General features: G+C 38.0%; 2 protein-coding genes across 2 annotated transcripts; one reads left to right on the forward strand and one right to left on the reverse strand.

The window, feature by feature from the left end:
- Positions 1 to 19,067: 19,067 nt before the first annotated feature.
- ttc36 (tetratricopeptide repeat domain 36) lies at positions 19,068 to 20,627 on the forward strand. Its single transcript, XM_031751249.2, has 3 exons — positions 19,068 to 19,285; positions 19,479 to 19,667; positions 20,285 to 20,627. The coding sequence occupies exons 1-3, from the start codon at positions 19,180 to 19,182 to the stop codon at positions 20,551 to 20,553; spliced, it is 564 nt and encodes a 187-aa protein (XP_031607109.1). The 5' UTR covers positions 19,068 to 19,179; the 3' UTR covers positions 20,554 to 20,627.
- A 90-nt stretch (positions 20,628 to 20,717) lies between these two features.
- On the reverse strand, positions 20,718 to 25,076 carry LOC116329267 (F-box only protein 40). Its single transcript, XM_031751265.2, has 2 exons — positions 23,220 to 25,076; positions 20,718 to 21,583 (listed from the first exon to the last, which is right to left on the reverse strand). The coding sequence occupies exons 1-2, from the start codon at positions 25,074 to 25,076 to the stop codon at positions 21,401 to 21,403; spliced, it is 2,040 nt and encodes a 679-aa protein (XP_031607125.2). The 3' UTR covers positions 20,718 to 21,400.
- Positions 25,077 to 72,089: the final 47,013 nt, after the last annotated feature.

A 72,089-nucleotide genomic window follows, 5' to 3' on the forward strand; every position in this document is an offset into this window, starting at 1 on the left:
ATAAGTAGAACATGAAATGACTGTACCACACAGGAACTAAAAAAATATATAAATGGTGACTGAAAAACTAAAGCTGAATGAAAAACATTACAAAACCAAAACTTAAAATAATACAAAAATAGTAAAGCTACAACAATCTTCTTGTCCTAAGATGGAAGGCAAACAACAAGAGAGAAATATGACAATCTGCAAAGACACAGAGATACTCATGGCCAACTGATAAGTGTCAGTTTGGCAAACAGTAGCTTCAGGTTCAAACAAAGAGGCATGAGATTGAAATGCAATTCATCCACCGACCACAGGTCTTTCTGCTTGGACAGGATTTCACAAAGATCAACACTCTGAATGCAACTGGAGGGCATAAATCTGGGGGTTAACAAAACCGAGTAAAAAGCTAAATATCCTCATAAACGAGAATTAAAGTAAAATATAACACAAAGAACAATATTTATATATATGTAAAATTCCTGTAAATAATTCAATTACACATATTAGAAACACTATGACTAAACTACCCTAACTTGCCATTTTGGATTGCCCCAGGGGCTCTTAAGCAGCTGACTGAGCTAATTTCACTCCTTTGCTTCATGTCCTGCTGAGAAGAAAGGTGAGAACTGCTAATATCTATATCAACACACACTTTTAGTAAACTACTATATAAAACCTAGTATTACAGCCTACAAGACAAGTAATTGCAAGTTGTGAACAATACTGATTGAGGTTTTCTTTCTGACAGTCGTCCCCTCTGCTATTTTTACCTTCCATAAACTGCCACTTGAATAATACTCTCAAAATAAACAATAAAGAATAGCCATAATAAAATGTTTGGCCTTATACATTTAGCTTTCAGGATACGTCCATCAGTCATCAATGAATGAGTAAAATATAGGTTAAGGTAATGGAACCCTGCGTCTCCATTACAATAAAAGTAAGCAAAAAAACCCTAAAACACACAAGCATGTCACAGTTTTAGAACCCTCGCTGTGAAAACGACGTGTTTTGTGTTGTTTACAATCCTAGCTATTACACATTTTGATGTGAGGCAAAGTTACTGCTTTACACCCTCCATGGAGCCAACACCTGTCCACAAATGACAATATACAACTGGCAAGTAAATGTTATCTGACACACTATTAAAGCACTTTACAACTAAGTGCTGTTTTGACATGAAAACAACCAGACCCAGCCACTCAGCCCATTTAATCAAACCCCAAACCCTCAGAGGTTTAATAAATGTCCCTGCCAAGTTTCATAAATGGGGGATCAATTATAATTGATTCCACAGTCTGATACATTTATTAAAGTGACATACATTTATTCATGTGCTTACCTGTTTTGCCATCAGCCCCTGTTTGCAGGGCATGAGCTGACTACCTCATACTTTATTCAAAGTATCACTTTCAGATTTTTGTTACACTAAAATAATTTCTACAGTGCCAAGGTGGATTCGGCACATGCAGAGGAGCACTTAATTTCTCACACTGGTCAGCCAATGAGACGTCTCTATAATTTGCTAACTACATGATATGTACTGCTGCATGTGTCACCGACAGATGAGAAATGGAATTTCTCTTAAGAGCAGAATAAATTAGTTCCAGGGTGTCACCTCCTGTCACATTAGGTGGCATCCCACGCAGATGAAACCTGCCACTCAGCTGAGAAGGACACAATCAGAGATTATCTCATCTTATCTCACCAAGGATGCCACCAACAAACTGAAATAACGCCTGAGTAAAAAGTCTCTCGGGGGCTGACTAGTAGATGTTTCTTTTCTTAACAACTTCAAAATTCTGCTCATTGCATCATGTCAGAAAATGTTACCATATATGCTTGTTTGTCCTTTTTTATGGTTTTGTGTGTGACAAAGGTCTTGCTACAAGTGAGTCAAGATACTTGCATCTCAAGGACACCCAGTCTAAGGTTTGTTAAAGACGGTTGATTTAGAGTAAGTAAAATCACTCAAAACCACTTTTTGACTAAGTGGATACCTAAATACCTAAAGCGACATGACACAGGCCATTCTCTCCTACAGTACGATGCTCATTTTTATTAATATGTGTGCTAATTCAGTCTCTAATCGACCAGCCAGAAGCTAGTTTTCCACAGCAGTGGAAATGATGAAAAAAACTACTCATTATCATAATTACAAAATAATGTACAGATAAGCTACAGTGATAGAATTCCAAAGTTAATGGAGTCGCAAAGGCCCAAGCCACAATAAATGAAAAACTGCAAGCTGACCTGTTGGTCAGATAAAACCTGGCAATGTAGCATCAGTGGTGGCACAGAGACTGAACTTTCCTCACGCTTCCTGTGAAAGAGAGCTGGCTGCGTTTGACTACAGGGAAATAATTCCAATAGTGCTGTGCAGTCATCACATTTACATTTGTTGTCCTTGATGCCTCAACTTCTCTGATTTATTGTACATCTAACTTTTATGCTGCTTTTTCTGCAACTGTAGTCCTCTGGCCCTTATTGCAGGGTCACTTGCTGCTATGCCCATTAACACTGTTAATTGTTTTTAAATGCGTGTCTGAACATATGTTGCAGAAGTTGTTTCTGCCAAATCCAAGTGGTCCTTCATTAGTGTTTCAACACTATGCCATCATCAGGAGCTTTAAGTTAATTATGCCAATACTAAAATGTAACTTAATGTAACTTAATTATGTACATAAGTCTATTTTTGCAAAAGTACTGTATCCAAAGGTCTCCCAGATAGGCCCACCTAAATTTCCCTTTTACTGATATTTGCAGTCAAGCTCTGAGAACTCTGAAAGAGAATCAGACGATGGATTTCCATTGTTGGAAACCTAATTTGAATCAGGTCTGCTGCATAAGCATTGACTTCCATTACAGATAAAAAGCAAAATGACAAGAATTTAATGAAGAAAAAGTATCAGCTTGAAATTCAGAAATATCAAACTATCCCTTTCTTTATTAAATAACTTCAGAATGTTATGTTTTAGCTTTGCTGTGTGATTCATTTCTGAAAGTATTCAGTAGTAATAATAACTATGTGCTTACACATTCTGTTCCTTAAGGAAACTTTGATGTACAATATATGATTTACTATTAGTAAAGACCATTTAAATAATCAGTTACTACACACTGCCAAATATGGAAAACTGTGAGTAGTTTTTTATTTTAAAAAATGTGAAGTAGAGCACAAGGTGATGCTTGGCTGATTTTCAGTTTCTTTTTTTTTTCTTGCACTTGACAGTGTACCTTTTTTTTTCTTTCTTTCTTTTTTTTTTTTTTTTGCTGTGCACATGGCAAGTTGTATTTTCTCTATTTTCACATCTACAAACAGAGTACACAAGACAACTGTGAAACAGATGGTTATTTCTCCCGGAGATTCTCTGACCTTTGAAAAACAGACTTGTGACTGGAAGGACTACAGTTTGAATTTACAAGAACATTGGAAACTAAATAAGGAAATGTCCTCCTCTCCTGCATAAGTACTGCCTAGGTGCTCATGAGAAAGACAAAAGTATCCAGTGCAACTTCTGGAGCTGCTTGTTGGCAGAGGGTTGAAGATGTGCACCTAATTACATGAAAGTTAAATCATCTTCAGTATTGCCCTCACTCATGCCTAAATGACAAAATAGTTTGTCATTGTGTTTAAAAATGACTTATGCAAGTATTCTGCTAATGTGGCAAGTCACACCAAATGACTTGATAAATGTTGATAAAGGTTTGTGGTTTGGCAACCAAACCTAAATGATTAGGGTTAGAAAAAAATGAAATCACAGTTAAAAGAAATCAACAGTGTAAAGCCCACTGTTCTGTTCTGTCCCTTAAAGCTTGCATCATGCTTTAAGGGAACATGCTGGAGCATTTTATACACTGATCATGAATTATTTCTCAGACTACCTTGTGACATACATTAAAAAACATATTTTAATGTTAAGTAAAGCATAATATACTGATATATAACATCCATTCGAAACATCTTTTGTAAACAATTTAAAATCCTTGGAGACTGTCCCTGTTGTCATAGCAACAGAGGTGGAGGTACACCTTCGACAGTTTGCCAATCCATTAGAAAACAGATTGGAAGAAGCTGGAGTGCCCAGAGAAAACCCATGCAGGGACAAGGACCTTCCTGCTGTGAGGCAACGTGGCTAACCACTGCACCACTGTGCTGCTGCCCACATAACATCATTTCTTTTGTTTTGTTTAATTGTTAACTAAACAAGACGTAAAAGCATTTTTGTTTATGACTGTTTAACCAAGCCCACTTTAAGAGTACAGTCTCCAGTGTAAAACAAAAACAGCCTAAACAGGACAAGTTGCTTGCTGGAAACTTACTCTGATGTAACAGTTGAACCAACAATAGCAGCAGAGGCTGAGTTTATAAAATCACTGGGCTTTATCTCACAGGTCTGGCCTGTGCCTTTTATGATCGTCTCACTCCTAAAAAGGTTAATGGTGTGGGATGTGGCACTGCTCTGTTGATTAATTAGAGTTGGACTGAGGTCAGTGCCTCAAACCTGCGGCAAGAACTATAGCTCATAACAAACAACTGTATTTACATGGGAACTGCAAGTGGGCGGACAGCTCCAAAAAGACCTGCGCCAGATGAAAACAGTGCAGCCTCCAGATACAAATGTTATGAGTCACTAAAGAAGAGACCAGCAAATTTGCCCTTAATGCTTTTCCTTTTTTGTTTCTATTAATACCTTGTTGACTTATAATAATGGAAACTACCTTGGAGCTTTCAATTACCACAATAAAACCTGAGATCTTGCTCTGAGTGATAAGCCCTTGGAATACTCTAATGTGGAAAAAAAAATCAAATGCAGCTTCAGCTAGACGGTGATGAAATGAAGGCTTGGTGCTGTTGTATTGCTGAAGGCGTAAGAGAGGCATCATGTTTTATTCAATCTCCGTGCATGAACCTCACAGACTGTATCCCTTCAAGTGACCAGCAGCAGGCCCAGGAAGCTCTGTCTTTGGGCTCCATCCTTTGGTCAATATGCAAAACTGCATCAGCACACAGGCTTGTTAAGGTTTTCCATAGCACTGAGTAGTCTTGGTGGGAAATAGCAATGAATATGATCTATTTCACAGTTACTACTTTTATGTATATTGTGTATTTATTGCAAGCTTTCTGAGGATAACATAGATTGAACAATATTGCTTTGAAATGAAATGTTTCTCTGAGTTCTATACAGCTACGCCCAGTTTTTCAAACAATCCAGCCTGACACATTAACTAACCGTTTTTGCACCCGGTGAACTGGCTGACAAGAAGTAATCTACAAACCATACAATATTGCGCCCGATTAGATCTCACACATCATTCCAAGGGACTTTTCATTTTCCAAATGAGTTATCCCGCCTGCACAAATGGTGTAGCCGCATGACATCAAGTGTTAAATAAGCTTTGGACCAAGGCTATCCATTCTACTTTGTGGCTAAACTGTAATGTCTACTCCACCATAAAAATCTTATTTTCTATGCAATTCAGGTAAATGATCTCCAGGGATATTCATGTGCTTGTTTAACTTTCTAAAAGGGTACTTTAAAGACATGCAGATGGCACCTTACAAAGACCAACTAGACCTTCTCAAGTGCATCCTGGCATGAGAACAGTTGACTCTAAAAAATGCATGAGAAATGTGATGGTAGGATGATGTGTGCTTTCCAGGGAAAACTGCAAGTGGAGGAGCATTTTGTATTTCTTTCCTGCCTCTGATGTTAAAGGTACAATGTAATACATTGTAGATAAACACTGGAATCAAACTGCAATATTCAGTATCAGCAATCTTACCTTAGACAGCAACAGAAAATATTTGCTTGCATACATCTTCTAGCAATCTCATTCTGTTGTTACTCAATTACAGTAATTTAGGAATGAGAGAAGCTTCCGCTTACGTGTTTTGATTCTTAAAGATCTGTTGCCCCTTAGATTAGATCTTTCAGAATATTTCTATCCTTTGCTTTTTCAAAATAAGCACCTATAAGTATCTGCACTGTTACCAAATTCAAGCAAAATCATGAACTGACAGAATATCTAATTGTGATGTAACTGTTTAATATAACTCTGTTTATTTCACTGTTCCACCGTCAGAACCACCGAATATTACTCTTTCTGCTAAAGATACCCTCAGTACCAATCAAAATGTCAGCAAGTCTTCAGAGTGCAGTGAGAAACTCTTACTCATGTTTATAAACCCAGACAGAGCTGTCAGATGAGCAGAGGAGTAACACTGATTGAATAGTGTTATATGTGTTCACTGTCAATGCGGTGGAGCGAGCATAATACCTGTTTTATAGAGGAATACATTTAATAGCAAAATGTAATTTTCTTCACAAATGCAGTTGGTATTTTATCAGTAATGTGCAATATGAAAAAAGAAAGAAACGCAAACACAGTATAAAAGAGAATACACCCCCAAAATATACTGAAAATATTACAGTACAAAAGGAAAATAAAGATAAAGCATCTTTGTTGCCAAATTTTGAGACTAGAAGTGAATTTGTGGATTATGTCTTCATCTATCATTTATATTTTTCATGGACAAATTGTAATGATATTCCTCTTTGAGACACTGCCTCTAACTATGATATAGTGTTTAATTCCCTGCAGATATCACACTCACATGCATCAGCTGGAATTGATGTTACCAACTTATCGAGGTTTATCGTTGCCAAAGAAAATGCAGCTACAGAGCTTAACACACTTCTCTGTCTTTCTAAGAAGAAGCAGAGTGGTTTGGGTATTGTTTTTGTCACTGATTTAAACAGGGCTTGGACTTTTGGAACAAAAGGTGGCGTTTCACCGACTCCCAGTGGATGAATTTCCTCACTTCCCTTTGAGCTACATACCTTGGTTTGAAAAGAAGAAGCCAATATTACTTAGTGAACCTCTGTGAAAACCATTTTTAAGCAACCAATACAGCAGACTGCAATGCATCTGGTACTGCATTACCGATTTCCAAGGTAAGTAGTTAAACTGTCCCTTCCTTAGCATTGTTGGCAGTGGACCTTTGGGTCACATGAAGAGTACCTCTATGACTCGGTATCCCAAATGGCTGTACTTCTAGTTCCCTGACTTAGTAGCACAATTTTGTATTTTGATGATTTGTACAAAAGCCTGAAATGTTCTAAAATATTGTAATCTGAAACCTTGTAACCAGGAATTTGGATAGATGGATGGATGAGTGGATACTGATTGGTTGTTTTAACTTTATTTATATTCATACATGCATTGGAATGATTTGACTTATGATTTGCAAATACATGCACTAGCACATATATGTAGTACAAAAGAGCTCTGTGCATCTGCAGAAAGCAGCAACACTAATCTAACATTAGACATCAATAGAAAAAAATTGAATACATCATTAAGGACGGGTATGTTTGTCTCTCAATAAAGTTAATTATTTAGTTACAAAAGCTTCCACTCATGTTCTTTTTTTAATGCCCTTTCTATATTCTAAATATAGACAGATCACACTTTTAAATTGCATGCTAACACTGTATTAATTTAAGTGCATGCGTTCAGATGTGTCAAACTGCACCCTAAAGACACACATCTGCGCGCATGCACTATGACTCCAAACCGAGATCAAATTTCACTCAACATCTGCAAAACAATCCCAGAAGGGCTGAAATGTACATTAGCCTGGGGAAATCTGTTGGAATGGCTCACCTCACTAGTTTTAGTTCTGTCCCAAAGTTTCAGTGTGTTGTTTTGTATCAACAGCTGAGATGTACACAACACCTCTGTAACAAAGCAACCTGTTCCTCTTAAATCCCACAGTTTTTTTCCCCCAGTAAAAACCATAAATCATCCTTGGTTCGTTATGACAGTTCCGGCCACGCTCCACCACTTTACTTTGGGAAAACATTACAGTTACATGTCCAGATATCCCGAATCCTAAAATTGCTATTTGGATTTAGTTTTTCCTCTGTGCCTCAGTTGATGCAATCATGATTTTAATCATAGTTGGTTGGTTGGTTGGAAGCATGAGGGAATGTGTATGCCCAAGTGAATCTAATTTTGTTATAAAACTCAAAAGATAGAGTTGCTCTCAAAGCACAAACCATGATGGTTCTTACATTTAGCGTATGTCTTGTCCAACATTATATTGTGATGTTAATTCTAGCATTTAAAATATATATACTCTGCCTGTTTTACAGTCGATGATGAATTAGGCCTGGCAGTTTAAAAGTCGAACGTGTTATATACACTAATAAGCCACAATATTAAAACCACCCCTGTATACAGTCAAAACATCTCCGACCTGTTTGTGTATAGATATGTGACTTCAAATGATGTCTTGTGGAGTGTGACAGACAGCATTATTCAAAAGGCAACTTCTGTGGATTGTGGGAATATCAGACTTGTTCCAGCTGTCTTTGAATGCCCATGATCTGCAGGATCTGGGGAGTTCGATCACTGCCTTGAACTCTTTGTCGTGTTCCAGTTTTGTAGTGTGATGGGACGTATTGCTAGTGGAGGAAGCAAGTATTCTGGAGGGACATAAAGCAGTGTGCTTGGACTACAACAACTTTCAGGTAGCTGTTCCATTTCAAAGTACATTCATATAAGTGTCGGGCCCCAAGATTGTTACAGCACACTACAACAAGGTGATCAGTGTTCACTTCAGCAGTTTGGGGTTTTAATGTTTTTACTAACCCATTTATAAATGACATGTATCTCATACAAGAATCACTTGGATGGTAAATGTAATGCATCTCAGCCTGATGGAAGCAGTGCAGTGACAGTTCCAAATATATTAATTTGCACAGTGGAGATGATGTTAACAAAAACCTGGCTAACTAATGCATATGTTTAAGGATTAAAATTAGCATTTAAAATTACTATTGTGTGCCATTTTTGTCAAGTTGCAGCAATTGTAGTAAAGATCTGTCTGCATCACACGTCAGTCAGAGAATAAATATGTGTCCACGAGTCCATTAGTTTGACATTTGCCTATGAAATACATTGCAATATTTAAATCTAAACATGCAAATGGTTTGTTTTCTTAGAATCACCCTGATGGTAGAGAGACACAGTCTATGGTTACCTTTCAAGGCGAGGAGTCGCGTCATATAGTCGCACAATCACACAAAGAGCCATCAGGGTCATACTATTTTATCCATATCCTTATCCATCCACATTCTTAACAGCTTATCCAACTTGCTTTGCAAGAATGCTTAAGCTTATCCTAGCTGACAGTGGCCATGAGGCAGGCTACAATCTGGACAAGTTGACACTTTATCCACATCTTCAGCATATTTAGAATCACCATTTAACCTAACACATAAGTCTTTGGATTCATCAGTTTGGGGTTTGAAAGTTTTGAAACTAGAGCACTCTGAGTAGCCTCTTTGAATAGAAAAACCAAACCACAACATCAATATGAGCTGGTAATAAATTATAATGAGCTTGAATATGGATTCCCCAACATGCAGCATGTTTCACACGTTGTGGGAGACATCAGTGGCGCCTGACAGTGTTTCCACATTGAGCCTGGCTGAAACATGAGGCAAACAGAAGGAATTTCCACATCGGAGCATGTTTATTGGAGCTTGTTTACAAATTCACAAAAAGTCATAGAGTGCACAAAGAAGAGTGGGTAACTTGATTGAGAACATGGACAACCCATTACAATGCTCAATAAAGGGCTTTCGTAAGCTATGCTGTGAAGTGCTTTCATATTGGTGTTCAGCATTTTGTGCAATTTACAAATTTAAAAGAAATGACAAAGGTGGTGGCTAAATTGGGTAGCCATCCATTATTAGCTTTAAATTAAGCATACAGGATTCAGAAATAAAGGATAATATTTCCCCTGCAATTCTGAGAAAAGACGATGTAGTACTTATTGTGCTGCAGCACAGACAATGTTAGCAAAGATTTCCCATAAAAGGCGTACATTGTTTATTTACCTAACCCGTGGTACCACTGCAGTTATTCCCCAACTCTCCACAGAGCGGATTATTTTGTTTTAATCCAGCTCAGAATGCCCCTGCACAGCACGCAACAGTCCTTCGTCATCATAACAGGCCAGGTATCGACACAGAGGCCCCTGTTTACCTCCATAGGGCAGAAGGATTATGAGCACAAGCTTTGATGTCAGATTTACAGACAGTAGTGGAGCAAAGCTAAAGCTTCTCACAGTTATTAGGTTATCCAAGTCAATTTCTCTACCAGACATTAAAAATGACAAAAGCAGAAGAAAAGAAACATTTATTCCAAAATTTTAATCATCTGTATTTAGTTGCTCAGCTAAACTCAGTGGATATCTTGAAAAAAACAAAATCTCACTGGTGCTTTTAGAAAACTGTATGTTAAGAAATTTCCATTTTGCTAACAATTAATGAGCATTTGCTTTAATTCCCTGTTAGCGCACCAGTTAATGCTGCTCCATTATTTATTATCTGCTTTTACAGTCAGATTTAATCTATTGTCCTTGCAACTGCTCAGAAGAAATACAAAGAATGCACTCACTGCTGTTTATGTGTGGATTTTACCGCAGTGCTGCCACTGTTGGTCAATGCTTTTAGATTATCTGATAATTTCCCTCTTGGTCTATGCCAAAGACGCCACCATCCTCTGTCTGTTAATACTGTCAATGTGTTTCTCTATTGACATAATCAGGCTAAGTAGTGCTGATGCAATGACATTTGCAGTAATAGGAGACCGATAATCCTCACACAATTGCCTTTCTGCTTTTGCACTATAAGGGAGACCATGGGGAACACACCATGGGTCTGCAGAAAATCTACCTCTTACTGAGTGACCGTGGACATGATAGCCCAGCCCTTACTCTTTAACTTGCATTACCCTGTGGAAAATGGGAGTCCTGCAGGATCAAGCTATGTGTGCTGACTTGGTGGAAAGAGAGCAGGAGGCCCAGCTGAAATAAAAGCAGCAAGAGCTCTCTCAAGTGGTTAAAAATGAAACTTCTCTCAGCTCAGCAATCAAGCCTTTATTTCTCACAGATTTTTTTCATCTAAGAAAGTAACAATTCTGTCTAAAGGATTTAACTTAAAAAAAATATAAAAGAAGTCTCTGTGGGATAAAAAGAAATGCAGAAGTAGAAGAACAGGCATTTAAATCCAGAGCCCCAATTGCAAGTATTTGAATCATTATTTTTTTTTGTTTCTTTCTTCAGGGTCTGCGCTACAGCCATTCTAATCAAAATAAAATGATATAAATTAATTAAGTACCAAATCTAACCTTTAATTTAAGCATATTTAAACCAACATTCAAAGAAGTTGGAGACAGATCATTTTGTCCAAAATGTGGAAAAACCACTATATAATCTGCAAACTCTTTGCAGCCAATGCCCTAAATGCTTAAACCATAAACAGCACATGCTTTAAATTTTTCTCCCAGTCACTGCAACCACTTCAATCAGTGACATTCCACCTCTTTACCCTAAAACAATCTTTGGTCACTTTAACAACAGGAAAATACTCCCTATTAATATAATGTTATCAGAGAGTTTCTGGAATCTGTGCACATACAAAACTCTTATATACTTCTGCATGCATACCATTTCCTTGATCAGCAGTGAATTGAAAATGCTAGTGTGCCAGTTCTACTGGCAGCTATTTAAGCTCAAGCTATCGTGAGATATTCTTGCTTTAGATTTTATTTCATCAGTCTACAGCAGACTCTAATTCCAGAACTCTAATTCTGTATTTTTTGGTATTTTTTTTCATAAACTTTAGCCTGACCTTTCTGTTGTGAGGTCTCCCAGAGGTAGTCTGTCTCTGTGGCTCAGGTCATGAGATCTCTTGTTGATCACTAATAAATAGGCAAATACGCCTACATCATGTAGAGCCTACAGTAGCTATTGCCTTGCAGCCACAATAGTTCACACCATGCATGATTTTGTTCATTTCATTTCATTTTTAATACATTAGCTAAAGGGTAAAACTATTCTTTGAATAGAAGCATGCAGCAAAATCCTATACTCCTAGTTGATAATAATTATTTCAGTATAATGCAGCATAACAAGAATATCAGAAAGAAGTGTTTAGCTACAGACCTCAACTCTGAATGCCACAGGATCTGTGTGCCAATTGAAACAGCCACATCATTTGAGTAGAGTAAGATTCACAAAGCTAAAAATGAACCAAAAATGCAGTTCATAATAACCGAGGACCCCCTATCAAGACAAACATTGTGTTTCAGCTACTACAGTTCAATGTCAGATCTGCCTTATCCTTTTAAAGGTACCAGAAACTCATACCTCCACAATCTCCCTCTTGTTCCAGATCACTGCTGTCAGTAATTGGAAACAACTGGAAAAGGCTTTGAGCTGGAACCATTTTCATCTCTGGGACTCACTTACAGACATTTGTGGAGATACTTGCAGTTACTTTCTAAGCCAATGAGAACCTTGACAAGCCACAGTGTTTCCATGTTTGATCATCTGGGTTTGATCACTCTCACCTGTACTTCTGTTGGCTTCTGTTGGTTTCCCGAAGTGGCAGTATCTCTTATTCCCTGCTGCCGTTATCACCCATTTACAACACAACAGCACCTCTATTTGAAGCTATTACTTTTGGTCTCCCTATACCCGAGTCTGCTCAGTGCTCTTCATTTCACCAATGACAGTAGCAGTGACATTCTTTTGATACTGTAATTGTTTTCCTGCCGGATGGGTATGACCGTTGGTGAACAAGGATGTGCACTACATATTTTTTCCACTTTTAAGAGCTGAGTGTCCCTGATTTGATCTGATTTTAGACAAAATGAAAAATGTGCTTCTTATGCTTGATTATCACCTTTTTTATTTGGCTTTTAATCTGGCTAAATAGTCTGCCCATAGTTATCACAGGTTGTTTAGATGTCACAGGTAAATTACTCATTTACAGGAATTCAGATAGAAAAACAGAGACATCAACTCTGAGACATTTCCAAAGGTAAATTCAAAATCAAAGAGCATACAACTGGCAATAAGAGTATTTGTAACTGAATCAATCATTTGGTGGTAACCCTAACCTTAGGTTTTGTCTTTAAAAAAAGGTGAATAGTTTGTGATGTGCCAGTTAACTATTTTCTTTGTTCCTTTTGCAAAGAACTGAGAAAACAGGTGTGACTTTCAGCACTCTTTAAGGCTGTAGTACATTTTTATGAACACACTACAAACTAGAGTTCACTCTTATCAGGTGTGTATCTCAAACTGTGGTGAATTCCAGTTTCACTTCAGCAGTAAGTTCAACTACACCACTCAGTACTGCTGTCTATCAGATGTACATGTACTGGAGCAGCACAGAGAACTGGATGAATCTAACCACAGAGCTGTAAGTCAAAATAACAATAAAAGATCGAGATCAAGTTAGTTTTATGTGTTCAAAGCTTATTCATGTTTATCAATAACAGATATGGTTTGGCTTTAATTTGTCTGTACATTTTTTGACTTAGCTACATTTCAACAAAGGGGTTTGATCATAGCTGATGAAGCTTCAGTATCCTCTTTGCAACTTTGTATTTGTAGGACTGACTATAACAGTTAACATATCACGTCATGACACTTCTTTAAGATAATTACTGTTATCAGCCCTGATAAATCCACTGAATCTCTTGGGAGAGTGGGTAAATGGGCATGGCTTGAGGCCAATATGACAGTCAAAAACAGAACTGAGCATGCAAAATAAAGTTTAAATTGCACATTTTAAACAACTGCACCACGTTTCTCCCCTCCCCTCGCTGAACATTTCTATTTCTGTAGAGTGCGTTAATATCTCCCACATAGCAGCTCCATTGAGCATGTCAGTAGAAAACAATTCAATAGCAGAAATATTACACTGTTTCAAATAGAAAGTTCTCTGTTATCACATGCCCATAATAATTATATACATCTTATACACCGTATAGGTTTCAAATATTTGCATTTGTCTTCTTTATTATCAGTAATGTAGTAATCAGCCCCAGATGGTACCAGTGTTGGGAATAACGGCGTTACAAGTAACGGCGTTACTTTTTTCAGTAACGAGTAATCTAACTAATTACTATTCCTATCGTTACAACGCCGTTACAGTTACTAACAAGGAAACGCGGTCCGTTACTATTTTTCAACAAACAGACGGTTGAAACTGTGTTCAGCTTACCGCATCTTATATCAGCTGCACGGAAGTAGCTGTAAGTAATCTGGACGCTACAGTTTTAAGCAGCTGCGCGCTCCCGCGGACGGTAATCACGATCGCTGTCTAGCACAACACCTGGAGCTCAGGGGGCAAAACAATCGAGTGTTGCTGTTTGACTGAGGAAGAATAAAGTAGTCGTGGTAAGTCAATCACGTGACCACTTAAAGACAAAGCAACAAGGTGATATATACCAGTTTTTAAATTGTGTCGATAGGCCACGTAAAACCAGAGTCGTGATAAATAAGATATACGCGGCGTTTTTTCCTCAATAGTTTCGCCACGTTAGCGTCAGCAAGCACTCTCTGCTTATGAGCAAAAAACCAAAACAAAACTGGGGAAGTTTTAGGAGTGACGGCGAGAGAAAGAGAGAGAGAGAGAGAGCAGGAAAAGAGAGAGAGCGAGTTTTGAGATGTGAGATTTGTGACATTTAGCGTGTTTGGAGTGTGTAGTTAATGTGTTGTCTTGTGTAGTTAGTGTGTAGTGTTGTGGATAGTCTTGTGTTGTGTGTTAGAACAATGAGGCGACTGCTGTCTCCAGGTAGAAACAGAGGTGATACACCTGCTGCTGTCAGGCTGTGATGTTCTCCTTTATAGTGGACACAAAATATTTTTTTGGAGTGGCACAAATAATTTGTGTGGCATCTTATTGAAGAACAGCTGATTGTTCTGTAAATAGTTTGAAATGGTTATTTAAAAAATCAAGGTAAATGGATGCAAATAAATTTGTTGTTTGCAAAACTTGTGCATAGGATCTTAAAATTGACAATTAATATTTGCATTTGAAGTTATGAAATATGATTCATTAAACATGTTTGTGGTTGTTACAGTAAAAATATAACTTTTTCTACTCTGATTTTATGGTTTTTGTCTGATTTTAGATAAATTCTGGTTATACAGTATGACAAAATGAGAACATAACTGTAAATTCAGGCACGCGAGGTTGTGCTAAAAAGAATGATACCAAACAAGGCAAAGTAAATAGTTTTAAAGGTAAAATGTGGAGGGAAAATCAAGAGTAGTAAAAAATGGCCAATCATACCCTGGACCCCAGGGGTTAAACTTTCTTTTTTTTTGTTTTTTAAAGTAACATAATAGTTACTTTTCCAAGTAATTAATTACTTTTAGAATATTGTAACTCAGTTACTAACTCAGTTACTTTTTTGAAGAAGTAACTAGTAACTATAATTGAATTACTTTTTCAAAGTAACTTGCCCAACACTGGATGGTACATATCAAGCCCTATAGTATCGTTTAACATCAACAGCAGAAATTTGGTGTACTTTGCAATATAAACTATCATTTCCAATATTGTAAATAAAACATAGCAAATAAAAAAAAACATTAGTGGTTTGTGACCCCCTTCGATCAAAGCAATATCTTTTTGAAAACCTTTGTCGCAGTATGAACAGTGTAACCAATGGGAGATTTTGCCTGCTCACAGAGTTTCATGTGAATACATTTTTCAATGTTTCACAAAGAGAAGCAGCAGAGATAAAAGGAAAATATTCATTCTGCACAGTAATAAATTACCATAACTTTATCCAACCCTGACTGATTTTTTTCTATCCTGCTAAATATTTAATATTTTGTATACACTTAATGTGAATAAAATAAATCAAAAAATGGAAAAACTCACTTGATTGCAATATTTAGTACAGCACAGTTTAACCCATTTTTATCATAGAAGTCTAATTAAAGTTATCCACATTTCAAATAATCTTGTACATTTTTCTCCAAAAGAGTTAAGATAATATATACATTTGAATTTGCAGCATACAGGAACAATTTGGTAACTAGACATCAAAATTGGCCTCCATCACGCCGCTGTCTCTGGCTGTAGAACAGCATGGAAAAATCCATGTAGTTCTATAATAAGCAAAAGCCAATCAGAAAAAATTCAGACTATGTGAAAGAAAGTAGCAGTATGCATCTGCCTCATCAATAGTTGCCCAAAGCATTACAAACTTTGTTTTTTTCTGGATGTCAGAGTCATGTGTTCTTTTCCCACTACTCCTACACCTAAGGTCATAATATCAAAACTAACTGTGGTAAGTTGATGAAACTAACACATCACATGGTTAAATAGTTCTTCTAAAAGTTGAAATAGGTTTTGTTTGCATAGGATTTCTATAAAATTGGTGAAATTTGAGGAATGAAAAATGGCGCCACCATATTAGATCATACCTAAAACTACAGCAAATGATGGTAGGCCCATTTTCAACATATGCCATGTGCATTTATTAAGCCATACTTAGGGCTAAACTGTAGGAAAGTAATGAAATGAGAAATGTAACTAATTTTTGGACATTTTCAAGCAATAAATAGTGAAAGGTGTGATTTTGCTCCTTTTTATGACCTTATTAGTTTATATTATACTGATATGACAGATAATATTTTATTTTATTTAACCTTTATTTAACCAGGAATGTCCCATTGAGATTAAAAACTTTTTTTCAAGGGAGTCCTGGCCAAGAGGCAGCACATTTCCAAACAATATACTTTATTATACTTAATATAGTTCATTTTTTTCTGAGTTTTAATAAAGCAAAAATTTGTCTAGTAATTCAGTTTTTAGTAAGTATAAGTATTTAGTTTAATATTTGCCTTCTTAGATCATTTATAGAAAGAGGGATTATCAAGTGTTAATGAGTGAGGCCCAAAGTGCAGAGATGCAGATTGAATTTAAAAAGACAAGCAGTTTATTTGTGCTAATGAGTAGTCATATATGCAAACACCTGGGAACACAGCTGAAACTGACTGCAGAAACAAGACTGGGAAAGTAAAACTAAACACTAAACACATGGAACCACTACCAGAAAAATAAAACAAGAAGTCACTAACACAGAGACGAGGACTGAACACAAGACAAGACAGAGGAGACCGGAAGGAAAGAGAGACTAACAAACCTGAAGACTAGAGGCGCAAATAATAAAACAACAGGAAAACATATAATCAATCAAAGAGGTAATGAAATTCATGAACACAAGGAAACACAAAAAACTATAAAAAAAAAATACAAATATAATCCACTTTCAAAACTAAAAGAAATTATAAACCAACCAAAACTCCAAACTCTGTGTCATTGGCCCACGCTGCTGTTGTGTCAGTACATTAAGTACCACAGATTAGCAGAGTTTGTATTTGGATGTCTACACATGCTCAGTTTAGTATTTCTGAAAGCCCTTTGATGACAATTATAAATGTTGAGAAGATCAGAACTGTGGTAAAACTTGTGTGCCCCAATGTGGGTACATGTGGTTGAAGGATCATCACTGTGGTACCAGCCTGTAGTACAAGTGAAGGTTCTGGGAAACTTTCGGTTGTACCACTTTACAGCAACTTTACCAAGTACCTAGACTGGACTGGTACTTATATAGTGCTTTTGTTACTCTAACTGAACACTGAGAGTTCTTTTTACCTTATCATCTACACATTTATAGAGTGCTTCAATTCTATGCCTAAGCATCTTGTTTAACATTTATAGACTCGCATAAATGCATCAGGGGCTATTCAGGGGATATAATCTTTTGCAAGGATGCTTCAATATGCAAACTGGAAGGGACGGGGTCAAAACACCAACCGATTAGCAGACAACCCACTGTACTTCTTGAGTCACACCCACCACAAACATGTATTGGAACATGTTGAAACTGCACTAAATGCAAACATTTACATAACTTCTTTACATAAAAAATGAGTTATTATGCAATTGTTTTATTTCTCTAGGCTGTAATTTGAGATATACTAAGAGAAGTACTAAAATAAAGCATAAATCATATGATAAAAGCAGCACAAAGCAGCAGCAATGATATTAAAAATCACATACAATAAAGCAACATTTTTTCTTTAGAGGTATAAGAGCTCAGTTACCTGTAGAGAGCACAAGGATAGTGATGAACAGAACCATCATAGATATTTTTACTGATGGTTCTCAGTTTTCAAATACGCAAGTTGATCAATGTGTATATATACTTTTGGTGCAGATATTGCTAAGTGCAGGAATGATAGGCAACTATAGCTTCTGATCTGTGTGGTTGCAGCATCATCTTCCTTCCTTCCTGTATTACTGTGTTTTTAATACCACAAACAATGTGTCTATGCAAGTGTCTCATATTTTTTACATGAGTTTTTTTTCTGGGTTTTTGAGACTAAAATCAAATCATCAGTGGGATTTGATTTTCCTGAAAAAATTGAATAAATTGAATAAAATGAACAGTAAATTTTGGGGCGATAAATTGTTCAAAAATTTAGCAAACCAAAGGTAGATAAAAGCACCCAGTATTTGTTGTAATTGTTATTATTTTATGATAAAGTCCTATGGCCAGCCACTTTATTAAATAAATCCTGGTCACTTAATTTGGCGCACCTGTGTGCATTCACCTGTGGCCACTTTATTAGGTACACCTATGGCCTTATAAAGTAGCCCCTTTGCCACCCATGGCAACAGTTTGTGCGGTTAATAAAATAGCCCACCATGGATAGAGTATGCTTATGGGTAAATCTAACAAGCAAACAAAAACTATCATATAAAACATTTCTAGGGTTATTCTATACTCCTTCTACCAATACAACAAGAGTCAAATGAAGCCAGGCCAACTGTATTTGTATAATACTATTCAAACATAGCAAGAGTGTTTTAGAGAGGGAATGAAAGAGACACTAACATGTAAAAAATATGTGAACGTGTCATGATATAAAGCAAACACATACAATCATGATAAAAATGAATCTTGATAAGATACGAACTGTAATAAAAGTGAACAATAAGAGTTTTTCCAATGTTCACAGATCTCTAGTTTATTCTGGTGTGCTTATGTCTGTGCTGTGCAGTATGCAGTTTTTACTGGCCTGCATTTTTTAGTTAACAAGATGCAGATGTATTTAGTGCCAGAAAATCTCAAAGTCCACCTCTGCTTCCGCCCCCTTCTCTGATTGGCTGGTAGAAATGGCAAAAGTTAGGGGAGGAAGAAATCTCTGTCCCACTGTAATTTCGGTGGAATGATTTTTTTTCCTGTTTTGCCATCTTTCTCTGCTTGCTTTGCAGACGCCAGTAAGACGGTAAGATGGCCTCGGCACATGACAGAGCTGTACTCCAGGCTATATTCAACCCCACCACCCCCTTGGGAGACATTCCTGGCCTAAACCAAGAGGAGGAATTAATTGATGATGGTGAGCATGAGCTTCTGACTGGTGTGTCTCAACATATCATGTCACAGTATATTGAATTTATTTGAACACATTCCATTTCTGGGCTGCGAAAAACATGACATTGTAATCCAAACTGATTTCCGAGTGACATTTCTCTGTTTTCCTGTCAATTGAGTTTGAGTCCTTTTTCAACCTGTTTATCTCCTCCTGCCAGACAGTGGCTTTGACAGAGAGTTGCTGAAGCAAGTGAAAGAGCTGGAGATGCGGGGTGTCTCAGCAGCAGAGACTGGGGATTTACAAACTGCGCTTCAGCTGTTCAGCCAGGCAATCCAGATCCTTCCTCGGCGAGCCTCTGCCTATAACAACCGGGCACAGGCCCTGCGGCTGAAGGGGGACACAGCAGGTACGTGCAACAAATTCAATAATAACCCTTTCCAGAGATGCCATGGTGTGCCAACTTATCAGACTGCCGAGTCTAAGGCCAGCGTGAATACCGGAGCTTTGTCTAGCTGATGCACTTTGTCAACAGCGATGGTGCTCTGAGATAGTGTTGTGTTTGGTTGCTTTTACCTGCTGCCTGACATAAGAAGGGCAGGTTTGTAGGCAAAAATAACAGTCCTTGACTCACTAACAAAACTGACTAGCACTAATGACTAGCATGTCACTAGCAAAACTAACTGCAGATTCTAAAAGAACGTCTATTCATCTGAAAGTCATTGTTAAGTGTTGTTGAACCAGTAGAACAAGGATATTATTAATACATATAAAGCTTTTGAATGGATAATGCTCAGTTATGAGCAGTTTACTTGAGTATGACTTTTTTCGGTTTTTCCTCATTATTTGATTTCCACAGTACTTGAGAGAAAAGTAGTTCAAGCACATTTCAGCTATGTTTATCAGAATGAATTTTTCAGTAGCCTGACCCAAAGCCAAAACTGAGTATCTTAGAACATCATGGCCTAAAAAAAAATCAACTTTTCAGACATGTGTTTGGTTCACGGTGTTCTTCTGTTCTCGCAGGAGCCCTGGGGGATCTGGACCAAGCGATTGCTCTGAGCGGCAGCACTGGGCGTACTGCCTGCCAGGCGCTGGTGCAACGAGGCCTTTTACATAGACTAGCATGCCAGAATGATGAAGCCAGAGCAGATTTTGAAAAAGCAGCTGCACTTGGAAGTGAATTTGCTCGACAACAGGCTGTGGTCCTTAATCCATATGCTGCCCTGTGTAACAAAATGCTGTCGGAGGTGATCAACAAACTGCGCAACCCTGAAACATCTGACATGCAGTGATGGAAAACATTAGGTGTCCGTCTTCTCTGAAAGTCTGAAATCAATAAATTAACCTTTTTATGATGTTCTTTAAATTCTGTTCATCGTGCTGCTTTAAAAAAGTCACAAATCCAGCTAAAAATCACATTTATTCACACATGTAGATCACACTTATTTCAAACAGAGTTGTTCTCATCACAAAGCAGGCACTGCTGTATTTTATTAAATATGACACATGCAGCATGTGATGCAATCTCCAGCATTAAAATGCCAAATCATACCATTTGATACAGATGAGATACTTAGGTTTTTATCCACTAGATGTCAGTCTTGTCATACTGAAACAGTCATCAGAGGTTCCCCTTCCTTGATTTTTCTTTCAACATTGCCTTTCACCATAAGAATGAAATATGCTGGAACAAACAGCACTTGTCATCTCAGTCATGCCAAATGGTTCATCTAATATCAAGAGGATGTTCCCCAGGCAAAACATGCCCAAATGCGAAAATTCAGCGGTGTCTTTTAGCATTCATGTTTCTCTCAACACTACACTGCATGACTAGATCCATCTCAGAGGATTTTGCACACCAACAAGAGAAATGATCTGAGTAAATGCTTAAAAAAAGAAAAAAGAAGATGATTACATCACCAAGATATCCTGTTACACTAAATTATTCTTATTTCTAATATACAACAGATTGTCTTTCTGCAGGGCTTTAACACACTGCAGCTCTGTTTTTATACAGCAGCTCTACATGCGGAGGCTTTTTCCACTTTTCAGATGAGTGCATACATGTTACGTCTCAGTGATTTCAAACAAGGCATAACTCGTGTTGTGGCATGCCCGCTGTGCTCTGATACGTGAGCGTCATCTTTTATGCTTTAGTTTCCCATGTTTGTCTCTGACCTCTCCCAGGCAGGGTAAAGCCACCGGCTCAGTGCGATCTTCTCTCTGGTAGAAGGAGCAGGTTCCCAGGTGATTTGACATGGAAGGAGTATCGCTGAAGCTCCATCTGTCCACAGAGGAAAACTGAGAGCTGAATTTCCAAACCTGTAAAACACAGAGGCAGAATTGAAGGTGTGGGAGGCTGTCATGGCATCTATCAACTGTTTTGCAGCTACAGTATACTGCGATGAGGAGGAATGTATTTTTAAATACCATGGAATCTAGATCACATAATACTTTTATCACATGTTAGGGCATGGTGTTATTTCTGTTTTGATCCATGACAAATTTATAGAAATTATGCAATTCATCTGAGAGCAAATACCCAGCTGTTGCCTACACAGTCTTATTAACATCCTATGTTTCCATGAATGATCACATATCTGACTTGTTATGGTAGCACTCTGTTTACTGGCAGCAAAGCCTCAGGCCATTCCACATCACTGATGTCATCGGCATGCTCTTTGTCTCATGATCACTGCAGTACAGAGATAGTCAATGCAAAAATATACACACGTGCATTGATAGTGTTTTTGCTTCATTAGCTCCAGCAGAGGGGGTTTGATCACATGTTTGTTAGCAGGAAAACTACTTAGTATAGCTAAAAAAATTATGAAAGCAAGTACAACCAAATTGCAACATAAAAATGGATGTCTTATCTATCCCACCTTCATTTTCACTGCTCACCAACAACAAGTCATTTTTTTACCAGCGTATTTAATTTGATCTTCAACAAATCTGGGATATTATGTATTTCTGTTCTCTGTTAAAAGATTTTAATTACTTATTTTGTTATATATCCTAGCTGCCAAATTCAGGTATTTCTGTAAACTACCAAAACTCTTTAATATGATGATGATGTGCAGGCATCTACAGAGCCCGAAAGAGTTCTGCACAGCTGGACGTTTGTCCTGAAGAGATGGGACTTGAGCGAAACATGCATTTAAATTTCCACAGCTCAGTGTTCATAAATCTGAACCACTTAAAATGTGAACCCTTTACTCAGTTCTAATAATTCCAGAGAGGATTTAGTTCATTTCCAGCAACTGAGGCTACATTGGGCTCCAGGACCAACAGGCATCCTTGTGGGGTAGTGGCCTGAGCCACTAAGCTAGCTAACTGTGGGACTTACACCAGGGTTCAATTCCAGTTGTCGTAGGTGAACCTCTAATAATGCCCAATTATTATTGCCCAATTATTATTGCCTTATTTTTCTTTATATGCTATATAGTGCTTCTTTTTTTCACCATTTCTACTGTTGCTGTTAATTACCAGACCATTGCTTGGACACCAATGTGAGGAAAGAAAACTAAATTTCATTTCCTTGTGGTTCCTGACCTTAGAAGAAGCTGATATTTTGCAAGGACACAGACAAAGGCAGTAAATCTCCAGGGTCTGATTCAGTGGGAACTCAATAACTGTTGCCAACACAACTGCGGCTCAGTTTGTAATATTGTTAGAGAGGACTATTGAGAATCAGGAGTGTTTACAGTGCAGCTGCTGTCATACTGTATGAATGACTCAAATTTTCCAATGAAAGTTAATAGAATGATGCCAGGTACTAAAGGGAAACTGATAGAGAAGTTTGACATGATGTAAATAAATAGAAATGTTAAAACAATATGGTGCATACATCTGTGAATGCAATCAAATTTACAGGTCAGGGAATATAAAGTGACTAACAAAAAAAAGCTAATTTGCTAAAGAAAACCAATATATCTAGATAAATAACAATACTTGCTTTCTTTTGGCATATCCAGGAACTTCCTTCACTGGAGTGTTTCTTTTTCTCCCACTTGAGGGAGACCATCCCTTTCTCCTGCAGCAATGTGGCACACACCTCTCTCAATAGATGGGAGACCTGGGACAACTGAGACAATGTAAAACTGTCAAGGTAACCAGCAATATGCTGAATGATCTCCAAAGGAAGGCTGCTTAGGGGATCCAGATTTTGTGCATCATTCCTTTGAGGACTGAAGGTTTTCCCAACTTCACAGAGTGATGAATTGGCTTTTGGTTGGAGTACCAGAGTGCTGCCATCTTTGGAGAACTTAACTATTGCTTCCTGACCTGTTGGGTCAAACCTCATTTGGGTGAAAGTACAACCAAGGTATGCTAAAGGGCAACGCTGCTGAAACCAGCCATTTAGAGAGGCTTGTATGTCAGAATGCACATTCTTGAAGTGAAAGCAGTATTCATCACGGCGAAAGTAGTGGCCACACATGTAGCTGAAGGCTGAACTTGTTTTGTTGTGTCTTCTAGTGACAGATTCTGCTTCGATGTGTAAATGAAGACCACAAGGTTTACCTGCTATGACATCAGCTAAGGAAGCATCTTGCTTGAAGGGAGCAGAAGAAAAGATGTACGTTTGTGTTCCTATATCTGTGTAAAGACCATCTGTCGACACACTCTCTGAGATTGAATGTCCCTTCAGTTCCTTTTCCAGGGAGCACAGAAGTGTTGTGCTAACCTCTTCACACTTTGGAAGATCCTCAATTGAAATGCCCAGATCTGAAGTGTCAACACTCTGGTGTGTGGTTTGGGCCTTGCGCGAGGGGTCTTTCAAGTGATTGCGCTTTGCTCGATAGCTGGTAGGCACATTAAATGATCGGACACTTTTCACCTCAATGGGCTCCAGACTCCCATAGACAAAATCCTTTTCTCTTGGTGTGCAAGCAGCAAGTTGCCCAAAGTTAATCAGCATTACCCCATTGTGCACCAGATACATATTATATTCTGCAATGTTGACTTCTTTGCCTAAACGCTCAAGGACCCCATCTTGCCATGGTGCAAGGCCAGTGGCACCGTCTGTGGTTCTGGCAGTTACAGGATATTCTCCACCCTGGTGTAATTCCTTCTGACTCTTTGATGATTCTTGGTCTTCCTTTTCTTTTCCTTTTTCCCCCTTATTCAGGTTTTTGATAGTTTGCTTGCATCCCTCCTTCTCCTTATTGAATATTTTCTCCCAGGAGCTATAATTTTGAATACTTGTCACATCCGTGCACTTTGCCAAAGTATCTCTCTCCTCTTGACTCAGTTCTTCATCCAACTTTGCACTGCCGTTTTCTGTATATTCACCACCGTCTAAAGAACAGGAAGCATTATCTGCAGGACTATTGATCCCAGCAGCAATGTTTTGCAGGGCAGAATCCTCCAACATCAACTCAGGAAAAATGTTCTTCATTTTGATTGATTGAAACAGCTGCTCTTGGTCCCTATAAGCCAAAGCAACATCAAGATTTTCCTCAGTGTTTACCAGAGGGTTTTCAGAAATATTTCTATAAAAGGTCAGGTCAGTTTCTGAAATAGGCCAGCGGTTCCACTCCTGAGAGCAACAGACCACGCTGGCAGGACAGACCTCTAAGTGTTTGGCCAGCCTGTGGCGCAGCATGGTGAGAGGACAGCCATAATAAACATTAAGGCAAGGGACTATCTCATTAGGACAGAGAAGCTGGTGCTCTTCTTGCTTGCACATGTGGAGGCTTGCACCACAGTTTTTGTGACATTTTACGACTATGCATGAAACAGAGGTCTGCACGGGGACTTGACAGTGGACATTGTAACACTTATCACAATGCTTATGATAGCCCATTGGCATCTTCATGCTTTTTACCTAATGAGAGAAATAACCCAGGACAGAAGGTAGTAACAGTAGTAACAGTTTCAAATAGAGTAAGACTTAAAAATTTCTGATAGCTTTAAAAAGAGAAAATTACTTTACATACCATTTTGGCTTAAGAACACAGCGGTGTGATCATCTAAGAACAAGTCAAACCAGAAACATGTTTACGGTCATATTACTACATATATGTTTGAATTCTGCACCTATGCTTCCAAGAATGGCATGGGTTACAGATTTTGATGGCGTCCTTTTGCTGACATGTTAACCAAAAAACTGAAATTCACAACTGATAAGTTGAATTATATGTTCAGGTTAAAAAGAAAAAAAATATGAAAACCACAAATCTCAAGTTTTTCTTTGAAAAAAAGCAATAAGAGTGGAGACAATAAGAGAAAAATTTCTCACCCTTTGTTCCTTTGTTCACTGGCACCTCTGAATAACCTCTGCACTGTGTCTGGACAATATAAATAGACACAACAAAGGGGCAGACAGGCCAGTGGGACGGGGCACCATTGTCACACAGCCATTAAGAGCCAAGGTCAAGTTACAGTCTCTACCACTGCTTCACACTGAGAGGGTGGTAATGAAAGCAGGTCCTGCACATTCTTAAAAAAAGTTACCCTGTGCTTAAAAACATAAACATTTCAACTTGTCTGATTTACTGAGTTTCCAACACTATAATGTTAAAACTTCATAATTCCATTCCCACTGATTGACCTTATTTGTTTTGATTTCCTTTCAAAATAACATATTCCATAGCTGAATGAATAAATTACTTAATAAATATTTTTATTTGATTTTATAGATAGGTGGCATCTAAAATAACAAATCACATTTGAGATTTATTAAAGTTTTTTTTTAAGTGATTTTTTAATTAATCCAAATTTGAACAGTGCAGTGTCTTGGTTTAGGTTAGGCTTATGTCATGTCTTCCACTAGGTGTCAGTCATACACTTTCAGAAACTACCAATGTTTCGCCAGCCAATTCTTACTACGTATTAGTTACATTTCTATACAAATTTTATTGATGTTTTTCAAGGCTTTTTGAACTGGAAACTGATGCAGTTGTGGGAAACATGGTTCTGTCGGGAATTGTCTTCATGAATTAAAGCACTGGCTTAATAAATCAAAACTAATGAACTCTAAAAGTCTTGTAAGCAGTAGATCCAAATAGTGCATATTTAAAAATGTTTACATTGTTTACATATATGGCAGCACTTATAAAAAAAAAAAAAGCAAAGATCTGGTTTTCTGTGTTGTCATCTCCCCCATTCTCTTGCAGAAATACTGTGCTATGGTACAAATTGGGGGACATTATTCTTGTTAACTAACTCTAACTAATTACACATTCAAAATGAGACTGGTGGAACTACCCTTCTTTTTACTTAACAGCATCATCCTGCAAACATCTACTGACACCTGTTTGCCGCCCTATGTTAAATAGTAGACTGAATTTCACTACTGGCATCTGGAAGTTTGGATTTTTTTTTTTCCACCTGGCACAGATTACAATGCACAGCTTATCAGAGGCAGCTGGTTCACTCTCTATAGGCTCTGCAATCAGCATACATTACATCAAGCAAGAGAGAAAGAAAAAGAGAGAAAGAAATCCAACTCTAAGTAAAATTACTTTTTGCAACAGAACAGCAGCCCAGCTCAGACTGGAGTTAGATTAGTTGATTAATGTCTGAAAATTGCTTCCAGTTGAGTGTAGAAATGATTTATCAGCTTTGTAAAATTGCTTCAAAATTTACTAATACTCTTTTAAATAAAATTCAGTCAAATTAAAACTTTGATCGTTGCATTGTTCCCCAGCATTTAGAGTAAGAAAATGCTTTTTATTTTGTCTCTGCACATTGCTGGTGATGTGATTTTCTGTGCTGCACCATGGAACGATCAGAAACTGTCATCTGAAGTTTAAAAAACTCATTTGCATCATCCAGTCCGTGTTTTCAGTCACATCGGTGTTTTTAAAAGCAAACAACAGGTTTAGATATTTTGATTTCTGGCATAAAGTTGGTGAAAAAAATAATAAATCAACACCTTCCTCATAAGTGTTTATTTAATATATGCCTGAAGCCAGCAGCTGGTTATTGTAATTTAGCATAAAAACTGAAATAGAAAGACTGGCTCTGTCACAATATCTAGCTATTGGCACCTGCAATTTTCAATAATTGCCACACTCTCTTCACTATCTTGTTCTTAGTTGAATAAGACAGTATAAATGTAGCTTTCATTGCATTTTTAAATCAGAGGTACAATGCTGTAAAAAGTATTTTTCCCTTCTTGATTTTGTAGTTGTTTTGCACAGAGATGTGTAAGATCAAATGAATTTTAATTTTAGACAAAGATAACCTGAGTAAATGCATGGTAATTTCCCCTAAATCTAATAACTAGCCATCCTGATTTGACTCCAGACTTTGACTAGACTGCTAATTAATACTTTTTCAAGGCATTGTAGTTTTTTTGTTGTTGTTTTGTTTGTTAGTTTTTAAAGCTTTTATGTGACCAATGAGAAAATTAAAAACAACATCCCAATCATGTTTTCAAAAAATGTAATTTTCATACTCTAACTATTCAGTGTCTCTTCTTTACTAATGAATGTGGTCATTGTCAAAGGTGTAATTTCCAATGACGCAGCTGGGAGGCAGCTGTAGAATGGGCCCAGTCAACATAATTATCAAATTCGCATTACATGGCATGCATTTATTCACTACATTTAATACTGGAAGTATTTTAAAAATTTCACTGTATGTTTAAGTCATGGTTCTACATTGTGAGTTAAGTTTTCGTTATGAACTGAATTTTAGCTGCACATGCTAAGTCAATTTGAACTGTGCTGATTAGAAGTTTTTCTGAAAAGTTTTGATAGTGTTTGGCATACCAGGTAAGTGTATTACTTTTACTTCCTAACTGTGCTGTCATTTATGGAAAATGAGCAAAAACTGCACAATCTATGTCACAGTTTGATGTTTGACATGCAGCACAGCACTATAAATTTAGTTAACCAAGCCAAGCAAAAAAACAAAACAACAAAAAACATGGTGCTTCAAAGTAGAAGAAGGAGAGAAGGCAAAACGATGAGTATATTCCCAGGACTTTGGACCTCAACAGCATTGTCAATAATGACCTTATAGTATCACCCCATTAGAGCACTTCGTTCTCGCATTGCAGGCTTACTTGTTGTTCCTAGAGTATCTAAAAGTAGAATGGGAGGGAAAGACTTCAGTTTTCAGGCCCCTCTTCTGTGGAACCAGCTTCCAGTTTGAATTCGGGAGACAGACACTATCTCTACTTTTAAGATTAGGCTTAAAACATTACTTTTTGCAAAAGCATATAGTTAGGGCTTGATCAGGTGACCCTGAATCCTCCCTTAGTTATGCTGCAATAGGCATAGGATGCTGGGGGATTCCCATGATGCACTGAGTGTTTCTTTTTCAGTCACTTTTCTCACTCACTATGTGTTAATAGACCTCTCTGCATTGAATCATACCTGTTATTCATCTCTGTCTGTTTTCCACAGCATGTCTTTTATCCTGTCTTCCTTCTCTCACCCCAACCGGTCGCAGCAGATGGCCCCGCCCCTCCCTGAGCCTGGTTCTGTCAGAGGTTTCTTCCTGTTTAAAGGGAGTTTTTCCTTCCCACTGTCGCCAAAGTGCTTGCTCATAGGGGCTTGTATGATTGTTGGGTTTTTTCTCTGTATGTATTATTGTAGGGTCTACCGTACAATAAAAAGTGCCATGAGGCAACTGTTGTTGTGATTTGGCGCTGCATAAATAACATTGAATTGAATTGAACATTTAGACATCATTGTGAGGACAGAAAATTGGCACATCACTATACTTGAATTTGAAGGCATTTTTGAGGCTCAATATCTGGTTTTAGTGTCGGGGTTACAATTAGGTTATGGTTAGGTTTAGGCTAAGGGATAGGGCTGGGCCTTCATTTTCGATGGTTATGGTAAGCGGCTAAGGAAAGCATTATGTCAATTAGATGTCTGACTAAGATATGAAAACAAGTGTGTGTGTTTGAGTGACATATATAGAAGCTAGTCCTCTGAAAATAATTGTTGAATAAGGACTTTTGTAAATGAGTGTGCTTGTTTGCTACGGTGACCCATCCAGTGTTTCTGTGAGGATCTGTTGTTAATGGGCGGCTCTCTTCTGTTCCATTCTTATAGGCTTTACAGTTGTCTTCATATTACTTTAGTTAGACTAAATCTGTTTTGGGCTTGTGGTAGACAAGTTGAAGAAGATGATCCATGTTTATAGCATAAGCTTTAATAAATGTGTCCATTACCCAACTCCTGTCTGTTGTCCATCATGCAGATGAAAAGCTGTAATGATGATACTTATATTGCTATGTGATCTTATTTTTGCACTCACACAATGTGTATGAAAGAGAGATTGAGCAAGTAAGTGACTGAGTAAGTAAGAGAGAGAGGGTGAGAAGATGATAAGACAGTGCACACCCTGCAGCCCAACAGTCCCACTAGATCGCCTCAATGTAGAGATCAGGAATTCAGGAATGTCTAAAGGATTTCCTCTGTTCAGTTGGAATATAGATGACACTGAATAATATGCAATTTTGCGATACATATTTTTCTTATTAACTAAAAGTTTTACTAAAAGTTTGCAAAGCAACAAGATGTTTAACAGAACACTGAAGTCCCATTTAATGAAACTCATCTGAATACTCAGCTTGAGCTCTTATGCAACCTGGCAGCTCAAAAAGAAGATAATTGCAGCTTGTTCATTTTCTGTGGCATGGATTTGAACAATTCTGAGGCTGTGAGGTTAATGATTCATGCAAGCTCCATGTCATTTAACTCTAATTTAATGTTCTGAAATGTGACTGGACAGCTTTAAATGTTGAAAGAAAAAAAGTCAAACTTGATTAATATTGAAGACATTCAAAATCTGACAGCACACAGCAGGACTGCTGGAAGTATCGTAGGTTTCATGTTTTAAAATGAAAGTTTGCTTGTTTTCACCAGCACATAAGGCAGTGCAAACTTCTACTCTCTGTAGAACTTCCTATAAATCTCATCCATTTTTTGGACATTTTCGCTTTCATTACCATTCCTCTTAAAGAATGACCCAATTCCGGGACCTCCATATAGTTTATTATACCTGGTAAAACATATTAATAAGCCTAAACAACTGGGATTGCAGAAAGATGAATGTATTACTGTAGAAATTTCAAAGGCTTGGGAAACTTGTTGGTACTGTGATTGTTACAGAGCGTGGCCTGGCAGAGGCCCATAAATAAGCCCTGTGCTTTTTGGAAAATGTGCAACAAAAGTGAAAAAACACATCAACTCAAAGTTGAGCTCAGGTAGTGCATGAGGTCTGTATTTAACTTCTAGGCTGATGAACCAAAGACTTTTTGCAATATCTGGAACTTACGGAATGATTCGGTTTCTCTCATGAATCTCACAAATTAGTTAAAGAGTGAATAAATTGTGTTTATTCTGTGATTCAGCGCTGGCAGAACATGCAAACTCCACAAAGAAGGCACTTCTGTCTTTTAGGTGGCAGTGCTAACCACTACATTACAGTGCTGCACTACATTGCTTATATGAACAGATTTTTAGGTACACCTCAAATCATGTGTAAAATGCTATTTGAGATAAAATGCATGCATCACATGTGATAAAAACCTCTTGTGCTGTTTTGTAAGCACTTGTATCCTTGGGTGCCTTGAAAAGCGCTATATAAATCCAATCCATTAATTAATTAATTATTGTGCCTGTCCAAGAAACTATATATATATATATGTATATATATAGCTATGCTTTTTTTTCTCAATTCAAAAAGGTCTATTCAACTCATTAAACCATCTCCATCATTTTAATGTACTATAGTCTTTTTAACCTGACACTGCAAATTAGCTTGCAGCTGGAGGATACATTTAATAGTATATGCCTTTGGGTGTGTATTATACTACGAGGCCCTTCTGGACGACATATTGTAGCATATGGTCATCCAAAAATAGAAGAGAAAATGTCTATACCCAACTTCACACCTAGTTTTTACTTTCTCATTATACAACCCCCCTACTCCCTTCCCACTTAATTAAGAAAGTGTCATACACGTTTTCTTTTAAATCCCTCTCCAGTTCAGCTCTCCAGCCTCTTGTCGGATCTGACTGAGTAACGAGATGGTTTGCTAACCCTGACCAATGAACATGCAAATGTTTATAGCCATATCAATTTAGCTTCCGGCCTTTCTGCACCCAATATTCTGCTTTTAATTACGAAGACTAATTAAAAGTACCTTGTAATGAAGTCTGTGTAGGTTCCCCCCGGGGCAGGGTACTTTGTGTCATTTTGCATCATTAATGCAGAATAGGCTGAAGAATGACGAAATTTTAAAAGTTGTAAATGAGACATTTCACTCCACTTGTTCTCCTAATGTCTGGAGCTAATAACTGCAAAGAGAGGGAGGACACAGTGTAGAAGAAGTTTTCAGTACCAAGTCATTTCATGCCCAATATACAGCCATAATAAATGACAGATCATATACAGTAAAATTCATGAAAGAAGTAAAACAGCTTGTTGTAGACAAGTTAAATAATAAAGTTCACTGAAGCCATTTATCACCTTGTCTGTTCCACAGATCCAAAGTTTTCACACTATTGTATGCAGAGTTGTTAAAAATGACACATGTACTGTAAACTACTCCCACCACACAGCCACTGATGTACATTATCATATACAAATATATTGTTGGGGGGGTCTTTGTTTTGCTTGTGTGTGTGTGTGTGTGTGTGTGTGTGTGTGTGTGTGTGTGTGTGTGTGTGTGTGTGTGTGTGTGTGTGTGTGTGTGTGTGTTACATCAAGTGACAATATGACAGAGGAACAGTTTGTGCTTGCATGATTGACTTAATGCACATGGAACAACTTATGTAGCTATGACGCATATCAACGTCATAGCTATTAAACAGAACAGTTATTGTTGGGTCCATTGACGTGATTTCCCATGCATTAATTGATTTTTTGGGTCATATATCTGATTGTATTTCCTTAAAACATTTTAATGGGTGATTGTAATTTTGTGATTCCATCCAACTAATGGCCCATACCAACTGAACACATCATTTATCATACGAAATTGCGGGCAAATTAAAAACTACTCCAGCCAGAAATGTCCATATGTAAAAATCTAGGATTCACCCTCTTTGGAATTGAAATCGCATTTCAATGACCCTTGAGGTCAATAAAACTATGAATAGCCAATTAACTTGTGTGAAGTGTAGCATCAGCAATTTTGCATTTAATGTGCATTCCCCATTCTGTGTATATTTTTCTATACTTACATTGCCGTTAAACTGAAAGCACAACAGTTGAAATGTTTTTTAATATGCTGTTTGAATAAAAGTGCTTTGACATGATCTATCTAGCCCTGAGCTGCATTTAAGTTAACTTAATTACATGTGTACCTTTAGGTTTTGGGGAAGACCTACGTAGGGTTGATGATAGCAAATTTGCTGCAATACCACAATGAGCTAACTGTAGTGAAAAGTTCCCATAGAACTGAATGTGATTACAAATAAGTTTTGCATCTATGTTAATCCTTTCTACACAATTAGGTATTGTTAAAAAGGTTCATTGACGGCTCTAAACACGTTCAGTTTATGAACATTTTTAAAGTATATCATAGCTCCAGCTGGTAACATGCATTCATATTTCTTTGGTTTATTTATACTCAGCTAAATTGTGATCAACATGTTGAAGCTATTATTAAAACAATAATCATCTTAAAACACGATCACAAAATGAACTGATGCGTAATGGTGGTTCTGAGTGAAAGAGCCTCTGACTGTTGGTGCTGTGTGTGAAAGTATCAAATAATTTTCACTTATCGTCTCCCCATTTCTGCTGTTTGTTTGCATTGAATAATTTCATCTGTGATCCATAGGAGAAAAAAAACAACACAAGAGAATGTCACGCAATAGACAGTGATAAAGATAATTTCTTGTCAGGTGCAGGTAAAACAGTCTCTGTGTGTTTCAGCTGCTGTGGGGCTGAGTGATAAGCAGCAGACACTGATAAGAGACCTCAACAGACTCACAGGATGTGACTCCCACAGCTAACCTTTTACTTTCCCAACAAGTTTAGTAATGCACTGCAACAGTGTGTTTAAAGTGTGTTCATACACATGTTTCAATTGCAATTATTCTAAAAGCAAGGAAGTTAAGTACGATGAGCGTGCAGCATTTTTCTGTGACCGCTGTGCTTTTAAAACAGCAGTTGGGCATGTTTATATAGATTTTTGTGTTCTTTTGTCTTCCGCTAACAACTCCACTGTACAACACTCAAATTGTTTTTTTTTTTAAATAACAGCAAGAAGTATTACTGGGAAATTACATCTGTGTAAGAGCCAGTCATAAAGTGCATTCTGAATCCCTGAAAATCCAGCTTTCAAAGCTATTTTATATCATGCTTTCATAATTTTAAGGTGTTCATTTCATCTAATGTTTACACATCTGCCTATAGTTCCTCTACAACCAAGACAGGATTAGGAATTAATGCAAAATGAAAGCAGCAGACACAGACGGATTGATTGAGAAGGAGTTCTTTAAACAAATGTAATGAAAAGACTAATGATATTGATTCAATACAAATACAGCACTAATAGCTCCATTGGAGCTCCTCTAAATTAGAAAAACTGATGGACAGCAACAGCTTAGTGTGTCTTTTCTTTGTCTACACTTCTATTCACAGGTAGAGTCACTGTACTCTGCGCCTCTGAATTTTGTACTCATTCAATCAATGAAATCTTGACCTATAAAACATGGATCATACATCATTGGGGGGGCTCACAAGTTTACGTGCAAAAACTGGGAAACACCTCGAGCACACAAACAATCACCTCTTTTCACCCCAAAAAGCCCACACTCAGTAGACAGTCCATGAAGCCACATGGATCAGAAATGTATGAAATACCCTGCTGGGCTCTTCTCCAATTACTGCCATCGATGTTTACCCCCGAATTGGCCCAGACTCTCACAGCATGCCCTGTTGGTCTCAGTCTCCTACAACTGCTGCCTGCAGCTTCTCTCCAAACGGGGGCGTGACTCAGCTACACAACTCCAGGGGAAATGCCACTCTCATGCTCCATTAGTCTCTGCGTCCCCAGTGGATGAAGAAAAATGTATTCACTACTGGGATATTGCTGCCACAGACATCTAAATAGCAACCATTCGTCCTTTCTGCTGTATCCTCAACGCATGGAATGACCTCATAACTGGAAGCATGCTTGTGGACAAATCAGTGGAGGAGAAACTAAGTTTATAATCACAGCATGCAAAGATCAGGAGGTTGACAGCGATTGTTTTACCCTGAAATTGCGCTACAAGATGAATATGGGTTATTTTCATGCAAAAATGAGCAACTGAAAAGAAGCACCAATTTTGTGAGCCTCCAGTTGACTATACAACAAAGCAGCACAGTGACTTTCAGACAAGGTTTTTCAAAGATTTGCTGCAGGAGGATAATGATGGCTTTAGGTATCAGCACATATGTACATCTACAAGTCACCATGGTTTTTTTTTTCCATTTGGAAATCATGGTTTTGTGAATATGTGTCAGTCAGCCAGCCCTGTAACTCTAAATGGGAGGAATCACGGAGCAAATGCTCAGGTCACTGCTGCAGTATTGATTACCAATGGAAGATGTCTGATTCTCTTTCTCAAGTCTCACTCTTTACCCTGCCACAAACACTCAGGCACACAGAGGCGCACAACTAAATTATACTTTGCTCTCAGTCTGAACTCATTTGCAGTCAAACTACATGCTGGAAATGTTTATGCACAAGCTGTACAACTTACCAAGTAAACAGCACATACTGTACATGGTGTTTGCTTCAAAACCAATTTCCAATTTACAGTTGAAGTGTTTTGCTGTGGGTGTTTGTCGAACATACAGTATCATTCATTTAGCAGACATTAAATCTGAAAGCTTGGTGGGGTGTTTATTGAAGTCCTGACCCCGTCCTCCGCTCATTAAATTGATTCATGGATTCAATAAGTGGGGCAGGGGCAGCAGGTGCGTATGTCGGTGCACACACAAGGCTCATAGGCATCCATCACACTGATCAGGTATCTTCAGCTTCTTCGCCATGCAGCACTCTCGCACGACCCCTGCAGATGTGGCTGGCTCACAGCCCAGTCAGACCACAGGCTAAAGTGTCTACTGTGGCCTACACATACACATTCTTAAAAAAGCTAATAGAGATACAAGAAGACGCAAAAACACGCCCAGAGGAAACAGGTGCAGACGTCTTTATACTCCAAAACGTTGTGCTTGATGAAAATAGCTGTGTCATTTAGGGCAAATGCCAAATGAAGTTAAATTGTCTTCTGGAAAAAGATCATTCACGTTTCACTGGACATTTAGAGCCTGATTCTAATCCTCACATCTAAAAATAGATGCACATCTTTAATCTCCACCTCAGTGATGCTGGTGAATTTTTGAGGTTTGGTGAAACTATCACATCATCTACGGTATGTGAGGAAAACAAACAGCCTGAGGTTAAACGCCATCTGATTTTGTCATGGGTAATGCATCTGAATTTGAAAAACTGTGCTATTTTATCTCACTATAACAAACATCTGACTCAATTATACTCTGAAATGAGATAAAAGACTAAGCTAGACAAGATCTTTAGGAATAGTTTATTATTTGACCAATGATAATGATAAAGTGAACATGAATAGATAGCGGGCGAATCTCTCTCTTGCTTAAGAAAGCCTTTGAACTGACGTGTGAATTAATAGCAGGACCATCAAACCCATTTATGACCTTTGGATTCCTTTTAACTAGTTTCGAGTTTTGATGAGGAAAGGCTGAGAAAGAACAAAGAAACGCTTGCATGTTTCCTGAGAACGCTGGACAGGGACTATACTTTACACGTGTGTTCTTGTGTGTGTGAGAGAGAACAAGAGACATGTTTCATTTAGGAAACTGGGACACACTTTGCTCTATACAAAAAAAAATTCAACAGAAACCAAACCTTTATGGGGACACACACAGCACACACACACACATTTAGACTAAGCCTGATTCTATATTCATCTCTTTCCCGCCTACGGCTCGCCGAGTTCTAACACCTTCCATCGTTAGTGTGTATGGATACCTTCAAGTGAATCATACTGAATCTGATTTCACAATGTTTATGAAGGAATTTTTAAGGTTTCCACCGACGACTTCTGATGTGCCTAATTTCCTTCTGTAATTTGAAATAAATAAATAAAAAGTTACAGTGAATTCAAATAGATGCATTCCTATTTAGCCCGCTTTTCTACTTATGAAATATTATTACTATGAACTCTCAAGATAAAGATAAATAGCACTTAGAATTTAATTCAGTGGTGTATATATCTTCAAAAATGTGTTTTTTGTTTAACCTCATTACATATAATGTTTACAGTGTCTTTCACTTTTCATTGAAATGTGGTCACAATGTATGGGAAGAATGTGGTTTGAGCATATAAACCAGTCCATAGAAAAGTGAGTGAAAGTTCCTCTTAAAAGATTAGTGTAAAATTATCTAAATAACCAGAACTTTGTAACAGAAGGTTCAGTCCCTGCAGCCCAAGTAATAAAAGAGAGTTCTGAGTCATCACTTGAAGTGCTCTGTTTGGGTGTTGCCACCATGGGTCAATCATTGGTTTGTGGACAACCATTTTAAAACCTTGTGTTTGACATTTTGGAAAGCACCGTCTTTATTTTTTTAATTTTATTTTTAAATGAAATGGTGCATGATTTATTTGCTTCCAGAAAATTATGATCCTGACCTTAATCTCCTCACTGAAAGCTTATTTTGTCTGTCAGAAATTCACCTTTTCCAAACCATTAAAAAATATTGATGACAGGGAACCGATGGCTATACTCTACACTGTTATTGCTTAAATTTGTAGCTGCAGATTTGATATATTTAATAAAGTGATGATAATAGAAGATTATAAGAGATGCAGAGCTTGGGCCTCAGTTATGTTCAAACGTTACAGCACGCAGTGGAGACTTGGATCCAGACAGTGTATCATTGTAACACTGATACATCACATTTTAACAAGTACATGCTGCCAAAGCAAATTATTCTATTCCAGCATATTTTTTATAGTCAAATTCTTGGTCAAGTGTTCATTATAGTGGACAAGGTTCAGATTTCACAGTGAAAACATGCACTGGTGAGAAACCAAATAAATTGCTTCATACCTGGAACACTATCATTTCCCCACAGACTGACTAATGACATACCGAGAGAATTTGCTTGTTATGACCTCATTAGCTTTGCAAAATAATAAGTTTTTGCTAAGGCATTTTGTTTACCCAAGATTCTAACTTATACCTGTGAGAAGAGATAAAATCACCCCCCATCCCCCTCAAAAAAGCATGAAATAAACAAAATAAATAAATAACTAGCACATGATTAATGTTGGATAATGGTACCATTACTTGGTGTTGGTAAACAGGATGAGCCTCATTAACAGGCTGCCATCAAATATGTTTATCATATCTAGCAGAACAGGACTTTTTTTTAAGACAAGAGGACACTATTTTGAGTGCCACGAAAACATTTACATAAAACCATTAACATCACACTTGGATCCATTAAACCATTCAAACAGAATGAGGAAAGAATGACAGCAACAAATGCACAGTGAAAAAGAAACTGTTTTAGATGTGAAAACTGAACAGGAATAAATAAAAAGAAACCCTGAACCATGGCTTTCAGGTGGAAAGTTTATTGCTCGCAAACTTTTAATTTTATTTAACTAATTACTCAATGTTTTTGTTTTGTTTTTTTGTTAAATTGAATTCTAAATGGAAAAAAGTAGTTCCAATTAATCCACACACTTATCACTTCTCTTCCTGAGATGAACGCTTATTACCACACAATTTCTATTTGTGGCGAAGCTGCGCGCTGTCTTTCTTATTTTGCTGTAGCCATTGTTTAGAGTTCAGCCTGTGCTGAGGTGACAGTCTGTAGAATTGTCCAGAGAAAATGTGCTGTGCCAAGACTTGGACCTCAAACACAAGCAGTGCGAGATTTCCTTTCTTCTCCAGTGCCCCAAGTACAAATTCACTCTGAGTCAGTTTAATGTCTCAGAGGTAGAAGTTTATTTATAGTTCAGGAACAATGACATCAAAAGAGAAAAGGGGGAAGTTAAGAGTACTACTCATCCTTAACCCTGGAAGGATATTTGAAATCCAGGTTTAAGAGTCTCATCTGGCTTACTGTATTGCTGGACCACTGCTGTCACTGCAGGTCACATTCAGAATGCCAAAAGCTCTCAACTCTGCTTAAGGAGGCACGGTTGTAGATGTGGGGGGGAAGCCACTAGTGTCCTCATCAACACACAAATACTCCCTGCAACTGCAGCCATGGGCATGAAGCCACAATTAATAGGAAGTGCACGTCCTCTGATCTCCTCTGAGCATTACATCTCTCACTCGTGCCTTCCTACTGCCTCTCCAAGTTGGTGCTTTATGGCCAAACATTGGCATAGCACTCTGCTTAGAGCTGTGTGCACTCAGTGTGACTGACTCTTTTTCTCCTTGTTAGAGGTAAAAAGCATGTCATGCTTCTGACTGTCCCCACATGCACTTTCAAAATTGACAGTTTTCCTCCTTCCACAATCAAAGTTCAGTAAAGATGATGAAGCGGGCAGCTGACAGGTTTTTGTTGCTATGCAGTGTAAATGTCACTGACTGGCCAGGTCATGTAAATATACATATATATATATATATATTTTAAGTGTCAAACTGAAGCATTACTTCTGTAAAAGAAGCCATGATAAATGCACAGAGATCGCTAAAACAATGAAAAAAAACTCAATTTCAAAGTGAATTTATAGTGAAAGTAAAGTGAATTTACTTTATTATTTTTATTAATTTCATGTCAAAAATATTTTTTAATGGTGGCATTTTAAATTAAACATGGACAAAAGTTCAAATAATACTCTATTAGTTTAATTTCAATTATTTTCTGTACTCTCTGTCTATCCCAAATATGGTCATTTTAGGCATACAGCCCTTCCCACCAGCTCTTTAAAACTTCTGTTTGTAGCAGGCACCCAATCAGAAGAAAGCTCATTTACAGGCAGGGTTTCCTTAAAGAAATCAAAGCTAAAGCTTGTTTTACATAATGAATGAACAGTGAGCAGATACACAAAAGCACAGGATAAAATTCAGAATTCAAAAGAATTACTGTGAATCACACAAAGCTGCTGCAGCAGACTACAAGGATAAAAATATGGAGCTGAAAATGAACGTTTTAAGCAGAATAATTTACGTTTTTCATCTCAGTTTCCACATCCATAACATTAAGACTACCATATACTATAATGTGCATATGCAAATTTTAAAGATTGCAAAAATAAATATTCAGATCATTTGAATACCCCTCGTATGTTTCATAACATCATATTACTCTCATTTTTATGACATCTTCTAATTAAACTTTGGAGATGGTGTTCTCAACTTGTGATTAACATCAGTGCATGATAATTATAGAGCAGATCCTTAATATGAGAAAACGTATGCAGTACATGTATTCACTTTGAACTGACTGGCTGCAAAAATAAGTATGAAGGAGCAGCAGAGGTCTAAATATATGTTATTTCTTTTCTACACCAAAGTGTTGAGGATATTATTTTATGATGCGCTGTGTGTTTGATTGACAAGAAACTAAGAAGGCCTAAAAAAAATATGTAAGGAAAATGCACAAGTAATCACAGCACTGGCCTAGTATCAGTCTCCCAGCTATCACCACTGAGGCACTGTGGTCAAAATCTGACAAGTCTGTACCTGCTGACTCCTCCGTGGCAGATAAAAAGAAGACAGACTTGAAGCTTGCTTCAGTTCTTGAAGCCCCTATATTTTGGGGGCTGACAAATTTTAAAACTGCACTGTGAGAAAAGATGCACCACATCTACTTGATAAAATTAAGCCAACAGGCAATAAATTAATTAAACACAGCTATGTTTGGTTTTGCATTGATCTAAATTAACATGAGTAGAAATGATCCATACAGGATATGAAATGCAAAATCAAGATGTGAACATAATTCTCACATACCCGTGCTTGGACACGATGGCAATGCTACGCACAGACACCAAAAACTGCTGCTGGTCTGCTTTCACTGCTCTGAGGTCAGTTCTGAATCTGCACTTTGTGTGGAACCACAGCTAGCATTAGCAAGTAAACGAGCTTCCGTGATTTAGCATTGTAAGAGATGAACTTCTTCTTGCTAACCACCTTGGCCAACTTGTGTGATGCCGAGAAGATGAAGCATAAAAAACTGTTAATGACAAGGAAATCTTTTAAGATGATGGAGACGGGACAGCAGCTCTCACCATGTGCAGTGTGATAATTCTATGAGAATTTCTAAATGTAATAAGTCTAACCAGCTGTTTTACCAACACTCCACCTAACATTTTTCATTCATATTTTTAATCCCTCTTGTAGATATTGACAGTTAGCCATGTCTACTTAAGCCTTTGACCTCAGTTGTTTTTTGTTTTGTTTTTCATTATTAATACATTTAAATATACTTTAAAAAAAAAAAAAAAAAAAACATGGAAAGGGATGGGAATGGCCCATATTCCATTCTGTCTGGGAGTACAGAAAAAATAAAGTATTTTGGGAGGATGTGCAGGTTGTGGTTGAAATTTTTGGTCCCGACAGACGCTAAAACTTTTCCTTCTTGGTTTGAATGTGTACGGAGACCATTTCTGAAAAGGATATGGACTTATCTAAAGAGAATGTGGACAACTTACTGTTAAAAAAAGCCAGTCCACAAACACTGCATGTCAGTGATGCAACAGTTTTTTGTTGTTGTTTGCGTTGGTTTTTTGTTTGTCTGTTTTGTATGTTATGATTAGTAATTTTCTTCTTTTTGATGAATGAAAAACTCAATGAAGACAGTTTTTTAAAAATAAAACCTTTCACTCTATATTGAGCAGATATTGATCTGGTTAGTTAAGTAGCAGAGAGGGTTGTTAATTTCAGCTGCTTTGGTGTTAATGGAACTAATAACAGATGCACTAGATGGGCAACAATGAGAAACCTGCAAAACAGGAATAGTTTTGTAAATAGAGGCCACTGACACCGTTTCCCTCTTCATCATTTCTGTCTGTTTTTTTCACTTATTTTGCTTTTGGTTAGGGTCCGTGTTGCAGCAATACCTACCCTACGGAGGTTGCACAGGTGTTCCAACTCGTCAAGGACAGCAGATCAATATGTGCCATTACCATAAGATTCTCAAGAGAATGGACGAGATTCCAGGAGACAGGCAGTTACCCTAAGAGAGCTGGACAGGAAAGTAGAAGCCCCTTAACCCGTCAGCAGGACTGCTATCTGTTCCTTTGTGTACTGAGAAACAGGGTGAGCATTGCCAGAGCCCTACATAACAATCTCCAGCAGGCCACTTGTTTGAATCTCTCTGAACATACAAACAGTAACAGATTTCACGAGGATGGCCTGAGGGCTTGACATCTAGTGGGCTCTATGTCCACTCCCCGGCACCGTGGCGCCTGAATGGCATCTGACATAGAATACCAAGTCCACCACTGGCACCCTGTGTTTTTCACAGATGAGAGCAGGTTCCCCCTGAGCACATGTGACAAACATGAAAAGGTCTGGAGAAGCTGAATGTTATGCTACCTGTAACATCACATAGCCTCATCAGTCTGGTGGTGGGACTTCTATGGATGTACAGAGACCTCTGCAGACAAGAGAATGGCACCCTGACTGTGATTAGGAATCAGGATGCAATCCTTTGACCCATTGTCAGACCCTATGCTGTTTTCACAATGTCCAGGAGCTCAGTGATACCCTGATCCAGACCAGGGAGGCAGCCCTCCCATTCGTTGTCTCATTAGGAGCATGCCCTGATGTTGTCAGGCATGCACGCATATAAAAGACAATTCAGACTTTTGTAAAAAGGACTAGCCCTCTCTCATCATTTTTTTCACTACGATTTTTGGGGAGTTTTATCATTCTCGGTAGACTGATCATTTTCATTTCCATCAAATGATGTGGCATCCTGTTGTTAATACCACATTACCCAGTCTATATCAGTATAGATATCCAAAATGTGTTTTTGTTTTGTTTTTTTTTCCAATTGCAAACTGAAGCATTTTCAAAGTGTCTGTTTATTTTTTCGAGGAGTATATATATTTCACTTCAGTGAGTCAGCATGGCAAACATCTGATTCAATTAATTGTTATTTATATAGCACCAAATCACAACAGCAGTCGCCTTAAGGCACTTTGCCTTTTAAGGTAGAGACCATACAATAATACAGAGAAAACCCAAACAATCAAAATCCCCTTTGAGCAAGCGCTTGGAGATGATCTCTACTTGCCTGTGGCAGTCATGACATAAGGGTCAGGGTTGGATTTGGGGCTACGGACTTGTATCAGCATACCAGTTGTGCCATGAAGATACAGAAACTTGGTCTTCAAAGACTACTCACAAAATAATAATCCCTTATTCATTTCTCTAAGTTGTTTTTGTTATATTTATTTGCATGGACAATTTTACATTTTAGTTTTTACTTAAAAAGATCCTGTTTGTTCAAGGAAGAGGATTTATCCTTTAAGGAAAAAAGCAGTGATTCTCTATTGTTTTGTTAAGCGAAGAGGATCCTCTCGAGGGAAATCTGAGTACGTGATTTGTTTGTTGAATAAAGAGGGATTGGGCCGGGTCATTTTTCATTTCGCCAGTTGAATTGAATTGAATTGGATTGAATTGAATTCAATTGAATTGTCATGTATCGAACTGAAACGCAGGCATTTTTGTATATCTTTTTCTTCATTGCTTTTGGTGCTTATTTATCAAATTTTTCTGAGAAAGACGTTTTTATTTCGATGGGCTTGTGTTTATAATACACATGTTTATAATAATTGTGTGGACATCTGTTTTGAAATGTGCTTCAAAATGTGAGTGCTTTTGAGTTAACGGAGTTCAAGGAGCCACGAGATCCCAATTCATAAATCCAGGTGGGGAATTAATCCAAAACATCTCTCTGAGTGGCGTCTGAAAATAAAAGGACAAAAGAAAGGTAATTTATGGAAAGGACAGATTGTGGCTCTCTTCCTGAATTCAGTGTCCCCTAATAGACAGGATATTCTTTATCTCCCAAGATGTGTCTATTAAGCAGCAACCTTACAGAGTCCATGCAAAACTATAGACATCACTGACAAAATGTTTGGAATGGATATCATCAAACCTTTATCCTCTGCATGGTTCTCTCTGTTGGTCCTTATTCCCAGGATAAACAGAAAATGTTTGTCAATTACACAAAATTTTACACTATAGGTTGCACAGATGTTTATCCATTACCTACTGTTTAAAAAATTTTGGACTCCCTTCTCCAACACTGACAGTGGTTGTTGGCAATGTTAGACAGACATGTACAGCACTGGGGCCAAGAGGAGAGTTTTTCCCTGTCCTTTTGGCCTTTTCCAACTCAAAGCTATGCCTTTTGGTATTAACAATGTTCCATCTACTTTGCAGAAGGTGATGGATGTGACCATAGGTGATCTCAGAGGCTGGATCTGTATCTTCTGCTTGGCTGATAATACTGATACTATATATATTTTTTCCCTCCAGGCTATACTGGACATAAATGAGGTATGCCAAACTCACTTTCAAACTCAAACTCTTCCAAATGTCATTCCAGGACCTCTAGTGACACTGTTGATGGGGGGGAAAATGTGTACAAATTTGTCAAAAAAGTCTGTAAAAATACAAATCAGGAAGTTTTAAGCTGGTGGGAAAAATGGATCAATCATTTTAGGCAGATGCTTGAAACATCTGTCCTAAATATATTTGTCCACCTCTTTAGAGATTTTGGGATATCTGGAAGATCTGCTTTGTTTGTTTTGTTTTTATTTTTTCCTATCCATTAAATTCCAGGGGGAATCGTATTCATGTATTCATGGATTACTACTCTCATTGGGTTGAATTGTACACATTGCAGAAAACCACAGCTGGGGTCCAACACAGATACAAATTTTGGTTCCAGATGCACTGCAGTTATTTTCTGAAATTCTGCAGTGATCTAAAATAATATAAAGGCAACAAAACAGGTAAATGGTATCACGTGAGTTGTTAGATATTTGATAGGAAAGAGATTTAAGACACGAATGTTCAATAATTTTTGATACTGTTGAAATACTTGGTCTGAAAGGAGCCTGCTCTCCCAGCAAAACGTCCCAACCCAAAGAGGACATTTCACTTTATGGAAGCATGTCTAACCTTAATATGAATCCCAATATGGATCACTCATTTAGATGATTTCATCACAACATACTAAGAACATATCAAAAACAATTGGGGAACATAGGAAATTTGACAGGAGTAATGCTAATCCAAAAAAAAGATTTTTTTCAAACTTTAAAATGCTCTGCTCACACAGTGTAACATCATAAATATTCATGTATGTTCCCATCTTAAGGATGTTTGTGCTGTGCATGTAAATTGTGCAGATAAATGAAGTTAACCAATGCGCACAAAAACTTTTTAGCCAACTAGCTGAAATCAGTAAATTTCCAACAAACTTAAAAACTAAATTATTAATAAGAACATAAGGAAAAGCTTCTACAGTTGATAAAACACAGGTTTCCTTACCTTAGCTTAATGTGCTTTTTAATCAAAAACTACATTATTGTATTAGGTTGGATTGACTCACATGACCTTAAAGGTCATAAAAAAATAAAGAATAACGAAAATGCTTGTGTTTTATAAAAAGGACATATATTTATTGATTTGTTTTTAACTTAATACATCATTTAAAATCTATATGAATGTAGAATGGGTCCTGTGGGGGGTGCTCCTGGTGAGTGATGGGCTCCACCAGGGCTGCACTTTCTCAGTGATTGTGTTCAATATTTTTAAGGATAGAATTTCTAGGCGTAGCCAAGTGGCTATAAAATGATGGCTTTCACTAAATGATTTGGTCTCAGGATCCCATCTCTACTTTTTGCAGATGATGTGATCCTGTTGGCTTCATCAGGTGATGGCCTCCAGCTCGCCTTGGAACAGTTCGCAGCCGAGTGTGAAGCGGTGGGAATGAGAATCAGCACCTCAAATCTGAGGCCATGGTCCTCAGTCAAAAAAAAGGGTGGAGTGCCCACTAGATGGGAACAAGAACCTGCCCCAAGTGGAGAAGTATCTCGGGGTCTTGCTCACGAGTGATGGGAGAAGGGAGCGGGAGATCGACAGACGGACTGGTGCAGCGGCTGCAGTGATGCGGACGCTGTACAGGTCTGTGTGGTGAAGAGAGCTGAGTGTAAAAGCTAAGCTCTCAATTTATAAATTCGAAAACGCCCTATCCTCACCTATGGCTGACCGAGCTGTGGGTAGTGACCGGAAGAACGAGATCGCGAATACAAGCGGCGGAAATGGGTTTCCTCCAAAGGGTGGCTGCCCTCTCCCTTAGAGATAGGGTGAGAAGTTCGGCCATTCGGGAGGGGCTCAGAGTAGAGCCGATGCTCCTCCACATCGAAAGGAGCCAGTTGAGGTGGTTGGGCATCTGACAAGGATGCCCCTGGGTGCCTCCTGGGCAAGGTTTTCGGGCATGTGTGTGTGTGAGGAGGCCCCGGGGCAGACCCAGGACACGCTGAAGAGATTATATCTCTCGGTTGGCCTGGGAACACCTTGGTGTTCCCCCGGATAAGCTGGAGGAGGTAGCTGGGGAGACGGAGGTCTGGGCTTCTCTGCTTGGGCTGCTGCCCCCGGATAAGCCGAAGAAAATGGATGGATGGATGAATGTAGAATCTTTTTACACTTTGAATTAACAGATCTGTCTAAAATGCCATGCTAATTCATGCTAAAGTATTTATTTGGACGATTTTCTGATTCTAGATGTTAAGCAAATTGTTTCTTTCTTTCTTTCTTTCTTTCTTTCTTTCTTTCTTTATTTTATTTTATTTTTTGGGACTGTAAATAAGCATGGAAATTGGCATAAACTTGACCTCATTTTCTAACCCTAACCCAAGTATTTTGCAGGCCAAGAGAGCTTTATTTTAAAAGGCAGTGCGCTTTACAAGGACAAGAGTGAGTTTATGTTACATTACAGCAAATGCTTATTTTTCATGGCACTTAAACTGATTTTTATTTGTGCAACCATTTGAACAGGCTTAATCCTGAGCAAAATTACTATTCTTAAGACTGAACTCCAAAGGACACTCATAAGATCCAGATTAAATAACAAATTAATTTGAAACCGCAAAGTGGTGTAATTAACTCGAACAAATCAACTAACAGAAAATACTAATCACTGAAAATGTGCATTTTATTTTTTTAAGTCCATCAATATTTATGTCTGCTGCTACATATTCTTTTATTCCAATAAATAATCATAATAAATAAATATAAAATCATAATAAATAATTATATCACAGTCAGCGAAGAAATGTATCGTTGATGTATGAACATCACACTAATAAAATTAATGAACTGATAGTGACAAATAACATCTCCACATGAATATGATAAACATGAAATCTATAACAAGTTGTTTAATATAAAAAGTAAACAAATAAATAAGATGAGGAATCAAAGAGGAATCTAATTTCTTTTTATTAAGAGTAGAAAGCAGCTTCACACAAATCCATATCTTAAAAAATTCAGATGCATAAGATTTAAAACTCCATTTCTGTGCATACATATATGTTATGATCAAAGAGGAATCAATTAAAAATTGATTTATTTTACTGAGAGCGAGCTGTGGAGCTGAACTCTTGGACTGTATTAAAAACTATTTTGAATTTACAATGATCACATTACTTTTTTTGAGGAGAGGGAGATGCAATCAAGTTAGTTTTTAGCTAGCTTTTAGTTAAGGAGAAATTTTACCATGAAAGTAGCTTTTTTTCCTATAGTGAAATTATTATTTTTTCTTTTTAGATGAAAAGGTGTCACGGCGGGGTGCGCCGGTGTAAAGATGAGGTAGACCAGCGCCGTAGCTCCGCAAACGCACATAACGCACACTGCGTAGGGCACCAAATGGCCGGTAGGGCACCAAAAAAATCAGGGTCGTAAAAAAAAAAGTAAACCATATTAATACTATAAATATCATATGCATTAATATGGTTAAACAATACAAAAGCAACATAAAACAATTTTCCCGAGAAAAGGGGTGAATCTGCTTTGTGCCCTGTCTCCAGTCTCCTCCTGGTGCCCCCCACTCCCAGTGGTCTGTTCTATAATGCCTCAATTCGGTATTGGTAAACACCTGTTTGAACATGGCCTCGAAACGGCAACAGGAGTCGGGAGCGGAGAAAAGAAAGAAGAAGAGGAAGCGTGATGAAACTCAGGCGTCGCTTGCCGGTAAGGCAATGTTTAAATAATAACAATACAAAAAAGTTCATTATTGTAGCCCTTGCTTTTGCGCTCATGTCCGTCAACTCTGTGATAGCTCCTGTTAGCAGTGTTCATACTGTGTTAACAAATGTTGCAAATGATTGATGTTGGGTAGTTGGCGTTGGGCGTTGTGGATATGAATATAGAATGGACTACTAAAAGCAACTCATCATGGTCACTCAATTGACGGTTTTCAGATAACGTTAGCAATCGTGAGACTAGCATTTCCCTCCTCAGGTTGCTAGCTGGCTAACGTCATGCATGCTACTGATTAACCTTAACTTTGGGATAGGTCAGTGATGCAGTCAAGTATTATTATCAGATTAGACAAGATTACTTTGTATGTTGCTGCATTTCAGGATATCTATAAAGGCGCATATCTTATTTATGCGGCATAAATAAGATATAGGTTTCATATTACAGTGTAATATGAAACCTATATCTTCAATAATATAGATTTCCTACTTACAAGGCATTTATATCAAATTATGTACAGCATGTTTATATTGCCATTTGCCATTATGAAAATCTATACAGTAAAATATAGTTAGTAATTTTTAAATGTACCAGTGACTTACTTAATTTATTAGTCTTATAATGCAATTTTTCTAAGGCCTACTGTAGATTCAAAATTGTATTTCTGTAAAATCCCTGAATATTTTCTCTTGTATGCAGGGTCAATGCTTAAATATGTTCAAGGAGGATCTCAAGGACAGGATGAACCATCCAGTAGTAGTGCCATCCCTGGACATCAACCACCAGCCATTGTAGACCCTGCAACAATCCCTAGCCAAGAAGAACAAGAACCATCAACCACCAGTTCAGGTACAGTTCTATACACAAGTACCACTGAGAGTCCTGTCACTGAGAGACTATCAGAAAGTGACACTGTGGAGACATGTGAAAGCCCCTTCAACCGATCCTGCTCTTTGGCCAGCTCACATTGTAGATGCTGATCGTGTTGAAATTGTGCGGAGAGGTTATTTTAATGTCAGCTCTGATTTTAATTTTCCAAAGGGGCCTGAGTATTTATTTGTAACAGTATTTTAACCTCCTTTAACCTTATTTATTTGTTTAACTGTCATGTTTGTTGTTATTTAATTAAACAAATTCCACTGAGAAATTCAAAAGTATTAATGTTTTTTTTTTTTTTTTTTAAAGTAAGCGGGGGCACCATAAAGCATTTGTGCTTTTTAGGGCACCCAAATGGCTAGCAAAAGCCCTGAGGTAGACCCAAAAGCAGACACGGTGGAGACAGAACTAAGTTTCCAAAAATAAAGAGAGTCTTTATTGTGGCTGATGGCATGAGAACAACACAACTAAAAGACTATGACACTCTGTGAAAGAACTATGAAAACAGAGTAACTAGGAATGCTATGAAACACTGTGAAACAATGAGGGAAAACTATGAAATCTGTGGCGAGGATAACAGATGACGTGACAATGAACAGTAAGAGACAAAGGACTTAAATACACACACGAGGTGATCAGGGGAAGTGGCGACACATGAGGAAACAGCTGTCTAGGATGAACATAATGATGCACAGGAAATGTAAACTAAAACACAATGACGTGGAAACTGGACTTTCAAAATAAAAAGGGAAACATGACGAGACACAGGCATGACAGCATTAACCAGAAACATGACACATAAGACACAATAAACAACAATGGGAACTTTAACACATGGGAAGACGACCCAAAGGAGACCTACTAAACAATGAATAGCAACTACAACTAAGGAATCTAGGACCTAATGCCATAAGGAATAACTATAAACAATGAATATCAAAATACAAGAAAACACAAGGCGCTGGGTGATACGACCCAGGACTGTGACAAAAGGTAAGGAACCCATTAAACTCAGTGGCAATGCCAAGAAATCCCAAAACGTTCCTTGAGGCTCTTCTGTTTCTTAGACTGTATGTTAAATTCATTTTTTTATTTTAGTCATCACATACACAATCATACACAGTACAACATGCAGTGAAATGCTTGTGTCCGAGCAGACAGGCTGCAGACCATCTCAAGGCTTGGTTTAGCATGGGAGGGTCTAGCCAGGACCCTTACTGGATACCACCCCCAGGTGGGAATCTAACTTTCAACTCCCGCTCAAAAGGTGTGTAGTCTTACCACTACACTATCCAGCTGTAGTTGGATAGCGGGTTTGTTTAGGTCAAACAATATTATTGCTATGATAAGTTTGTCTTTTTATCAATTCATTTATAAATTATCATTTTGATACAATTAGACAAGATCATTCCTGGTCTTTACCCATCATTTAGTATTTCATTAACAAAATCAAAAACAAAGCCAAACAGGACATTTTTAAAACCAGTTTGCAAAGGTTGCCCTCTGACTTAAATGCCTCATTCCTCATCCTTGTAACTGTAACATAAATGTCTGGGTGAACATAATGGTTATTGATGGCTCTGATGGCAGTCATTACACATGCTGTGGGCAGCATATGCTCTTCCAGTGCTCTTGAAAGTCCTGCGGGGTTTAAAGAAGGGCGCTCATCTAGACCTGAGTGTTTACACCAAACCAATTAAAGTATGTGCCACTACTTTTAAGGCAATCGCGTGTGCATCCATAGTCGATAAATCTGTTGCCATTTCTACTCATTATTGTGGTGTTAAATTCACTTAAGGAAACAGAGCATGAAGAGGTCTCAAAATATCAATAATATTACCCTTCCTGAGAAAGTGTGTAGCTACCATACGTAGTTTACAGTAGAATTAAGCAATAGTATACTAACAGCACAGCTCAGTAATGTATGAACGTGAAATTTAGTTGAAACATTTCACCTTTGTTTCATGACATGCATCACTATAACACTTCGTGGAGGTGTAATATCACTGCTTCTCTGTAACATCTCTATGACGAACATCTCACTGTTAAAGGTTACTTATTGATTCAGCCCGAGTTATAAATGCCATGTCTGTAAAGTGTACTTGCGCTCCACAGAAACACCAAAGTGAAACAAAGAGTCAAGCATGACGTCAAAGCAGTAGCTCTCTAAATAAAATAACAGTCTGGATATTTGTTCCAATGTTAAAAAAAAAAAAAAAAAAACAACAACAACAATAAGTTTTGAAGGTTGTCATATATTAGTGCATGACATGTCTGTGACTGCTTTCATGGTTGCTGATTTTCCAACACTTGTTCCATTGGGGGGGGAAAGACAGCAATTTCAAGCTACATTTATCGCCTTAAACTGAAAAAGAAAAGCTGTGATGTTGCAATGAGTGATGACTGTTTAAGCTAGGATTTGCTAATGTGCCACAAGCCTGTGTTTCACTCATCTTTCAGAGTAATATCTGAAATTTTGAATTAGATGTCAGAGGTGAGCAGTCGACTGTAGACTAATGGACATAGCTGGAGTGAAGATTCAGAGGGGTATTTTAATCTGACGTCCAGTGGGGGAGAGAAAAAAGCCAAGCTCAGTCTAAAGTTTGCAGATAATGTGCTTCCCCATTACAGAGTGAGCCACATGCAGTTCTTGTTTTAGTATACATTTATTCATAGGCCTCTTCACAGAAACATAGGCTTTATGAAAAAAACATTTTGGAGGGATTTTAATTCTCTTTTTCTCTCAACCTTAGAACAGGGATTTTCTTTGTTTTTACTTTCAGTTTCCATCGTAGCACGCAATGCAAACATACAAAGTCATAAGTGATCTATCTATCTATCTATCTATAGAGAGACAGACAGATACATAAAATAAATGGAAAATACAATAACTAAATAAGAAGAACATTAAAAATTGTCAGAATTTTGCATGGTTGGGCTTTGAATATTTGAGATTCAGTTGTTATTATTGAGCATGTCTCAAATCTTGGCATTTATATATTCAGCCAAAGGTTTCACATGGGTTTTGGTGAGCATTATTGAGTGCAAACATATTCTAAATAGAAATTCAAATAAAATATACAGACACAAAAGGACATGTTATTCTACTTGGGTTGAGTGTATGATGAGGTCAGATAGACTTTCATTATGGAATCTAGGCTTTGTCCCCATCTAAGAAAAGAAAACACAATGTGTGTATAGTTCTCAAAACTCACACCCACACAGGCCACCTGCTCTCTGCTGTCAGGCCAGTCTTTGAGCTCATCAACCGCCCCCAATGATCAGCTTGAGATGGCGATATATAAAAAAAAAAAAGTGTGAGCACAGAGTGTGTATAAGAGAAAGACATAGCCTCCGGGTCTGAAAAGTGAATCCAGCGTGGAAAACTATTAAACATGCTTTTTTTGTAATGCCAGACTGATCGTATTAATTTTGTTTTTTGTATTGTATTTATTTACAAATGTTATTTTTTGTATTTTCCACATATTCTGGCATATTTGGCTCTTGGTTGTTGACGTTGGTTTGTTAATGCCCTGACAGTGTGTCTATGACTTTAGCCTGTTGATTAAAGATTTGGGTCAATTCCTTTGGAGATTGCTTGACATTTTCTCAGGAGGTTCACAAGTCTGGTTGAAACAAAAAACTGCTAAATGTATTGCCATGACATTTGTTTCAGACCTAATGGTCCCTTCAGAACTATTTGTAATAATCCCTTAACTTTTCATCTAGTGCCATTAATAGGTCACAATTAGTTTGTCGGCACAACTAATCACAACTAATCCTTTATGCAATGCTTTAGTTTAAATGTTATTTATTTAAACCTTCATTGAATAAATTTTAAAACATCAGTAATAGATGTGACCTCATTGGAAGGTTTTACCTACCAAAAAAGTTTCACATTGTAGTGTTAATAGCTCCCCTTGTGCTTATGTGTTTCTTGATTTCTCAATAATCTCTCTATGTCCATAGCGATCGTGGCTCAAGAGGTGGCAGTTCGTCTTGTAATCGGAAGGCTGTTGGTTTGAGCCCCAGCTCCGACAGTCTCGGTCGTTGTGTCCTTGGGCAAGACACTTCACCCGTTGCCTACTGGTGGTGGTCAGAGGGCCCGGTGGCGCCAGTGTCCGGCAGCCTCGCCTCTGTCAATGTGGCCCAGGGCAGCTGTGGCTACAATGTAGCTTGCCATCACCAGTGTGTGAATAGGTGGATGACTGAATGTAGTGTAAAGCGCTTTGGGGTCCATAGGGCCTAAGTATGTGTTTAAAGTATCCAGATTTCTCTGTGAGAGTTTCATAAGCTTCAAGGTTTTATTTAAAGTTGATTTCATTTTTTTCCTCCACCAAATATAAAATGCTAAATGTAGCTACTAAATCCTAGAGTGAAAACAGCACAGGTACCTCGATTTGATAGATGCAACAGCTTGCGTTATTAAAGTTAATGCTGTTTATGTTGGTCATTATTGGTTTATACACATGCATTACTTTCCTTAATTGCCATATTGAAACAGAGGGAGTCCAGCGTGATTAATTGTTTTCTAAAAAAAAAAAGACCTAACACTCAAGAGCCTGCATAGTTTAAACACACTTTGATCCAGTGAGCCACTTTTATGCAGCACCATTAAACATTAGCAGTGAGAGTCCAAAATGTTAATAAATCCACTAAAGTGCACATATTAACAATCATAACTGCATGTTTTAAAAGACTGCATAATTTCACAACACATCAGTGGCTTCCAAATGAGTGAAAAACATTTTAATTTCAGAACATTTTGTCAGCTTTGACCAAACAACGCTGCTTAACACTTGTTATTTTTGTGATTTGCTCAAGATGTTTTCTAACTGAATGAGAAGAGCGTTTTTATATTATAGTTACAGAAGGCACTATTCCTCCATTTGTTCACAGTGAAGCAGCTCTCGTCTGCTGTGTTCATGTGTTAGGAGTCCATGCAAAACAGCCATTGCAACATTAAACATATCCCTCAGAAGACAATGAATGCCTTTTTTAAACAACGTTCCACACAAGTATAATGTTACAGGCTTGCAAGATCAAAAAACATGTTTCTTCCTACTGGTATTTAACACATCAAACAGCAGAACATCTCAATTAAATGTATTTGTTATTAAAATGACTTAAAGGTCCTTACACCACAGTAGAAAATTATACATCTCTTTGAGATTTCTTGTTTAAAAAAATATGACAGACAAATGTAGACTCAAGAGAAACAGAACTTTCATCTAGATAAAAGCAGAAGATAATAACCGATTAAATGTTGCTTACAGTTCTACAAATTAGAGCTCAATAATCGTGGACATAAGGAAAGAAAATTGCTTCAAGGCCATCTTCAGTGAGGCTCCATGACTAGCCTCATATTCTATGTAAAGTGACATTTATTGAGGTAGCAGTAGCTGGTAATATTTATGTTGTCTAAATGCTTTTACATCAAAGTTTCATATGATATGGAGATGATAAAAGAAGACAGAAGAAGCTTAAGTTTTGTTTGAGAAAAAAAAAATTATTGATACTTATTTTTTTCATGATGCTAAAAAAATAAAAAATAAAAATAAACAGAGAGCGCAAATAATATCCACTTTCTTTTCATTCCAAGAAAACAGTAAAAATGCTTAGTAAAAACAGTAAAATGCATGATTGACTAAAAGACCTTATTCTGCTGTTCTCTTGTCCCGTTGGGCAAATTATTATCTTTTATTCCGTCTTGAGTTTTCTATGTTGCTGACCTCCTGTTTGAGCCATGGGGTTGTACGATATTGTCCCGTGGCACAGGGCTTGAAATTTTACTCTTGCTTTGATGACTCTATTTTGCTGGTGCATCCACACAATAGGCTCACCTTCCTCTACTGTAGCAGAGAAAAAATGACTTTGCATGTCCGTGAACATACGGTCCAAATAGTGGCAGTTGTTTCTTCAGCTAACAGCTCTTTCAAAGTAGTTATTAGTCATAAAATGCTCCTTTGATATTTGCATGTGTGGTAACATTTTCAGTCCAACAGAGGTGTGATGGTTCCCAAGGAATGGCAGATTTATCCTCCCCTGCCAACATAACAGAGGCCCTATTTTCTTGTTCAGTGAAGTGGAAGTGGGTGGTTCAGCACTGTTTGCCAATGTAATACCAAACAGATCTTATACAAACGCAATTAGAGCAGTGTTTGGTTCTGTTGTGCATAAAATTGATTGACAATTGGGAAGTAGCATTAGTCAGATGAATTTTGCAGTCTTCTGAGCGATTGTTTTCTTCAGAGGACAAAGAAGAGGTATTCTTCCTGTGAAGGTGAAGACTTATCCTTGGAGCTGCAGGTTATTATGCTGAAACATAATCTGCGAGTCCCCAGGGGTTTTAGATTTACAGGGCTGTTTGAGCCAATCCAAATATCCAACTTTTGCTCAATCATCTCACCTGAAAACCCAAAAAGAAAGACATTAGAATATGGTGACTTCATTTGTGAAAAATACATGCAAAATTATACATATTCTTAAAGACTAAAATACACATGAGCACACTGTAATGCAGAGCATTTTTTATCTCAGTGCTCTCTGCCACCCATCTCCCTGCTTTCCACCATTCTTCACTGCATAATTTGCATTGCGTGAGGCTAGAAGCCCCCTACAGTGGGTCTCTTTGATGTCGGTCAGCAGATGGAAGTAGCGCATATACGTTTAGTGATTGCTGTGAACCACAAGTGTACCCCCTGCTGCTCTGCTTTTCTCTTTTTTTTCTGAGCTTAATCTCTGTATTATTATGTTAGATAAAAACAATCTGTGATGCAAATAGCAAAGACAGCAAAATAAAAAGGCAGATTTGTTAGAGAATTGTGTTTTCTTGGAGATTTTGAAAGCTTTGTTTCCCAAAAATGAATGGATGGGGGATTAAATGTGGCTTTCTTTGTATTTAAAATTTGGAACTGATATCATCAATTTACCGTCAACGTGTTTTTGATGTTCTGGGGACCTGTTTATTCCACCGAGGATGGCTTTTTGGGAAGTTATTTTTCATGTCAAATTCATATTAATAAGCTATTAAGCCTTGTCAGAACTTAAACTTCTCTTCCCCAAACAACCTTGGGCTTCATTAACACTTTGAACCTTGGGTGTGTTTTCTTCTCGCTTCAGTGATTCTGCTTCAGTGGCAATTCAAACTTTTTTCGTTGTCCCTTTTGAGGCTCAATAAGATGACTAACCACTGAGAGTTGTGCAGGTTTAGTAAGAATAGTTCTGCTTGAATGATTGAGTGAGACATTATGTGTAATTCACTTGCTAAAATGGGTTTTAATTATCTTTTTTAAATCAGAATTTGTCTAATGTGGTGTTCACAGTAGTGGAGAACATACACCACGAAGTCTACAAAACAGTGATCGGTAAAAGCTCATAATCGCACATAAAAGTGTGATGGTCACTTTGCCAGTGACACTTGGATGCTTCAGCTCAGTTTCACCTCCCCAAGGAAGATGGTGGTCATACTATTTCTGCCAACAAATTTAGATCTCCTGGTAATGTGAAACTTATCTCAAGTCAAATATTTGCCCTTAGATGCTGTCAAGGAGAGTAAAGAGCTGGGGGATGACGGGAGACAGCTCTCTCCAGGCCCTTCTGTTTGCTCGATACTCATGGGAAGTCCTGATACACACAAGTCAATAATGGAGGAAGCGCCAAAGCAAATGTCTCCTCGGTGGATGAGGCTGGCCTGGCCAATGTCTATTAGGGATCAGTATTTAGACATATATCTTAAGGGGCTTTTTTTCTTCAATTCTGTTTGAATCAGTTTCCTTGTATTTTTTGATTTCAGCATTTATCTAGTGTTTGAGTGCCCCTTAATCAATTGCACTGACTCTCTGAATGCCTGGAAACACAATTAGTGTGAGGCTTTCAATAAATGCAAAATCTGCATCTATTTGTTTGAGAGTTTTGAATGTAATTTTCACACAGTCTTATGTCACAGAGCCTCAGAGTAACACTGCTGGTCAGACAAAAAGGACGCACACCCGGACTGAGCTCTTATCCCTGCACACGTACTGCACCTTAACTCTGTTTGTGCCACTCTTGACAACCAACTTATTCTCATTCCCAGTTTGTTAAAATGATTGGTTTGGTCTAAGACCCTGGCCTTACTGAGATATATGCACAATGTCTGTTGGTGCTCTGACAACTGTCCATGACAATATTGGTTACAGAAAGTAAAAAGTCTCCAGATAGGTGGCATGTATTTTTTCAGTTTTGATGAGACAATCCTTTAACTACTAGAAAAATACCTTTCTTGGAGCAAAACATCTTTATACTAGCATACAGAGACAGTCATTTCATTCTGACTCCCTCCACATAAATATGTGTATTTTTTTTTCTGGACAATGGCAGTCCCAAAAGGTGTTGCAGACAGTGTATTTATTCAGCAATATGCTATTGTAAAGAGGAATGCTGAATGGGGATGGATGATCTCAAGTCTTGGCCCAGGAGACACAACAGCTCTAAAATGATCTACAAAGCATTTGATAAATCATTCATTGAGTCGGACCAGTGCATTTATTGATAGAGCACTCAGTCCTATAACACCCCAGACCAGATGATGACTTAATTTGTTTTGGTTGCTTTTAGGGAAAAGCTGTGATATTCTGCACAAAGAGCTATTTAGGCAGCGAAAGGCAGAATGGCTAACAGTTGCCCAGAGGTTGGGTTAAGGGATATAACTCTGTTAGTTCAGGGTGTTCCTCCATCATCTTTAAAATAAGACAGGACAAGAAGACGTGTATGGGAGTATCCACCTTAAAAGAGAGAATAGAAGAAGAGATATTGATTTATGGCCTCCTGCAGCTTTCCTCCCTCATTCATCATGCTGTCTGTGTGCACGCCGCCATCACTCCCCTGTAGGGAGCTTCTCTTCCTCAGCCAGCCACTCATCCACATGTCTGGGTAACAAGCAGTGTGCTCCGCTCAGACCCCCAGCAACCCCCTCCAACCCCTTTTCCTCCACCGCTTCACTGTCACACTCCTACACCCAGAGACGCACCATGACAGGATTACTCACAACACGCAGGGCTCTGAAACATGGCAGAGCTAGATATGTGCGGACGAATACCTCCTGTCACAGCACATCAAACAGCCTTTTGATTCCAAATTCATGAACAGAATTCTCTGTTTGTCATCTAACATGTTTGAGGTAACGTTTCTCTTTGACAGACATTAATAGATGATGGAATTATTTTTTTTTATGTTGTTATTCCATCTGAAATAGTAGCTCGGGGGGGGTCGTGGGTAATGCTGCATCTTCATCACTAATTGACACTGATTGTGGGTGGTTGTGCATGAGTGATTATTCAGTCAAAATTAACACAGCATAGAGGAGCTAGCATGACTAGAAGTCAACAAAGTTGTAAAATTTGTAGCATTTAATCAAACATTTTGTAGCCATGAACTTTTGACACAGTCTTCACACTCAGCAGCCTAACAGCGCATCTCTTATGTTGCTTGTATCGTTTTTGTCATTTTGCCACTCCTGAATGAAAGGCCAGCACATTCTCAAACTGGCAGGAAATTGGAGAGCCTCATAATTAGTCGTGTTTTTACTTAGTCAAATTAAACTATGATCCACTATGAAGAAGGTGGGCCACTTTGCCACGAGTACAAAATGTGTCTCAGCCTCTTCCACTTATTCATAAATGGGAAATCCTGGTCTGCTTGCACTGTGAGTGCATGATGTGGAAAGAATTTCCATTTGGTGTGAACCAATGACTGCAAGGCGTTCACTATATGCGACTATGTTCCTACATCTGTGGATAAATGCAGTAGAAACTACTATATCTGTTTACAGGTGTTAAATTAAACTGAACATTGGTGCATTGAAATTAAGGATGTATGTATTTGAAGGCCAAGTTTTCTGTTTGCACTGAGGTCTGAAGAAAGGGACTTGCATGGCCTGTTCATGGTTGTACTTCAGAAAAAACATCAGACAACATGTCTACAGACATGGAACAATCATCCGGTTGCACAGCAGACCACTGGCCTTGGAAAAGTGGAGCGACACTGAGCAGCTGGGTTATTTTTGACTTTCTTTTTGATTGAAGTATTGACTTTTTAAGTCGTTTCAAAATAGTTAGGATATTAAAATACCACTAACAGCCCCAGATATTCTGTCTTGAATATAAAAATAAACTAAATACTCAAAGCTTATTTGATTATTTTTTATTTTTGCTTCTTTCTGTTGTATGTAGTGGGTATTATGCTGATATTTGCACATGTGGCCTTTCACAGAGCAAGTTTGACTTCTGTGCACAGATCTTAACAAGCCCTTGAAACAAGTGTCAGCTCCTTCATTATTCAACAAAACAAAGTGACAATTGCACCTGTGTGATACTGGCTCATCTCATCATGCTGAAGTAGTCTAATGCTAATTACCACCGTTTCTCGCTGTGGGAGGTCTAAATAATTTAATTGCTCAACTCCGTTGCTACATTCAGAATGCTATTTTTCTGAAAGGATGTATTATTGTGTTGAATTTTAATGACCTCCTTCAGAAAGTCATACACACTTATTGCTTTTTACTGCTGTGTTCTTTTGAAAAAACATTTTGTGTGTCATTAATGCATTCAAAAACAGAGGTCTACAAAATGAGCCGTTTATGAATATTCAAAACAGGCTTTGCCCTTTTGAGAGAGAAAAAAGATGGCCTTTAGTGATGTACTGCCAAGGAAAAAAAGAGAGAGATTTCTCCAGGAATCTTATAACACTGGGCTACGTGGTGGGGGTTTTTTGGACCTCTTTTCTTTGTCAAGATCTTGTTTTGAAGACTAGAAAAGACAACATAATGACATGAAGCATGAAACTACATTATAGTATGGTATTATTTTTTTCTCTCCAGTCACTGACAGAAACAAGAGTGTCATCTCAATTTGATCTTTCAGTTTGAGTAAGATCTTCCTTCACAGCAATGCCATTGGCTGGGGTCATCTGCCCTTCACCCATACAAGGGCTTCACGAAGTTGTGCAGCCTACCTCACCTAACATTACCATTGCCTCTCATCTTCCATGAATATTATCCTGCAGCATAGCAACAGCACATTCTCATTCTATTCCCTTTCCCTTCCTTCAAGGCCCTCACAAAGTCAACCCCAATTTATTCGCGAGGGATGGACTCATCATCACTCTGACCTGCCTCGCGAGCCGCTCTCTGCATAGGGATAACAGAGCCCTGCTGCTCATTCACATGCAGCTGTTCGCACTGTATTTCATATATCTTGACTCCAAGTCATACCGATCACTACTCAGTCAGAGAAAATTAAAAACAGCAACTGCATTTAGATGAATGGGTGTTAAATGCCCACAGTTGACTGGAATATCACATCACTTCAGTATTATTCTTTTTACCGGGTGATCTAATAATCCTGTTCTTGGGAAAACATTTTAAGTGCTGCTTTTATCAAATTACCTAAATAGCCCAGTCAGCCAAGTTTATGGTTGGATTTTTCTTTCCTAGACTCAATTTGAATGTTTGTTTTTTTCATTTCTGTGAGCACAACAAAGGGACATTTCCCTGACCCTTATCGTTGCGGGGTGAAGGCACAAATCCAAAAGCCAGATTTTTCAAGACTCTAACTCAAAAATATTTTTCATGGCTACATGCAGCTGGTACTAAGTGAGAAAAATGTGCTGTTTGTGTTTGGTTTGATCCATCTCCTGTTTACTTACAATTTGCAATTTGCAGCTGTGGCAGACTTGCCAGAAGAAATAATGGGTCAAAACAAATGTGCATAAAGACAGATCATTTATGTCCAATATAACACAACATCATGTGTTTTGACTTTAAGTAATGTGAAGAAACCAGAGAGTTCAGAATTTGTTGTTTTTCTGTACAGTGTGAATCAACCATATGGGGATGGGGATGAAACCTGAACATCATTACCATCAATAATACACGAGGCTTTTTTGTTTTTGCTTTTGTTTTCATTTTTTGAACCACATCCTAATATCTACATAAATATCTTAACATTTCCAAGAACTCATAAGAGGCCAAAATACACACATGAAACTCATCTTTCCAACAAGGAAAAATATGTTTTGAATGTGAAAACTGAATTATCCTATTATCTGCTTACTCATGCTGTGAGCATTGTCAGTTTTTGATATTTTACTATGAATGGTATCAACCTGGGCCAGCAGCTGCTGGTTTTGGATTTGCTGTGCTGGCTGACTGATTTCAAAGCAAGAAAAAAAAACATTCAGATCTTCCCAGAGATTTTACTGTCCCCACATCATGTCTGCCTATGTCAGTTCGGAAAGTTTCATGTCCTTCAAGAACAATTCTAACTAATGAAGCCAAGCTGATTCAGAGGCAGCCAGGCTGCACAAATTGAGCAGTGGATCCTTTTCATCCCAGCTCATTCCAGGAACAAGTTCTTGTTAGAAAGTACTTTGAGATTTTCCCTGTGCACTGGATATTCTGCTTTGACAAGGTCCTAATGCAGTATTGAATATGTATATATGCACTTTTAAAAATGAAAATCTTCCAGTGGTTTGGAGCCTACAAAGTTTGAGCTGCATCTTAAAGCTAAACAGATATTGTTGTTAACAAATCATTTTCAAAGGTGTGCTTCATACTCACCATGTCTTAGTCGTCTCCGAGTGATGGAGAGCATGTGTCTGTGACCACGCGTGCTGTTGAGTGCTCCAGATCACCCGCTGCAGGCGTGACCTTCCCTCTCTTGCTGCTTAACCTAATCAATTATGGTTCAGAACAGAGCCAAGAGAGAGGGGAGACAGAAAGCCCACGACCTTGTCAGAGCCCTGAGGAGACTGTGAATAATTCCCTTTGAGCCCCATAAAGAAGGTTTTTCTGGCAGGGGGAGAAGAGTAAAGGTAGCTTGTTAAGCAAAGACGAAAGAAACTTAAAAATAAATAACATGGAAGGTAGAAAGCAAAGATCGGGAGCCACTAGATTATCTGAGGACCTGAGTCAAGTCAGCTATCTGAGTTATGGACTGTCAAACAGTGGGAAACACTGAAATTACCCCAAGTATAGTGCCTTCACTTTACAGCAAGCTTCTTTGATCCCCATAAAGAGGATCTAAAAAAAAATCCAGATATGCCTCACATTTCATTTTTGTTTACAAGCGCAATTGTAAACAAAAATCAAATAATAATAATATCAATATGTTGATGTGACAGTATATTTTTTGTGTTTCATTGTTATTGTTGTTTAGTGCTTATTGTTTTCTGATTGTTGTGACTTGACATAACAATCTCTTGTATCTCTCTCCAAATTAGAAAATTACTCATTTCTATTCAGAATATGAGTTCTTATTTGTGACGATGAAAGGCCTTAAGCTGTGCCAGATGTCTGCAACGCAACTACTCACTGACTTTTTTTTTTATTATTATGTTGGGCATGTACAACAGAAATATTGCTAACAGCTACTTAGCTTTAGTGGCTGTGCTTCACAAAAATTGATTTGAGGCTTTTATAAACACATAAAGACAGAGACACAGAAAATTGTTTTCATTCATCAATACAGTGACGTTTTGATGTTGATGCGGCTTAAAGCTCAGCAGCTGGGGGTCTCCTCTCATTTCTCTGCAGAGGCCTGAAAGTCACCCTGGCTGTCCACTGGGCTGCAGAGCTGCTCCTCAGACAAGTACAGTAATTAGAGAGTGTGTGTAGTAATATGGAAGCTTCCGTAATGATTGATGCTTTCCTGATCAGCAGAGAAAGCCTGGCAATGCTAATAGGCTGAGGAGCTTCAGAAGAAGAAGGTGGGTCTAAGAATACCAACTTCACTGATTTCTAAGAGCACTAACCTAGAGGATTTATTTTCTTTTAAAATAATATTTATGTGTGACCCTGTTTACATTTTTTTTCCTATTTAGCTCCTATGCTGCCAGGATGCAATATGACAAAGTTTTTCTTTAACTGTACCTTCTGTTAGCTTTTATTGTCAGTGTAAGTCAATTTAAGCTTTTATAGTCAGTGTAAGTCAATTTCGATAGTATCTATTTTTTTCATACTGTCATCCCCTCCCAAAATTGATCCAATACTGTTTTTAAAACTGCCTTACTTTTAAAAGATGCCCAGCTGATATCAATCTGTTCACAGTCTCTCCTTCTTTACTGTATGTACAGAAGGTTAATCACTACTACATGCCCTCCCACTGGTACGGCCTACAATATGATAGTTTGTCTTCACACTGCACATTGAGCTAAAACTGTCGTGGTTTATTGTGCTTTTCTTTCTATGCCACACAAGCTGCATTACATATGTACGTAAATATTTTATTATAAAATTGCAAATGTATATACACTGACTGGGTACATTATTAGGTACACCATGCTCGTACTGGACCCCCTTCTGCCTTCAGAACTTATTTCTTTTTGCATAAATTCAGCAAGGTGTTGAAAACATTCCTCAGAGATTTTGGTCCATATTGATATGATGCCATCATGCAGTTGCTGCAGATTTGTCAACTGCACATCTAGACATTTCCTCTTCATCTCTATAAACCCGAAAGATGGTTGTGCAGAAAAATCGCAGTGTATAACCAGATTCTATAAACCATCTCGTGTGGCAATGTTCAAAGTTCTTCCCAATTCTGATTAACTTCAGCAGGTCATCTTAACCATGTCTAGCATGCCTAAATACATTACTGTCGTATTATTATTAGCATATTATATATATGTGTTAACAAGCCATTGGACAGTTGTAAAACAAAGTGACTTGTGAGTGTTGCTTGACAGTCACATGACACTTGTAACTGCAGCAAGCACATGGGCTGAATGGAGATGATGTGATGGCATAGCTGAAAGAAGTTATGTCAAGAAAAGGTAATTGCCAGTTTTTTGTCTCACCTTTGTCCCTTATAACTTAACGTTCGCCCAAACAGGAGCTGAAGCATTTTTCCTTTCCAGCACTCCAGGTAGCCATCTTTCTGTCTCAGCAGCTACCTGTTCCACTCATAGAGACTGCTGTCTGCTTGCCAATATTGTGTAGTTCACTGCAGTACATTGTCAGAAAATCACATCTCTGTATCAGTTTAAGAAATAGGGGTGTCTACATTTTTTTGACAACACTGGAACCACCACAGCATCAATTTTATACTGTGATACTCCCCAAGCCTAATGTCAGCTATAAGAATATAGCCAGCCATCAAAAGCTTTAATGTGAACAACAGACAGATTGAATATTCATGTTTATAACTTTTGGATATTTGGATAATAAATGACACAGAAAGCACAGGTATCATTTTAAATCAGCAATGAAATCAGAAATGCATTTTATTGTTCATGTTCATGGGAGAGCATGTGGTAGACTAGCCTTGATAAAATGGCTAATTGGACCTGGGTGAGGCCAATTAGAACGTGCTGCATGTGCCGGCATTTCTGTGGACCTGCCACTTGTAAGAGGGGCCACTAGGATGTTGACAAATCTGGCCACTGGGACATTTATTACTATTCGTATTTGTCTAAAAACCAGCTAGGAATCTTATTCATTCATTTTTCTGCACAACTGTGGGTAATACCAAATTGTTTCAAACAGGTGTGCAGTTGTGGTAATAGGAACTGCTTTAAGTTAAAATTTTCAACACAAACTTCAACTGAATTACAATATCCATGATCCTGGTTCTTTAGCTGTCGAAACTTCATTGTCATAGAGTAATAATATAGAACATGTACCATGTGAACAGTGAAAATCAGGCAATCATAAATGTTATTTTTATTTTGTTAAAAAAAAAAAAAGATTTATTCATTCAGAACATGCAAGCACATTTCCTGCAATTCTTATTTCACACTCGGCCAGTTTCACACACAGTAACATCTGGAAGCTGCCCAGTGCAGCCACAGTCTGTGCTGAGATTAGTATTCAGGTCTCAAGAGAGTCATTCTAAAGGACACAGTAGTGGTTTGTGTTGCACAAATTTGTTTGGGTATTTCAACTAGCAACTTTTAATGTCATTAGGCTTCGCCTACATCACCCGGGTTAAACATAATCATCTGTAATGGCTGCAGTGCACTCCACAAGATTTCTGCATTCTATTTCTATGGCACTTTAAAAAGCCTGGGCCAAATTATATGAGGTTATGTTTTACACAGCAGTTATTCATTTGAAATTGTTTTGCTGAAGGGTCGGGTGGTAATGCAACTTAGAGCCATTTCAACAGCTTGTCTCTGCATGAATTCTTGTCTTTAGAGCAGCTTATTACCTTTTCGCTGCTGTATTATAGCCTGGGGAGGGCAAAATGTTGAGTTGGCATTACTATAAGACATGTTTCTAGAAGGTTTTTACATCCCCTACAGTCTAGTGGGTATTTCAAATCACCAAAGTGTCTTTTGAATAGACAAATGCAATAGCAAATCATGCAGAGTGACGCTGAATATAAAATTTGTTTTCATACGTGCACAAATATGCTGTCAAAAGATTTGTGTCCTCCCACTGTTCAGCTTTCCTCTTCTGCATTTTTGCTTTGTTTGATAATATACCGTTCAGGAGCTACAGGCAAAACCTGATCTGAACTCAGATCTTAAACTGAGACTGAGATGATAAAGTATGAATGTTCCCCTTACCAGCCTGACCTGAAGAGCTGCAAACCACTGAAAGAATTTCATTAGTAAATGTTTCAGCTGATGATTTAAGCCTCCCATTACATGAATTTCATAAGCTGTCAAATACACAGCAGAACCTCAAACTGGTAACTGAGAAAAAGTATCAGAGTAAAACTCTAATGGAGACATATCTCATTATTGGTTGTTTCACCTTATTACAGTTCATGCTTCTGTTGTCTCGACTGTTGAGACATCAGTTTGAGCTTCTGTTGGCTGATCACTGGAGATTCCTACACAATTACTCCACAGAGGGGAACCCTGCTGTATGCTCTGTAGCCAGCTGAGTGAGCAGGACAACCTGCTGCCTTTCATATTAATTGGTGATAGCAGTTATGCCTGACCAGTGAAAGTACTGAAATACTTGGAGGTACTTCTGTGAAAGTCGGCTGTTAGAGCTCTAAAACTAATGCTCCACTGAACATCACAGGGGGTCCTTCCTTCCTGTGGCTATCCAGTTATACAATTCTTCCTCTTTCTGCTGAATTTGTATATTTTATAAAGCAATTTTACAGAGAGTGATGTTTTATTTTGTTTTTTATTCTAATTAACTTCTGCAATGTCTAAGTATTAGAAATTGATAAAAAAAAAAAAAAAGATTAACTTTCTGTGAAGGGAGAATTCACTGAACTGCCACATCCAATGCATAATCCCAAAGTTGCACGGAAGACAACCATGTTTAAATAACAAACCACATATGAACACTTTGTCATCAGGAAGTCAGTGAACATATGGTGAAATGGATGCGCCCTCTGCAGTTGGTTTACCTGCAATTTGCAGTCGAGCCTCCACACTGATTCCTGCAGCAGCCGATGGTAGCTTGTTTGTTTCTAACACATCAATCATAGTCACCTCCTAATGACTTATTCATTAAGTTCTCCAAAACACACATCTAGATGATGAGACTGGAAGGAGCATGTTTCAAGACACACAGTTGCAGAGTCTGCAGTCAGCATTCTGTGGAATTAAAGCCACTATTAATCAATTTTAGCCGAGCTGGAACAGATCCCAGACGCATGATCCTAAGAGCAAAAGACTGAGAAATGTGCTCTGTGAGTGTCTGTGTGTGTGTGTGTGTGTGTGTGTGTGTGTGTGTGTGTGTGTGTGTGTGTGTGTGTGTGTGTGTGTGTGTGTGTGTGTGTGTGTGTTGGTGGTGTGTGAAAGAGACAGGGTGGAGGGAGTGCAAATTCAAATACTAATGATGCCTTGTAAACCACAGATAAGCCGTGATGTCAGCACAAAGATCTTTATATAGTAGAGAACAATTAACTCCAAAAATGTATCTAATTTTTTGGTTGAGTGACTTTCTGATGGTTGCACACCTTCACATTGCAAGATAATTATTTTCATAATGGTGATTAGGAGCTTATTCCACTGTTGAGTCCACTGCAAATCACTTCAGATGAAAGAGCCAGTTACACGCCCAAAATATTGTGTGATTGGCACCATAGGAAGCGTCATGCCTTACACTTTATGTTTTCCGGTCAGGTAAGGGAATATTACTGTGATCAAGGGTGAATTCAAAGTGTAGCTCTAGGGTACAGAAAGCCTTTCCTGAGCTTCCTGCAGGGAAAGGACGGCAACGTGTGTCCAGCTGTCAGGCACAGCTGCTGGCCTCTGAAGTGATACCCTGGGAGGGTGCAGTCTGCAGTGGGTGGTTGCAACACAGCTCCTGAGGTGGCCCCATCAATTGGGTTATGACAGTGCTCTACCCCTATTAAATATCACTGTGTCCTTGGATTGTGCTGCTGTGCTACTATTATTGCTCTTACATAATAGAAACATTATGACTTCGATATTTTCTTCTTTTGAAGTAATCCATGCAATTTGGTGTAGAAATTGCATGCGGCTCCAGCAGAACTGAACTGACTACATTTGGAGGAGGAAAAACAGTTTTTTATGTCGAGGGAAGCAGATTCAAAGCAGCGTTGTATGTTTGTGGATTGTTGGGGGGGTTTTAACCCCCATGAAAACACTGACCAGTTTTCTCATTGGCAGTGAAATGTTTTTTTTTCATCGACAGGAACACATTTTTCATAGTCCAGAATCTTTCTACAGAACCAATTCTGCATTGCGTTCAAGACTCAAAAACACAGCTGAGACATCTTGACTGATATATGATACTTTGCTTCGTGAAAAACTCACACTGGCTGCCACATATTCCTTTGCGTATGCTTGGTTTATCATCTGTGATTTGGAATGAAGACAGGTGGAGTGAGCAGTGATTCTCTCATTTGAGCGGCTCTTGGCTGTGCTGTGACACATGGATAATCCAACAAGGAATCAATCATTACATAGTTATTGAGGTAATAGGTGAGCAAATATGTTTCCTGGTGGCTGTCCTTATTATTCTGGGGCTAGTGGGGCCCCAGGAGACTGTAGAGCCAGATGGAATTGAAGTGTTGTCACTACTGACTGAACAGGTAATGAATTACTCCAGGACAAATGGGCCGCCACAAGGGAGATGAAGAATCCTACCACAAAGGGAGAGAGAGTGAGTGGCAGCATCCACTAACACACTTTTTCCCAATTTTATCCCTGTAAATTTTTTTTCAGCCTAACAAAGAAGTAGTGAATGGTTTGGGGGTAAAGAGTGAATGAATGATTCAATTATGGGGAACCCTTAGAGACAAAAACAAAGGATCAAACTAAATATATTCAGATCCAAGCAAAGAAATTGTGACACAGCAATTTTTTTTCCAGAAACGCATAAAATTACATGATACACGATAGTCAACCTTTCCAATTATAGAGTCCAAACCTTCCCACCCTCTTCTTTTTCTGGCTCCTGTTCTTGAAACCAGCTGATTTGTTATGACATTAGAGTAATGGTATTTCTCTGGTGACAGTCATTGCTAAGGGATATGATTACGCTGTGGTAATTATGATTGTTATTTCCAATCACAGCTGAATGGAGTCGGAGTGTGTTATTTCAGCAGTGCAGAAAGCACCAGAGTGACTATCTGCACTAGATGATTCTGATGGGGGCGATTCGAGATACAAGCGTTCTGCTGGCACAAGCACCGACAAATGCATTCTGTATTTCTGCAGGGAGACAGCAGACAATCTCACATTCTCTGCAGGTGGATCTACTGGTCGCTGAGACAGCTGTATGACTTTGACAACACTTCAGTGGCTAGAGCACAGAGTAGTATGAAAATAAACAGCAAACTTGGAGTGTGATTTCTTTTTTTTTCCTTCTTCTTTTTTTTCCCGTCTCTCTCTGTTAAACTAAAAAAGCACACTGTGAATAATCTAAGAAAATGTTGCAAATTAGTTTTTACTCAAATCATTTGGAAACAATTTTACACCTGAAGAAACATTTATTATGTTGAAGCAGCACTGGCACTCATTTGAATTGTTATGTCTGCCTGATTAATGCAAAACTATCACTGATTCCATTTACTCTTTTGGGAGGGGGTCTAAAATTTGGGTGCCTAGCTGTTCAGAGTCGCAAATCACATTGCTGATGGTTGTGTTCAAACTTTGCTCCAGCAGACACTTATTATGTACTGTAGTTTGTTTACTTTCAATAAGCTACAGTCATGGGAAAAAGAAAGTACACCCTCTTTAAGTTTTAAAGTTTTATGCATAAAGACATACAAATTAATCTGGTGCTTAAGAAGTCTTACAATTAGGTTGACAACAACAACCGGAGATAAAACATAATACTTGACATGTTACACTGTTCCATAATTTATTTAGCAAAAACATTGCCAAAAACCAATGTGTATGTAGATTTCCACATATTGCTTCTCACTGTTTTCATAGGGATAAAAAGGGAAAGTAACAGTCAGGTGCTCCTAATAAAATCAACTTGATTAATCAGCAAGTAGAAAAGCAAAAGTTTTGGCAGTTTGCTGGTCTTTCTCATTCAGGTGTGTGAGAACACGATGACAAGAAGGAAAGACACTGGCAACCTTAAAGAAACATTTGTTGCTGCTTATCTGTCTGGGAGGGGCTATGAGGGCCATTTTCAAACAATTTAGTCCATCATTCCAGAGCAAGAAAGATTAGTCACAAGTGGAAAACATTCAGAATGGTTGCCAATCTTTCCAGGAGTGGACATCCCAGAAAACTGATCCCAAGGTCAAACCGTACAATGTTCAGAGAAACTGCAAAAATCCTAGGAGCTGCATATCAGACTCTGCAAGGCTCAGTTAGAATGTTAAATGTTAAAGTTCATGACAGTACAAATAGAAGAAACTGAACAAATCTGGCTTGCTTGGAAGAATGGCCATGACAAAGCCTCTTCTCTGGCTATGCTAAGAAGAGGATTTATGCTGCAAAATGCTGGCAAAATCCTGATCAGCTAAAAGAGCAATGTAAAGAAAAGCCCAAATTATTCCACGGCAATGTGAGAGACTGATACAGGAAAGCATTACTTCATTGACTTGACACCATTACTTCAATGTACTTGAAGTAAGGGCTACCTTGTGAATAATGACACTATGTAATATGCCATGTGTTGTTGTTCACCCTAGGTTCTCTTTATCTCATTTTAAGACCTGCTAAGAACGAGATTATTTTCATTACCTTCTAAAACATAAAACAATAGAACTGAAGAAAGGTGAACCTTCTTTTTACCAAAACTTTAAGTGCTTATTACTGATGAAACAACCCACATTTCTACAGTAGGTGACCGTGTCACTGTTCATACGCAGCTCTATAAGTTCTTACCAGTGTTGATTAAGTACCATTAGTTTAGTTTTATGTTTAGTGTGTTTCTAGTTCAAGCTGGATAAACAGCTCATATCAGCATTACACTAATTGCAAATTAGGCTTTTAATGTTGTGTTATATGAAACATAGTTGTTCCCATTAAACAAAAAAATAAACGGTTTTCTGAGGTTAATAGCCCAGCAGCCTTTTTGAAATAGAGCTAACACATTAAGACTGAATCACAGCTGATGTGACAGCTCTGTTGTCGCCACCTCACGAGCGAGGGGGACTGCTAACTAGTGCCTAACAAGTGCTAAATGCCAAACTAGTGATCCGTTCAGTGAGAATGGTGATTCAGTCAATAATGAAACTTCACTGGTAAAGATTTTTCCTGCTGGACACGTTTAATGATCACCAGCTAACTTTGCTCATCCAATATGTAGTCCTTAGCACTGCTGGCAGAAGCAGCAGAAAGATAAAATAAGGGCTGCAAAAGTGAACCAACACAGAGATGTTGAAGTTGATGACTAAACATAGAAGAACCACAATTACAACCAAAAGAGTTTTGTAGCTCTTTGGGAAACTTTTGGGTAATAACTGTGGTATAATCACAATGAGCAAGTGTTTTCATGTTAAACACAGTGACACATAACATTGATTCATTTTATAAAGAAACTGATTTAAAATATATTAAAGGATGTTTTTTTCTGAAAACACATTCTTAAAACATGAATTTATTCATAATACTGTGCAAAAGTTTTGAGCCACTCATCATTTCTTTACATTTTGCTTCCATGGTTCCAGACTTAGTTGTCACTGTTCTCCGGACTAGCAGTTGTCTGGAAATTTTTCTGTGGACATTGGTTGCATTTTCACTCATTTTCAGCCTGGCCCTTGTACAGTAGCAGTAGCAGAGTGATGTTGTTGTTGACAGCTGACCTGTCAAGGGTGTACCCTGCCTGTCACCCTATGGTAGCTGGGATAGGCTCCAGCTCTCACTCCGCCACCCTGACAAGGATAAACAGAAGAGAATGAATGGATTATTCTAACTGACCCATTTGCCAAACATGTTGCATATCTCTGTATGGTGTGCAGTGTGTCCTTAAATTCACCAGAACTTCAAAAGTGGTCTCAATGGAAGTCATCAGTGTCAAGTAGCCATTCATTAGGAAGGGTATGACAGATTACATAAGAACCTAATTAGCATATATCCAAAAATTTAGTTAGTGCGAGGTGTGAAACAAATTATAATAGGTGATTTCATACAACAAAAATCATTTATAATTCATCCAATTTTTTTTTTTTTTTTACTGTTTTACATTTTTTTAAAATACTTGAAGATCAATTCATTCAGCACATGCTCCTGATCTGTTTCCCTTTGCAGGAGCTGGAGTGGGCTGTTGGCTGCATGTAAAAGGTCGAAATGGCCAAACCTTTGAAATGCCTGATGTTCCAGGTCACTCTTTCTTTCTTTATGCTTAGTCTTTGGACATACTTCCAGTTTGACAGAACAGACCACTAACCAGATCTCCACACCTAATCTGTTTATTTGTTTAAATAAACAAATGAGCTTTTAAGTGAATGTGTGTGTGTGGACTGCTTCTCTTGTTACAAGCTTAACCATGTTTGTAACACTACCAGGATACACACTGTGGCATTGCTCTGAAACATTCTATACATTCTGTCATCCGTCTGATCAGTGGACCTGACTATGCCTTCATTGTTGCTTGTATAGTTTATGACAAGTCAGTTCAGTCGCATGTGAGATAGGAATGAGAAAGTGTTGTTGTGAAGCCAACGAAGTGTGGCAAAAAGTGAAAGCTGCTTTAGTCAGTCTCCATCCTGCTTTTTCTTGCACGATTGAACAAAGTATGTCAATGAGCACTGCGCTTAATATCACCAACATACATATAGTAATCATTATATAAGAGAAATACAGTTCAATTCATGTAACCCTTTCATGAAATACTGTGTTACATGAAAAAAGAAAAGTAATCATAAGCCAAGGTCAGCTTGCAGGTTTTTTAAGGTTTACGGCTTCCATGAACAGCTGGCGTCAGAGATGTGAACAGCCTCCTTGACCTTCTTTCAGGGATCTTCTGATCTCTGGTCGATGAACTTCAACCCTTCCCACTTTTGGTGATGTGCGCAGATTTGCTACAACGCTGTCCATTTTTACTGTTCATGCCATTTCTATTCGTTACTCTTATAAGCAGGGAAGCATTCTGAAAACTCAACCAGACCTTGAGTTGAGATTATTGTGAGGCTAAGAATGCACTATTTGTCTCTTAAGTTGTAAAATCACAAGTACATTCCATTTGTCACTATATGCCAGGGTAATATGCGTAGCATTTTAAAATATAGATGAAAAAATATTCTTGTTTTTTCAAACTCTTTGGTCTGTTCTCAACCATAAGGAGCTATTGGTTTTCTTTTGAATACGTAGTGTCTTTTAGCTGTATCTTAAATCATGCTGTGCTCATATTTGTAGTTTCATTTCATCTCGTT

This window comes from Oreochromis aureus, linkage group 14, assembly GCF_013358895.1.
Source record: "Oreochromis aureus strain Israel breed Guangdong linkage group 14, ZZ_aureus, whole genome shotgun sequence".
In the NCBI taxonomy this organism is placed as follows: Eukaryota; Metazoa; Chordata; class Actinopteri; order Cichliformes; family Cichlidae; genus Oreochromis; species Oreochromis aureus.

Bases quoted from the DNA above. Each gene is read 5' to 3' on its own strand.
- LOC116329267 (XM_031751265.2), bottom strand. From the start codon at position 25,076: ATGCCAATGGGCTATCATAAGCATTGTGATAAGTGTTACAATGTCCAC. The intron at 21,584-23,219 runs GCAAGTATTGTT...TGTGTTTTACAG, and splicing joins CCTGGATATGCCAAAAGAAA to GTTTGGAAATTCAGCTCTCA.
- ttc36 (XM_031751249.2), top strand. From the start codon at position 19,180: ATGGCCTCGGCACATGACAGAGCTGTACTCCAGGCTATATTCAACCCC. The intron at 19,286-19,478 runs GTGAGCATGAGC...TCCTCCTGCCAG, and splicing joins GGAGGAATTAATTGATGATG to ACAGTGGCTTTGACAGAGAG. The intron at 19,668-20,284 runs GTACGTGCAACA...CTGTTCTCGCAG, and splicing joins GCTGAAGGGGGACACAGCAG to GAGCCCTGGGGGATCTGGAC.